The sequence below is a fragment of the Danaus plexippus genome, unplaced genomic scaffold (genome assembly GCF_018135715.1).
Source record: "Danaus plexippus unplaced genomic scaffold, MEX_DaPlex mxdp_56, whole genome shotgun sequence".
Classification (NCBI taxonomy): Eukaryota; Metazoa; Arthropoda; class Insecta; order Lepidoptera; family Nymphalidae; genus Danaus; species Danaus plexippus.
The window spans coordinates 25,523-97,611 of record NW_026869876.1 but is presented as its reverse complement, the minus strand read 5'-3'; the positions used below and the strand labels follow the sequence as shown (position 1 = coordinate 97,611).

Sequence of the window (72,089 nt, the reverse complement as noted above, 5' to 3'; positions counted from 1 at the left end):
AAAGTTTGCTTATAAATAAAAATGAAGTTATTCAATTAATGTCGCCAAATAGCTATAAATTCAATAAATTACATCATTCTTTTATACGGCTGACAGCTTATAGTAATATTGATTTAGTGACGGAAAATAACAGTTTGACTGACTTATCGATATATAATAAAGTCAAACTATACGAATTACCTAAAGACTTACTCGTTAGAAATGCATTTAACTTGATTCCAGATGACATATGCATTGCATTTTCTGATACTGCAAGTAGTGATTGTACAAAAGTGTTTGAAAATCTTCCTCAATATACTATATGTGGAGGATTGGTCTATTTACCCAGCATATCTGAAAAACATGATGAACTGAAAAAACATATATTAGTGTTTAGTTTAACTGAAGAAATTATTCGCTTCCTCAAATCTGCAACCAAGAAAAACCCTTACGTTTGCTTTAAGCAAAAAAAAACTATTGATTTCTTAAACTATTTAGATTTTTATGAAGGTATTCAAATAATTAACAAAAATAAAATATATACATCATGGTGTTAAATAGGCTCTACAATTATTCAAATAAGAAACTTTCAATCAAAATTACCAGTCAGAACAGTTATTAACCCTGGATGGAAGCTTAGTTTAACATTAGGTACTTTTTTTTTCAAATCTAATATTTTTTTATAGAAGGGTTTCATTTTAATCAAAACTCTAATTTAATTTCTTTAAAAACCAGAAACTGTCTGGGTATGTTGCACAATAATAATTATAATAATATTAATAATAATTATTTTTTCAGGTTTTTACGATATGAATCAATTTGAGTCTACAGCTGCTAATTATCATGTTCCTAAAGCTAATGGTGTTCTTGATTCAATAAACTTCAATATAGAAAAAACTTTTACAAAAAATATAACTGAGTAAAAACTTTATTGTAATATATTTGAACTTTTAGCTTAAAGGTTTTTGACCAAGAACATTCTAATGAAGGTGTTAATGAGGCAAGCAATCATGAATGTAATTCTCCGATAATAGCGTGAAGATAATATGCTTAGTGTAGGATTGCTGGGGTATTATAACAGATATGATCAAACTTTATCAGAAAATATCATGTCTGTTTTTATTCTCTTAAACAAGAGTTAAATGGAATTGACTTGGGAGAAGTTCTGTTTGTTTTGGGTATCAATTATTTGGAATATACATTTATAGATAACACCGATACTGTTCAGATTATAGGATTTATAATAGTTGGGCTTATGGTACTTCCATTAATTTCCGGTATAACATTAACTTGTTATATGTATCGCCATCGTAAATTGAGGCAAAAGCTACGCCAAATAAGATTAGTTCAGCAAAGAGATGAGGTATTAAAGATAATTTTAACTTATATTATAGATTGAGCAAAGATTACTGGAAAGTGTGGGCTACAATGAGACTAGCTCAGACGAAGGTTTAGAACTATTTTAGTTGTACTGTGAATACTGTAAGTGAATTTAATTTTGTATTCTTGTAACGCAGGAAGCACCATTCACAAATGATGTTCTGAAGCATTTTTACATTTATGTATTTTTTTGTTAATAAGTGTATGTTACGTAATTTTAGACTACCTGAAAAGTACATCCGCATATGTGAAAAAATCTTCTTTTAAAGATATAACGATAAATTGTGAATTTTGAAATTGAGTTTTTATTAAGCATCCTTATTTGCATATATATTGTATAAATTATATACCTAATTTTTGTGTGTAATTTAAATCTAAAGCGGCGTCAATTTCATCAAGAATGTACATAGGTGCGGGCTTTAAAAACATTAAAAATTATGTAAAAACTTACTTTATATTTGGATAAAGCCATAATGAAAGAAAATGCTAATAAAGCTCTCTGACCTCCAGAAAGTTCAGTTAAAGATGATTGTTTTGTGCCATGTAATTTGACCTATATCAACTAATAAGCAAACTATGCATACCGTCAAATACAATCCCAACTTTATATCATCTTCATTAGTAGATTTGATTTGGGCGTCGCTTCCAGGTAATAGAACAGAAAATATTGCATTAAAATGATTATTGACCTATATATACGTGATGATACATTTCTATAACTTACTTTTTGAGAACATTGATTTAGTGTTAAAATTTTCTTTCTGTCTAGCTCTTCCATAAATTGTTCTAATTTGTTTTTATCTCGAAGTAGTTGCTCTTTTTTAGATTGCAATGACTATTAATATATTTCTACGATAATTTATACCTCAAATTCTTTTTCCCAAATTTCAAGCGTAGTAGAAACATCTTTTTGACCTTTGAATCCAAGATGATCCAATTTATTATTAAGTTCCTCACGCTTTGCGTACATCTCTAAAAAAGATGATTGGCATTTGATAAATTACGTTTCACGTTGGTTTCTGAAAAATCTTTTTCAGAGTACAAAGTATCCAAATTTAATAACCAGGGATTTTCTCGAGCCAATGAAGATTGATTCTATTGTAATAGAATAATATTGTTGATTAATTCATACTTTTTTGTACTCTGAATCAACGTCGCAAATGTCTTGATATTTTGTTTCCAACTAAGAAAATATTTATAGCTTATCAAAACACTACTTTGGCTATTTTAGCTTCATTTTCCGATATTTGAATTTCTAGCTGACTTTTTTGATTTTCCATGCTTCGGACAGTAGAGTTTTTATCTTTAATCAGTTGGTTAATCTCGTTATATTTTTCTGTTAACTCGCTCAAAGTTTTTTTCTAAAATCAAGAATTGTATAAAAATATAACCAATAATTTAATTAATGTTCGCTATAAAAGCAAATTACCAAATTCGTTTCTTCTGCTACCAACTTAACAATTTCTTTTTCAAAATCTTCGAGTTTTTGTTTAACATTCATATTTTCCTTTTCCCAGTAAGTTACTTGATTTTCCAAAGAGCTCAATTCAAATGAGAAGTCGGCAGATGTCTATTAAGCGATAAAGGTTTATTTTACTACTTTGTGAATATCCGCTAATTCTTTGTTAAATTTTTCTAATTTAGCTTCAGCCTCTTTCAATTCTTTTTCATAATTTTTTTGCTACAAATTAATGAAACTTTGTTGAAATTTAATTACAGTTAATTTGCGATTTTCTACTTGCAATTCATTCAATGATTTTTTAAGCTCAGGTATTTTAATTTGAATATGTTCTTCAATTTCTGCATCAATTGTCTTCAATTTTGCCACAGTCTCTTTGATTTTGTTAGTTAGAGAAAAATCTTCTTCAGAATAGTTTGTTGACTCTAATTGTTTCAAAAAATCCTATAATTTGATTATATATATTCACTGAAATACTTCTTTCTTCAAAATAGATAACTTCACAATGTTCAGTTTTTGCTGCAATGCTTCATATTCCTTCATTTTTTCAGTCAGTTTGATTAGTTTAGGCTTTAAGTTTCTGGTAAATAATAAACTATGTGTAGCACGTTTTACTTCAATTCTGTTTTTAACCTCAATTCAGCATTTTGTGCATCCTTAAACTTAGTGAAAGTTGAAAGTAAACCTCCTAATCCAGATTGAGATCCTCCACTGATAGAGCCGGAAGGGTTATACTGGTCTCCTTGTAACGTAATAGATACTGATTTTATTTTAGGATGAGTGGATATCTAATTTTTTTTTTTTATATATAGATTTTATATACTTGCTGTCCCAGCACTTTGGAGTTACATATGTAAGAATGTCCAAATACGTATGTTAATGCTTTAATATAATCTTTAGACTTTACTCTATAAAATACAAAATTTATACAAGTAAATTTGATTCATGTTATTTGTCACACGAATCACCATATGCAGCTACATCTTACTTGATAACATCTAGAGGGCGCATAATATTCTCTGAATCTGGTTGCTGGTTAAGGATTTTTTTAACGTTCTCTAAAATCTGCATATATGTAAATAATAATAATTAAAACCTCTTGAGAAAATTCAGCAACATTTATTCTATTTAAAGGAATGCATGTAACTCTGCGAATACTTTTGTAACGTTCTAACACGTTTTTTGCAATATTGTCATCTTTCACGACAATATACAAAAGCCTAGATTTTCCAGCTTCCTAAAAAAACAAATATTAATAACGTTCATTACTTCTAAGGCTGTCATGTAATTGTGACGAGTATCATCTATGTCAAAAAGCTCTATGGCGAGTCCATGAATCTAATGAGCATTAATCATTCAATGATTATCTTACTCCGTCGAGCTCATCAGGTGAAACTTCCGTGTGATATTTATTAATCAAATGAATTTTTGGCTTTAAATTGATTATTTCATCTTCAATGCCTGAAATTTGAACTTCCAAAGATTGTATTTCAGTCTATTACACACAGGTAGCTTCAAAAAATATCATACTTTAACTTTAATTAATTCTTCCAACTGTGGCTTCATCTGACTTATAGATTGCTCTAACTCAGTTTTTTCTCTTTTATTTTTTTCAAGCTCATTTGTGCATTTTTTGATATCCTTTCTTCGTGTTAATTAGTGTATTAACTTACATTAAGCATTTCAATACGTTTATTGTCATTTCCTTGAATTTGACTATTCCATTCACTGTTGAATGGTTTACTTATTTTTAATATTTACTTTATTAACGATTCTAACGTGCTTTTTTCAGACTTTAACGAATTTAACTTAATTTCCGCTAATGTCAATTGTTCTCTCGTGCTCGATTGTTGAGGGTTTGATGATATCCCAGTCCGAAGCTCCTCAAGTAAACATTTAATCGATGAAACACGGTTAGAATGTATTTTAATGGAATTATTAATAATATTTATTTTTTCAACTTTACTTTTGGATTTTTCTGTAAATTTATTCTGCTTTTGTCTTGCTTGCTCCATATTTTGTATACTTAATTTTAACTCCTTAATAAGTTGCTCCTAGTACAAAGTATTTTACTTCAAATGAAATGCTATACTTTTGTTTTTTTCGCTTCTTGAATAGATACTTTTATATTTGTAATCGTCTAAGCTAATTTAAAGTCTGTCTTGTAATATTACTTTTTCTTTTTCTTTAATTGATATTTTGTAATTTTCTAAGACGTTTGCTTCAGTTTCAACATGCTATAGGGATATTAAAAGTCACCGAAATTCATACTTTAGTTTTAATGTAATTAGATAAATCTGTTTCAAGTTTTTTTAGGTTATGAGTCAATTTAGAGTTTTCCGCTTGGAAATTATCAAGCAAACTTTTTGATTCATCTTTTTGTACATTAAAATTATTCTGTTATATTACTTAAGGTTTCTGAATTATTTTCTAGTAAAAGACCCAGTCTGAATACAAATTGTGAAATATTGTATTACTTACTTGAAGTATGTGTGAGCAGTACAAAACCTTTGTACCGAAGACAGCTCTTCATTCATTTGACGCCATGCGACTTGCTCCTGTCTGATAACTTATTCGCATATTAACTTTTAGTACTGTTTCTGTCTCATCTGTGTTAAGTTAGGCTGAATTTCTTTTTCTAGTACATTTTCTATATCTTGAAGCTAGTTCAATATATTAAATAATTAAGTAATTATTCACTTTAGACTGTTTCAAGCTTATTTTTTTCATGCATTCTGTTCGCTTGGTTTCATATAAACGTGTTCCAGCCGCTTCTTCAACCATTGCTAAAATTTCAACTGGTTTCATATTGATAACTCTTGAAATACATCCCTATATGTGGTGGGTGTAAGAGCAAACTGTTTAATTACTTGCATCACTAAAAAATGAGGATTATTAACATTAAGTTGGGCAGATTGAAGAACGGAAGCAACATCTGATGCTCTTGCTATGTGTCCGTTCATAATAAATCTATCTCTTCCGCCAATAGCAATCTGAATACAGTATAACTAGTTACGTCAAAATTTACCTGTCGACTAATGGTTATTTTAGGAAAATTCTCCATACGCACTGGAGAAGTTGATTTATCTTCATTGTTAAAAATTAAAGTTACCTATATATTTTAAATTGAAATTGATTTAATTATTACACTAGCTTTTGTGATTCCAGCTTGCCCTTGTTTATAAATCAGTTCTTCAATTTTCATTATCCGCATCTATTATCTTCAAAAATGTTATGGTATTACCTGCTGCAAAGATTTAATACCCATAACAAAGCAAATAGCGTCCAGAATATTAGATTTTCCAGTACCGTTAAGACCACTTATTGCATTAAATTGCTTATGTAATAAACCTATGGTAGTTTTTGTTGCATAGCTTTTGAATCCGTCAATGACAATTTCTTCAAGATGCATGATTTATAGATAATTAACAGTGACGTTCCGAAAATTTATTTTGAAAATAAATTGTAATTGTGAATGTTCATAATATATATATATACATAATAATACAAATTCGAGCCCAATCCTATTTACCTAAATCTATCAAGGTTGCATTTTGTGAATTAGGTTTAAGAAGTTAAATTTGATGACATATAAATACAGATTTATTTAAAATTGCAATAAAAAAAATTCTATAATCAGATGAGTAATTTTTTACTCTATTAAATCAATATACATATTTTTTCTCATATAAACTTTGAGTTTCTGAAGCACTGGCAGCACCTCCTTCATATTTGCCTAATTGAGCTTCTCCATTAGCTTTTGCTCTAGTTAATAGAACATTTTGAGCTTTGGATAAATTTTCTGATTTACCTTCCCAAGATTTGATACACGAAGCTTGAAGAGCACGTCCATAAGAGAATGAAAGTTTGCATGGGAGCTTGCTGATTTTATTCATAGCGTTCAAATTGAGTGTTGCTGATTCCTCTGATTGACCTCCACTAAGGAAGAAGACACCTGGTAGAGCACAAGGAACAGTTCGACTTAATGTACGAACAGTATAAAAAGCTACTTCTTCTGGTTTGGCTTGAGTAGAGCATTCATATCCGCTAGTTACCATATTGGGTTTTAATACACAGCCTTCTAACAGAACATGATGCTGGTTTAAAGCGTGAAATACAGCAGCTAAAACTTCCTCAGTGGCCCTTGCGCACTCTTCAATTGTGTGAGGTCCATCAGCTAATATTTCTGGTTCTACAATTGGAACCAAACGTTGCTCTTGACATATAGCAGCATAGCGAGCTAAAGAATGTGCAGTTTCTGTTATGGATAAAAGAGATGGTTTATTCTTTTTTGTGTCAATGCTTAAAACTGCTCTCCATTTAGCAAAACGTGCTCCTGCTTGATAATATTTAGCACATCTCTCTCCAAGTTTATCTAGACCTTGTGTTGCTTTTTCGTCATCAGTTCCTGGTAAAGAAACAACTCCTAAATCGACCTTGATTCCCGGAATAATTCCTTCTGCTTTAAGAAGCTCAACCATAGATTTTTTGGTCGTTGGTCCATTATCGTATAAAGTTTCTTCATAGAGAATAGCTCCAGAAATATATTTTCCAAGGCCCTTAGTAGTGAAAAGTAATTCACGATAAGCAGCTCTATTGGGCTGATTATTTTCTAGCTCTAAAGAATAAGAATCAATTTATTAATTTAATTGAGCAACACATAGCCATAAACACAAATTATTTAACAAAAAATAGTTTTTTTTGAAACCCCCATTAACAAAAAATAAAACTTATTTTAACTAACAACTTACTAATGCTTTGAAAACGCTTTCCAATTGTCCCCGTTGACTCATCAGCTGCTAAAATACCCTTTCCAGGAGTAGCTAAAGCTTTGGCTGTTGCAGCAAGTTCAGCGGCGATTTCTTGAGAAAATGAAGCAGGCTAAAAATTTGATATTATTAATAATTTTTTACCATTGTGAATCAGTTATAGTTAGTAAAGTATTAACGGTACCAGGAGCAGTCCCACTTATAATATTTACATGTTTGAAAAACAAAATAACATAACAAAATTTAAAAAAAATTAAATATCTTTTAATACGCATATAATAATTTGTAATTCGTTTAAAAGGTTGATGCTACTGTTTAAACTATAATCTGTATTTAATATTAACACAAATAATAATTATTTTAAAAAAATATCTAAATAACAAAAATACTTATTTAATTTTGGCATTTCACTCGAAATATAGATATCATGAGATAACTGAAACAGCTGAATAATATATACATATTATAATTAGTTAATCAATATTAGTTTGCGGAGTTATCTATATATTTTCAATAATCTTAAATAGGACCTGGAATTTATTTTATAACAATAAGTCAATAGGTTTTCACAAATGGATGGTTACCCTCCCGACATACTTATGGACGCTTACGAAACTGAAAAGTGTATTCCAAACGGATTTATTGATATTGTAAACATCTTATTGTGAACGATTCTTTAGGATTCCTTAGAACCATTTATTGAATCATTTGTGGGATTTAATAATTTAACTCGAATTTTAGCCTCATGGTTTTGCCGTATTAACACTATTTCTGAAAATAAAGAATATCTACCTCAAACGTTAAATGATTCCATAGAAGATGTGGTATGTATTTGTATAATATTTATTTTGTAGTCTAGTATTTAATTGAATACAAACATTTTTTTTTTTAGATAACAGAAGCTTTATGTGTTTTATTAGAAAGAGAGTTTGACTCAAATAAATTAAGGTCTTATATGGAACAAGAAAATTCAAATAAGAACTGGAAACCTCCCAATTTTTATTGGGAGTTGATGCAGGTTAGATCTTTTTTTTTAAACTTAATTGTAATTCATAAGACTCCCATAACTGCGCAAACGTTGAAAAGATTGTGTTTTAAAGATTGTCGCTCTGAGTTTCTTTTAGCGTTCAGTCAAGATTTACTTACATTTGAAAGCAAGAAACATGTAAATTATATAAAAAATTTTACACAAAGTTAGAATTGGCATTTATCAAGTGACTTTGATCTGAGCCAAATAACTGGAAATTTCACTATATTTTGTCAAGCTTTTTCAGATGTGCTTAGAAATTTTTTGTTTAAAGTAAAGCAATGACAATTTAAGCTACTCTTTTAGCATGAGGACATGGAGTTGGGACAGTATGACCCAGATAATCTTTCAAGATTATTATGTCATACCGAAAATTCTTATTTATACGCTCAAGGCCTCCTCCATTTTCTTCCAAAATGGAGGTCAGATTTGATGGGTTGCTATAGATTGTCGCAAATATTATATAAATACGTAAAGCCACTATAGTTTACATTTTGCTTTAATAGGCACGTGAAGTTCGTTGTGACACGAGAGTAGCGGATCTCAATTATAGATTTGCTGGTCTTATGAATTTTCCAAAACTTTATAAAGCTTTAATGGCTCTTCAACAATATGGTACATTATTAATTTTCTATTTAATTCATAGATTTGGGGTTGCAAGTTTTAAACCAAGAAGATGTTTGTGCTTTAAGTAATGCCGTAACTACTGTTAGCAATGCTTTTGAAAAATATCAATGTTTGCTATATATGGTGGAAAAGACTTTTGCTAAAAAGTCTAATGATTACAATTCGGGGATAATGAACGAAATATTTGAATCAATGGAAGCAGGTAAATTAATTTTGTTGATTTCTTAACGAGTAGATGCCTCATACTGTCATAAACCTGAAGAAGTACGAATCGAATTTTTTTGAACATTTTAATAGGCATTTTCTCATGATAGCTATAATAAATATATGGTTTGTTGTGGTGTAATATATTGCTATATAGAATATTTTGAGTCCAAGTTATATTGTACGCGAAAAGTTCGATGACGCAAGCTCAATTGGTGATTCAAACTTGCTCAATCATTCTTATACTTTAGGAACTTCAACAGCACTAGAAAACTCAAGTGCAGAGATGCATTTGGAGAATAATATGAATAAAGAATTTAGTTTGACTCCAGCATCTCAAGCAGGTGGTACAGGTGAATGGAAAAATGAATATGAGCGTTTAAGAGATTCACCAGTACCTTTTCCTGTCAGCATTGTTCGGTATGTACAGAAATAATTATAAATTCAAATATATACTTATATTAGTATAAAATGTTTAAATTTTAATTGAATTGAATTTAGAGACGTTACCTTGATCGATGCGCTATTAAGTGATTTTACTAATCCTCAAGTTAAACTTTCCTCTACTTCTTTATCTTCTTATGTGGAATTATTAGTGTCTTTAATGGTTTTCTCTGCATATGAGATTTTGCTTCACGATGAAATTGCAAATTCTATATCTCAAGACCGTTTAAAAAATGAATACGATTATAGCAATGAAACTAGTTACGAAGGATCAAATGATTATGAGGAAGATGCAACTATAGACGTAACATATTCTGGAAACAGTCATATTGAAGAGCAACTTACCAAAAGTAATATTCAGGGAAATGAAGATCCCTACTCTTCTCATTCGGAACTAGCTGGTCAGGGAAAAACGTTTCCTTTTCAACTTTATCAAAACTCCAAAAAAGCTGAAAGTTCTTACATAAATTCATCTGCTTATAGCAGAAAAACACGTGATAGTGAATCAGAAATAAAACCTGTATTTGATACCAAAAGTCTCTCAGAAAAAACTTTCAGCAACTCAATTAAAAGTCAAACATTCCAAAATAAATCTCCGCCGTATAAATGGCAAAAAGTAACGTCTTCCAAATTAAACATTCCTCGATCCTTTTATAATATAAACACTCAAGAACAGAATGTCGAAAAAATTATTGAATCTTGTAACTCCAGTGTTTCTCAAACCAGTTCATGTCCGTCAAGTTCCTTATATGATAATAACTCATCAATTCAATCTAATCAATCCTCTAGTTTGAATAACCTAAGTCTAACATCCAAAATCGATAACGACACCAATTCTTTTGTGGAAAGTCAATTTAGTTCAATGAACGAATCAAAAAAAACAAGTCAAGCAGATTCATCTATCTATTTACAGCCATTTATGCTTGATTCCGGGATTAATGAAGGTACTTGGTCCGAGAAGGAATGGGAGAACGAACGTTATCAGAGCCCTAGTACGATAGCAGATAAATTACCAGAAATCAAATCAACAATTACTTCCAGTATATGCTATGATACAAATCAAAATAAAGTAGCATCATACAAACCTAATAACAACACAAACCTTTTTTTTATGCGCAAAAAATTTCGTGAACTTAATAGTAACATTAATTGCTACAGAGAAGCAGCTCGTCGTGATTTATTTGAGGTAAGAATTACATGAATTAGCATAAAGTAGATATATTCCTATATAAGGGATCCTCTAATTATGAGCTCGACTTGCTGTTTAGGTCATTTACTTCCTCTAACATCTACACTAACTGGAGCATCAGTAATAAATTACAAACACAAAACCAGTTATACTTACAACATATGCGCATACTTTTTAATTATATAATAATTAATGTTCAACTTACAAAATTATTATTTAGTATTTTAAATTTAATTAGGCCGTACTAACTTATATTAATAACCAAATAATATTTCGGAATAAAGAATGCGATCCTATACTTGCAATAACGCCTGCTGTATTGATAGCATTTACGGTATATTATCATAGTTTTTCTATTTTTTGCTTAGTTTATATGTAGAAGACATGCCAAGAAAAGATCAGAAGTTTTAGCTACGTTATTGTACGTTCATAATCATAATATATAATTTTAGTCGGTGTTTCGAGCAATCGCGTAATTACAGCTTTATCGGAACTCAAAAAGATGTGGATTTAGTATATAATGAACAGCTGCAACAAGTAATCATATAGTATTCTTAATACCAATAGTGTAAAAAAAACGTTTTTTCATTAATTATGTGGTTACTTGGATGCGGCTCTTATGAAGGAGTATTTGCATTTATAAAAGCACACGTCAGTTGTCATTACTATCTTATCAGTTATTAGATGTCACAAATGGATCGATCTTTTTTGAGAAGATACTTTGAACTAATTGTGCAATACTGTCAACCTCCATATTCTATACCTTTCGCTTCAGCGTTACTTCAATTATTACACGAGTTTATAATTATCCAAAGTTGGCTGAATAATATATAATTAAATATATTTTAGAACCCTTGGACTTCACAGCATTAATCAATAATATATTACGTAAATCTATGTTAAACTGTTTTAATCATATTCTCAACGCGTGGTCACCTGATAAACCTTCCTCAAATGTAATATTTGTTCTGAAATACCAATTTTATATAGGTTATCAAAAATGTTAATTTGTTAAAAAGTATATTAAATAATGTGGTTGAATCATAACTTGCTTTTTTTTATCTAAATATTACATTCTAGTACAGCTAATGTATATATATATGTATCAGCAATTCCTAAATTGCAACTATTAAAATAAACCTGATCTCTCAATCTAAAATACTCTACTTCAATAAAAAGTTTTATAAGAAAAAAAAATTATATTCATATTATCGGAACTTCTTGAAACTTTACTGTTTTTACAGTCAAGGTTCTCATGATATCTCGCTCAAATTCTTTAAAGCTAGATAAACATGAAACTAAAGCAAACCATAATTCAAATAAAAAGGAATCATTTTATCGAATCAAACAGCGCGAAAAATACAAAAAATTAGAGATAGATGCCCGTAAAGTCTCTACTTTATGTACTAATGTTTTATTGCATAAATCAAGTTTTTTCTCTCTTGAAGTAGAACAAGTCCTTAAAGCCATTAACATAGATTATTTGAAAATTGCCACAATACAAAGGTTTCATAGTAATATCATGGCTCAACTATCTTTATTGAATAAAAAAACCATCAAAAACTATGAAATCGAATATCCTTATATGTATTTTAAAAAATGTGAGATAAATTCATGTCCATCATTCACAATCTCTCCGCCATCCAAAATTGAAATTGCAGGCAGCTATTTCTTGAAAACCCTAATAAAGCCTTTATTAATAGTTGATATTTTAGTAAATCTACCAAGTTCAATCATAAACAAATCCGATTATTCAAATTACAGGTAAATAACTAAAGTAGCTAAATTATAGTCATAATTGAGTCAAACGTACTATGTTTTGTAATACTTCTTTTATTTCAGAATCCTTAATAAAAGAAATGCTTATGTAGCCGAATGTTATATTTTTTTGAAGAATTATTTAGAAAATGCCAATGATGAGTTTGATAATTTAAAACCTTCAGTACAAATTATTTTTAAAAATCAAGATCCTATGCAACCAGAAATAATTGTTACATTTGGCATCCAAGCATATATCAAATGGGAGTCTCACATAATGTGTTGTATTCCAGAAGATATATTTAAAGTTAACAAGCTTAAACCGGAAAACCATTGCGTCGATTATTGTTTGAGCACAAAATTGCCCAGTATATTACGAAATTATGCTGATAGTGATGGAAAACTGCCCAGCTTAATTCCTACACCTTACTATAATGGGCTTGTTCTTTATTCTACGCGGTAACCAGTCAATTTTCGCTTAAATTAGTTTAGTGTAAAAACATTATATTCTAAATTGGATCTAGCCATTTCTGAATTCAAGGGCTTAAAAGAAGGAATTCAACTCTATAAATATTGGGCTTATCAAAAAGGATTGTTTAAAGAGAGCATATCAAATAAATTATTGACAACCTCCATTTCAGAGTTACTATTATCTTTAATTATGCTTCATGTGTGCTTTTTCGAAAAGAATGTCAATTATCAACCTTTACAATTACTTACAATGACGTTTCATTTTGTCTCTAAATTAAACAAAAGCGAAAAATGGATTCTAGGAGACAAAAAACCATTTAATGTTTCACATGTAGAAAAACAAATGAATCTATTTTTTTTTTACGATGATGAATCTATGGTATATAATATTTTTTGGGACTGTCAGTTGCATTTACCCGTAAGAGATTTAAAAAATTATAATTTAATTTTTTCCAAATAGGAACTTATACATTTGTCAACTTTAGCGTGCTCATCAATGACTAAAGAAGATCCCTTTGATTTAGTTTTCAATAAAAATTTAAACATAACTGCAACTAATGACACACTTATAACTTCAGATAAATTAGCCGATCCTAGTGAACTCATAGGAGAGGTAATTTTATTAGCTTTACATGTAATTATGATAGAATGAAATACCAAATTCATTCGAAGAAAGTTTGGAGTATTCAAATCTTGAAAATGGAGATTTAGAAAAAAAAGATTCTTTGAAAAAATTTTCTATGGAAACAGCTACACATATATCTTTTGTTACTTACCTCACAAAACTTTTCAATCTTGCTTTCAAAGATTATTTAAGCGAAGAAATTTCGTTTAGCGTTAGATTTATGAATAATTGTCGGAACGATAATCAACAATACTGTTTTGTTATGCCGGGATTTGTATTGGGTTTTAAAGTTGCACATTCCAAAAACGGATTTTTAACATCTTATTTCGATTTAGACCACAAAGGCGTTGATGTGAATTCTTCTTTAGCTAAAGTTTTCAAGTAAGATTGAGGTGTTTACATGTATTTTATTTTTATTAATTTATACTTTCTTATTGTTTTATTTTAGAGATTTTTGGAAAATAGCCCAAATTAGACGGTATAAAAATGGAGATATTTTTCACTCTGTAATATGGAAACAGCCAAGTCTTCGGACAGTCAATATGAAGAAGATATATAGACACTTTAAAAAGTCAGATAATTATACAACTTCCATCCCAGACCAAATTTGTGATTATCTTTTAAATACACATATCAAAAACAACCTTCCATCAAATCAGTCGATAAATTTACACACAAAACCTTTGAGCACTGTGGAATGGTTGCATGAAAATGAAAGTGAATCAAATCCAAAATTACTGTTTAGAAACCTCTCCTCTTTGTTAACTAATACGAAAGATTTATCACTAAGTATAAAATCAATTAAATCAGCGGAACTTATATCCGGTATATTACGTGACACAGATGTTGGTTATTACAACTGTTCAAATTCAAATGTTCTTGGAGGTGAATTTGCCATAGACTTAGTCGTCGAATACGACAAAACAGGAAGGTGGCCACAATCTTCAGAAGCCATTGGATGGACAGAATTAGCCCTATTAATAGAAATACAGTAATAAGAGAATTAATGCTTATTATTTTTTGTTTAGAAAATTTTTACAAGAAAAGTCTATTTTTTCAAAACTTGGATATAAATTATATCACTCCAATAAAAAATGGAATTTAGCAGTAAAATATTCTGATCAAAACGCAAAAAATGAAGTAAACTTTTTTTTCAAGTTATGGATATTTTACCCTTTTGAACACAGAATTAATGCAAGCGCGCTTACAAGTTTTACATCAAATTTAAATGAAATAGATTGCGTAAGAGTATATTGTGCCAACTTATTTTTAAGAGTTCGGAGACTATAAGCTTACTTCGAGATTTTTGGTGGATCCCCCAAGTTGAATCTTTTTTATATGTTGCTTCCTTAACTTTTCCCGCTTATTCAAGCACTGTCAAACTCCTTAAGCTATGGGCCACTTCTCATTTATTTTCACTAAAAGAAGTATTCATAACTCTGGAACATATATGCTACTACGTATTTTATATAAGGCAATTATCTGGATTATCTTTGACTTCACCGAAATGTTGCTTTCTTCAGTAATACAAACTAGACATATAATATATATTGTTTTATAACCAATATTTCTCCACTATATATATAATATAATTATAGAACTTTACACCTTTTAGCAACATATTGCTGGAAACAAGACGGATTGTACTTCAATTTAAATACAAATTCTGTATTTACCAAATCTGACATTGATGCACTAAGAAACTTAAGAGAAGAGTAGGATTGCTGAATGTAATAATTTTTTTAGAGCTTATAAATTTATTAATAAAAGCAGTGAAGATAAATTGTATAATCCATTAAAACGCTTTTCTTTTTTTTGGATATCAACAGAGTTAGATCCTCATTGTATATTTCAACCTGTCATACCAATAGCATTGGGAGAACGTATAGTACAAGAAGCGAAGTATCTTATTATGTTAAAATAACTTTTTTTTTTAGAAACACTATTGCATTATATGAATCAAATATATTAGTCCGAAATCCTTCCAACGATTGCGTTAAATTTTGTCACCCAATCATTCAAACATCATTCAGTAATATCCACAACTTATTCTGTTGTTCAAACTCTTCTTTTGACATTGAAATTCAAACCAACAACTTAAGCGAAGCTATATTTTTGAAATGTTCTGAGTTGTTGAATCATAACAGTATGAAAACTAGTAATGCGTCAATTTCATGTATATTAAATGAAAAACTAAAGAAGCATTCGTATCATTTTCAACATTATATTATTCGAAGAATTTTCTCACGTTTTATAAGCAGTTTGAAGTCAATATTAGACGGCTTGGGACATATATATTACGATGAATTAATGTATCCTTACCCGTCAGAAGTATATGTCAAACTGAATATCGCAAAATGGCGCGTGAGCAATTTGACCGCTGGATACAGTAACCATTGTTTAAAATGCATATATTCTCAACATTCAACGCAAAAAGCTACACATTTCAAAGAAGTTCCGAATATTTCATATTTATTTGCTTCAATACATTCTGAAGATCCTTGCTTCGTAAAGTCTGTCAAACTTCTTTGAAGAAGTTTTTAGAACTTGAACGAATATTTTACTCAGCTTTTTTTTTATAATTATTATTAATTTTTATTCTTTGGTTTAGTTCGAGTTTGCATAGATAATAAAAACAATACGATTAGACTTGAAGAAATTTTATATGGCTGATACTTCACAAAAAGTATTATCAATTAAGAAGTTTATTTTAGAAGACAATGTTAAGTTAATAGACTTACTTACATCAAATAAAAAAAAAGCTAATGGTAACTTTATACATACAGAATAATTTTAAAATTCTGCTCATTGTAATTTTGAATTAAATTTACACTTTTATTTATTATAAATAAACCAGTTTATGACCGAAAATTGTGTGATTCAATTTATACATTCGCTAAAAATTAAATGTCAGATTTTGAAGGAATTGATTATAAAAAAGCTCTTGCAACTATTGAAAAAATAATTGAAGACATGGTTGTTATCATCAATTAATATGTGAACTAGGTCATAAAAAAACAAATTAAAAATTCATATACTTACAATTATTTCAAACTTCTGTGTGTAATGGATCTTATTAAAGAGAATTTGAAGCAAAAAGAGACAAAACACATGTCTTCAAAAATCGGACATGCAATTATAACAGTAATTCAATTACATTTTCGTTGAACTAGAAAAGAGAAACTACATTTTAGAATATTATCAAGCACTTTGCTAATAATGAAACCAAATTTTCATCAAAGAATCATGAGTGGGTTATTCATTATTAATTAAACATAACAGAAAGCTTAATAAATGTAAGCAACCGAACATTTCTTGGATACATGTCTGGGAACACAAACTTTTTCAACTGAACTCAAGTAACAAGTAAGTTTATTATCGAATTTAATCAGAACAGGTATTTGTATTTCAACGGATCTTTACTGTTCTATATTGAAAACACAAACAATATCCAACAATTAATTCAGTAATTAAAATACTTCTGAAACTTAGCCAGGCTGCATTTTTATCAAACGTTTCTAAACTCAATCTATGGACCGACGGGATTTAACTTGCATGAAAATTTTTGCTTTAAAAATTTGACACCAATTCACCTTTTCAGAAACAATGTAACTTGTAACAATTTTACGATTGCAGGTGTTTGATACATTTTGTGTGATCTTATACAATTTGGAAACAGTTGTTTTCACGGTTGAAGATATTTTCGAACCTCATTTAAAAAGTGCAGACAATTTGATACAAATACACGAAAGCGGTAAATAGTGTCTCTGAAAATTGTTTTAGTTTATGCAAGAATTGTCACAGTTATAAACCTAAATAAAATAACAAACCAAATTGGAATCAATTTTAAAATTCAAGTACTAAACTTCTGCAAATATTCTCTAGCCAATAGTGTCGGCGTTTCTACAAGCAAAAAACAAGCTTCAAATGATTTTGATATTCGATATAGATACCTTTAAAGGGCTCATATTAATCATAGACATAAATAGTAAATTGTGCGTCCAGTCTATGTATTTGAAGCTTCCCGACAAACAAGTCATTCTTGTAAAACTTTATGAGTTCACTAGATGTATAGAAATGTGCCCGTGAACACAAACAAAGACATGATGATTATTTGTTTGTTGAAAATCAAATATATAGTTTGATTCCAACATTCAAAAAATGTTTGCGCTGTTCTGTAATATGGTCAGGCTTATCAAATCACATATTTTGGGTCGGATGCGGTTTTGTCGCTGTTTTCATTTATAACACTTTGAATGAAGGACACCTTAAGCTTGTATGGCATGGAGGATACGTAAGTAATATATTCTATATTAAAAGAGAGTTAAATTGTTACCACAGGTTTATCATAATAATCACAGTAACCTTTATCATCTTTGGTTTACACAAATTAAGGGAAACAATTATGAAGTATGATAAATTTATTGTAAATTAATATCAAATAGTTGAAAAACCAAAATATAAATTACTCCAAAGTGTATGCTCTATCAATGAAGTAATCATGTTATATCTAATTTGATATTTAGAAAAAAAATTCTTATGATTGAAGCTAATGAGCAGACTGTAACATATCAATATGTGAATATTCCTAAACCTTTAAAAAAAACCTCTCATTTCTTCTACATGAAATTTTTCAGCAACAATACTTTGTTGATTTTGATTACTGTTAATGGAAAAATTTATGTATATAACAGAAATAATGAAGAAGAACTGACACTATTCAAAGAAATCCAACTAAAGCATAACCAATCAAAGTAGTTGACTTTCATGATTATTTCTCTTAGGTTGCATTTAACAACTGTTTCATTAAGTAACTACAAAAGAAACCAGTTCAAATTATTGGGAAGTAATCTTTATTCTGGGGAATTATTATTTTGGAAAGTAAACATTTTTAAAGAGAACAAAATTGAACCATACTGGATTATTTCATTATTTTAAATAAGGTTGTAATATACTAGATTTTAATGCATTTCTCGTAAAGCAGCATGTATAATTTTGGTAACTTTGTCTTTAGCTTCTGCATAAATTGCTATTGTTGGAGCAGATATTTGATTGTTGAAATGCTGTAAATGTAGTCTACTTTTTAAAGATAGCATAATATTAGACTTCCATTCAATAAACTATTACAAAATTGCAAACTAATTTATGTGATATTACCTCTTTAGATTCCAAGTTTGTATTACTAGGACATTCTGAATGAGTTATGATGGAATCCATGCACCTAGATACAACAGACGGGAACACATTGAGTTCTTGCTCTTTAGTGAATTCTAATATACAGGCACGGTACATTTTCACTCTTTCCTTTTCTTCTTCCCATATACATAGTTGAGTAACAACGTTCTCAGGTAGGATTGGTTTTTCTAAATTATAAAATGAGTTCACATTTGTTTCCATATAATAAAATAATTTTATTTGACCAACTTACTTGTCAATTGAGCTTTGACAAATACATGAGGATGACTATGCGTTACAAAAAAACTAATCACATCAGCAGCACTGATACCAACTTTGTACGCTTTTCGGAGAGTTTCTCTTGTTAAAACACCAATCATTAAAGTTGGTGTTATAACACAGACCTCACAAATTTTAGCTATTTGTAATATTAAAAAAATATTTTATACCAACTAAAGACGATATGATAGAATTAGGGTTGTATGCAAATACTTTGAAATTAGATTCAACTATTACACCAGTTTCTTGAGACAAAGAAGTTTCATTTTGACTGGTTGAAAGTGATTGACATGTTTCTGAATAGTAGTTTCTTGGAAGTTGAAGCTCGGGTAATTGAGTAAATTTATCTCCAGTTAAAGCTATATTGGAAATAATTGAAGTAATAAAATTAGAAGTTTCGGACGCTATTTTATAATAAAAATGGTGTTAAATTTACATTGTGAATATTGCAAAAGTTTCGCTAATGGAGTAGTACAGTAATGTTTTGCAGATTCTGGCTTCCGCATCCAAATCATTCCTATTGAATACGCAAAATTCAAGAATAATTTTTGAGAAGGATACAAAGCTGAAACGCTACATAACTGTTTGAAAATAATTGTATAGAATTTTGATGAAATGCAAGGTATTCTGCATTAATATTACCTGCCCAATTTGAGATTCTGCTATAGTGAATAGAAAAGCCAAAACCTCAGCCGCTTGTTTTGTAAAATTAGACGCTGTTAAATTAGAGTTGATCATAATATCAGCTTTAGATTCATTTTCCAAGTTTCTTATAGGAGAATTTTCAGCTACAATAGAACCCATATGCACTAGTTCTAAATATTTGATGCAAAGAGAAAGAGCTTGACTTTTGATACTTTGATAGAGCCATTTAAACGTAACATTAAAAACATCATCACTTGAAGACTTTCTACAAATCAAATTTTAAGTATTCAGATATAGCGCGAATATGCATTGCAAATGTAAATTAGACTACCTGTTCTGTTGATATTGTAAATTTAATTGCTTGAGTACTAGACTCAGTTCTTTACATAACTTATTATTCTCAGAGAAATTGTGTTGACCATTTAATACAGATTCTAATATCTATTTAAATTATTGTTAAATTCATAAATACTTACAAAATTCCATTGTTTAGATGCATGGGAATGAAGCTGGGATTGTGTGGGTACGTGTTTCACATGCTTTGTGTTTGTCGTATTAGAATAGGGGCTTTGTAAAATTTTAAGCAAACTGCTTTTAAATCCCGGAGATAACTGGTATTTTATTTGATTTTCATCAAGTTTTTTATTCACAGTTGTGATAGCCGAGCCAGAATCACTTTGCATTTGGCCCTGTGAGCTTACAATAAAATCACTTTTTTCTGCGGGTTTAAAGTCTTTAGGAATAACGTTGATTTTTTGTACACATAGTAGTCTTAAACTTCTCAACTTAGCTATAGCTTCAAATGCAATTTTTCGATTATAATTGAACCATATAACAATTGGTTGCCACCTAATCGGCTCAGTTATAAATAGTAAACGAAATATGACATTTTTTAAAGATTCTGGAAGCATTTGAAGTAAATAAAGTACAACTCCGGGCTCATTAAATAGATAGTTCGATATAATACTATTAGATAATTTTTTATAAAAATAAATCAATTCTAAAGAATTTTGATTAATTTGAAAGAAATTTTCTTTTTTAGAAGATTTCAAATCTTTTTTCTGTAGCATTGTATTAATTTTATACTGTTTTATCGTTTCTAAAAGATATTAAATTTTTTCCTCTAAATTTACCTGTTCTAACTTTTTCAGCAAATCTTTTATAGTAGCATCACGCTGATCAATTATAATTTTGTAATTAGAATATATTGCTACATGAATGTATACAAAATATATATTACATGAAATATTAGTCAATAGTATTTTATTTTCACACTCTAAAGCCTCTATGCGACTCAACAATAATTCATAATCTTCATTTTTATACAAATTAGTTGATTCATTTTTGCTTGATATGTTCATTTAACAAAAATCATTATACTAGGCAATCCAATGGTATAGCAGACTTAAAAAAAAAATATACAATTTTAAATTAAAGTAACGTGTACAAAATATAATTATATTAATTATAATCAAAAGCATGGAAAGTTTTTCACTGGAATAGTCATTATAATGACAATTGCTAACACTCAAGACTCTGAAACGTCCAATAATGAATCCAATTCCTCAGAATCGTCAGATTCTAGCATACCGAGTGACATTGAGTTTTCAGAATCGGATGTTGAGCCTGAACAACGAGTTTTACCGATCCGCGATACTCGTGGAAAGAGGTGCTTAAAACTTTTGGGTTCATATATATTAACAGAATGAAAAAACTGATTGGTGAAGATGCCATGAATGACGCAGAATTTTGGGGACATGCAACTTGGGAAGAAGAGAACCAAGATGAAGATTGGTATACTGACAATGAAGCTCATTATAGAGATTACGCGGATTCAGATTTTTTCGAAAAAACGTCTTCAGAAGAATCCGATACCGACGTCATAAACGCTGCAGAAAAAAAAATTACTCAAGTATAATATTTCTTTCAGTTATCTTATCTTAGGAAGAAAGAATCCAAAACAAAAGAAGAAAGGTTTACAACGATCCATTGAAAAAAAACCCCAAGGTAAAAGCCTCAACTCGAGCACGACCTTGCCCTCCTGCACCTGCTTGTCCAGAAATGATATCGTATACTACACCGTCTACAAAAGTAAAAGGACAAGCTTTAATTTCCCAAGAGGAACATTTGAAAAAAGCTGCATTAATTGAGCTTGAAAATTCAAAAAAAATAGCAACGCAATCAACAGAAGTACTTTAAATAATATATTTGGAAACTTTGATTTTAGAGTACTTGGAAAAAAGAGACAACTTTGAAATCTTCAAATTCTATGTAAGATCAAAAATTGAGTTAATTTATTCTAGTTGGAACGGAAGTATGATTCTATACATTTCTTGGGCATCAGACAGGATTATTCAAAATAAAACTAATACCCAAACAATAAACTCCAGCGAAGAAGAACCGGTGACATCAAAATATATGACTTTTTTTGTTAATTTCGATCACCCTTTAAATTCTTCAATTCCACCTTTATATAACAAAGCGGAAACTCGGGAGTGTAAGCGTATATGTTTATTGAACATAACTTATAAAGGTTCAAATAATGAATTAAACGAGAATTTAAAAAAAAAAAAAAATATCTACTATGATCCATATCTTAATTCAAAGTGTGAAAGTTTGGTTGAGTTCAGAGAAACCCGACTGAAGTATAAAATATTTTAATTGAATGGCATTGTAGATATTACAAAGAAGACTTTACTTTATTCCAATCCAAACTCAATCAAATAGATAATCTTTTACAATACTTATTGCGTCACATTAAGTTTTTTGATTTAACATTTCAGTTTAATTATGAAAAACTGTAGCTCCAATATAATTAAACTATGCAGCGTTGTTCAAAGTTATTAAATACATTCAAAAAAAAGACTGCATGTATACAGCTTATTTCCTTATTTGAATAATATTGATTAATTATATTACCATGTTAGATATATATAATACATTAAAACCATAACGCTTTTGTCATTTGATTGATTAAAGAATAATTTATAGGACATTTAACTTTATATATGAAAATATTTGTTGCAAGTAATTTAACTTATGGAAATTTTTTTTTTTAATTCAATTAGACCAGATTATTCGAATTCTTAGTTGTTAAGATAATATGTACAAATTTTGCAAATTTTAAGAAATAAACCGGATTTATAGGCCAATTACCCGATTATGTTATAATTTTAAATTAACATGTGCTTTTGAATAAGCAGCTATAAAATTTGTCATAAAATCTGATTTATACTCAGTTCTTTTATCAAAATGATATTTGATTTAGTTCCAGAACATGAAGATGTTGGTATATTAAATAGTTCTTTACAGAAAGAAAATAAAACAAAAAAAAAAGCCTTAAACCCGTTTGAAAAGCTGGGATTGAATAGCAATTTAGTAAAATCTGCATTGAAATTTGGCTACAAATTACCAACTCCAGTTCAGCGAAAATGTATTCCAATTATTTTGGAAGGAAAAGATTTAGTTGCAATGGCACGAACTGGCAGTGGAAAATCTGCAGCATTTCTTCTTCCAATTCTCCACAATCTAAATGGCCACTGTAAAACTGTAGGTATAAGAAGCATTATATTTGAGCCTACCAGGGAATTAGCATTTCAAATCGAAAAATTTGCCAAACAATTATGCCGTTTCACGGATATAAAAATATGTACAATAGTTGGCGGTGCAAGTATGACAAATCAGTTTGAAAATTTATCGTTAAATCCTGATGTGATTATAGCTTGTCCTGGTCGATTCATGCAACACATTGTTGAAATTGATCTTAATTTGACTCGAGTTGAATCAGTTGTGCTAGATGAAGCTGATCAATTATTCGAACTAGGAATGGGAGAGCAAATTGAGTTTATATTCTCTAAGATACCAAACAATAAACAAATTATCTGCATGTCTGCAACACTACCGGACGCGTTAATAGAATTCACACGACTTGGACTCAAATATCCAAGTTTTGTGAGCATGGATTCAGAAAACGCTTTATCACCAGATCTGAATATGTGGTTTCTCTATGTTCGGTGAGTTATTTATGAATCGTTTATTTAAAAAATCAGAGCAACTGAGAAAGTTGCAGCTTTAACGTATATTTTACGAAAATTAGTACTTAACGACTCTCTTACAAAATCTATGCAACTTCCACCGGGTGTTATCATATTTGTAGCATCTAGATATCATGTAGAATTTTTTAATGACTTATTGAAGAAAATCGGAATAATTGCGTCTACAGTATATGGTTCGATGGACGCGGAAGCCCGATTAGAAAATTTAACAAAATTTAGAAAACAAATTAATCAAGTTTTAATAGTTACTGATATAGCTGCTCGTGGGTTAGATATTCCTGAAGTTGGAGTTGTTATTAATTTTGACTTCCCAACTTCAACGAAATTCTTTACACACCGAGTTGGAAGAACAGCACGTGCTGGAAGGTAATAAATTGAATCCTGTTTATTTATTGTAGAAAGGGACTAGCGATTTCGTTTACAACTCGAGAAGACTTACCTCATTTAATGGAGCTTTCTGTGTTCAATGGCTTCAAATTGGAAAATATGAACAATTCAGAAGATTGTAAAAATCAAAAAGCATTATTATGTTCCTTAAAATCTTTATCTTATGATACTGAATTTGTGCGACAAGCACTGGAAGATTGTGAACTTGAGAAACAGTACTCATTAATTTTAAAAGCATACATTCAATATAATAAAATAAAACAAGTTTCATCAAAACAGTCTATCACTCGTGCCAAGCAAATATTAGACTTTATTTTACCGTTGAGCTCAATTAACCCTGTTTTCCAAGATGATGAACCAGCTCAGTCGCTCATTTTTCAAGACCTACAAAAAAGGTTGCTTACTAATGTAACATCAAAAACTGATAAGAATCATTTTAAAGTGATTCAAAGCAAACCAATTAAAAATGGCTCAAATTTATTCAAAGAAAGTAATCAACGTAAGTATATAACGAAAAAAAAAATACCATTATATTATTATGTAATACTGTATTTTTTTTTTTAGCGAGTTCAGCTTATAAAGATATTGATCCTAAATCAAGTCAAAACTCACTGGTATTAGCACAAGAAAATACTGCCAACGTATTTGATTGGAATGAGAAAAAAATTCAACAAACTTCAAAGACAACTTCACCAAATAATTTACTGGATGCAAAGTTGAACCTAAATCCCGATGATTATTTGTGTAGCCTAAAACCTAAATTAGTTAATAAGTAATTATACAATAAACCATAGCTTATTAGGTGGAATCCTCAAACCAAAAAATATCGAACTACACTCGTTGATAGCAAATCGTCAAAAGTATTGAGTAATAAACAAATTAAACGCCGTAATGAAGCAGGAGTTATAGTCAGGTTAATATACAAGCATGAATATTTGTTTTTGGGTTTAGAGGCGAATTTAAAAAAGCTGGGTTGTATGATAAGTGGATGAATAAAACGCAATACCGTGTTCAAAAAACTGGAGAACAGGAAATCTTTAAAAGTAGAATAAGCTCTAAGTCAGCCACTAATGAACCTGACGTAATGGATAAACATGATTTTGATAAAAAAGGTTTGACAATAAAATGCAATTACCATTATTTTAGTAGCAGCAATTAATTCAGATAAAAATATAAACGCGAAAGAGAAAAGAAAAGCAAAAAAACAATTAGCTATAACGCATGGGTTGGTAAAAGTTGGAAAACCTAGTGATTCTAAAGGTGTTCTTACAGCTGCAGAAGTAAGCGTCAATCAATTTTTATAATATATTAGATTAATAAATTGAAAAAAAAATCAATGAAGGAAAAATTGAGGCAAAATCCCAAGTTTAGAAATTCTTTTAAAAAAATGAATAAGAAGAAGTTTGAAAAAAAACAAACCGCTCGCGAGCAATCAAAAATGAAATATAAAAGAAGTTTTTTGGTCAGTTTTAAGAAATAAATAAATTGTTTTTACTACTTGAAAATTTACTAAGAATTTTTTTTTTTTTAATTTACAATTATAACCATTAATTATTTGAATAATTAAATGGCAAACAAAGAAATTAAAATTTGTAACGGAAACAACAATTCTGAGAATGCTAAAGTGAAAGCTAGACTGGAATCTCAAAATAAGATGTTAAAAAAATTTTTGGACTTGCCAGCTTTCTATGGATCAAGAAAAATTTCTATATATGAAGAGCTCGAAATTTTGAAAGATTTGATTCAATGTGAAAAACACCATACTTTGAAAAGAAGCCATTCAAGTCCAACATCTTATAAATTAAATTTGTAATTATGCGAAAACCGTCATATTAATGATTGTTAACTTTAAAAGAGATCTGGTCAAATTTGGTGATTATATTCAGGCGTATAACTTTCGTCTAAAAAATCTAGACAATAGTGCAGTTATGTATCCTGCTATCATATTCACTGATTCATTATCTAAAATATCTTTACCACTTATCCATATATTGTCTTTGTTTTTTGATTTTTCTATTTTCTTCGTTAATATATTATAAAATGAGTACTGAAATATGGAACCAAGGATTGAATCAATAAAACTTCCGATTATACCTAAGATTCCACAAATTAAGCTCAATTTCCAAAAACTATATCCAAATAAATTTTCATAATATGTTGGATAAACTAGTATTCCTAAATAATATATTGAGCCTACACAAAACCCTCCAAGGAAACTAAAAGCTGTTCCTAACAATGACACCCCACCGTTCGTTCCAGGCGGAACTTTTTTCCATGGACATATTATCAAATAGGGTGCATGAGTATAGCAAGCGGTCAAGTCTGAAGCAAGAGTATCACCAATCGCACAAGCTAAATTTCCTAAGATAGCCAAGTTGCACACCTGGTAAAATTTTTCCAAATTTCGTGCTTTAATTTGATATCTTCCAACGCCAATGACGCAAATCTGTATGGTACAAATCCAAACGGCACAAGCAATGTTGCAAAAAATTTGTACTGCGTGCCGTCTCTGTGGAGGGTTTTTACTAATTGTTTTTTTTATTTTTGAAACCAACATTACAATCATGAAACTTCCCAAAAATAAAAACAGATATGCTAAACTTGTTATGCTTATAATAATTGAAAAAAACAAAATCAATAATACAGCACCCAGAGTCAATATGTTTTTGATGTAAGCATAGCTCACAAAACATAATGCAACACAAATGGTTATGATTACATCGGTTTCACTGATTTGTTTCCAGTTTTTTGACAGAAAAAACCAAATAAAGCTGAATAAAAATTTGGGAATCAAAAAATAATAAAAAAACCTTTTTTTTTCCATAACAATTCTAATTTATGTATTTCAAATCAAAAGATATTAAATTTATATTGTCACAGCTAAATTTATGAAATTCTGAGATACTATTTTCAACGTCATTTTGTTGTGCTTAGCAAAATTGATCATTGGATTTTCTTTGATATATGCAAATTAAAAAGCTTAAAAATACTAATAAATATTAATTTGCAAAAACTTTTCCTCTTTTTCTTATTAAAAAGTTAAATTGATATGTCTTGTTTTGTGCTTATTTTATCATTAAATGTAAGATCATTATGACTGCTTTGGTCAAAATATACTTCAAGATTTTGGTTTTTTACTAATGGAGGATTTACATTTTCTACGGCCTCAAACTGAGGAGTATCTTTTGATTTAAGGTCCACGAGTTCTTGAGGTTTTGAATATACGAATCTGCTATCTTTCAATAACGATAAAACCAGGTCTTCGGGTGTATAATATTGCTGTGTCTGTATTAATACGTAAGGACTTGTTTCTGGTATTTCTCCTATAACGGGGGGTTCATTTAAATTGCCCAACTGAATAAGCTGATTCAACCAAAAGTTCATGTTATTCAACAAAGCTGGATTATCATTTAATTTTAAAACGGATGAATTGATATCTAAAGGATAAGAAAGTTCATTTCTATTCTTCTCTCGTATTTTTTTGCATTGGGGACATATCCGAGCTTTCCTGACATTACTTCGTATTATGGGCTCCCCACAATCTTTACACCTGTCATGAATAGGAGTTGCTTTTTTTTTCGCAACTTAAACAAATTCGAGGTCTACTTTGTCCTTTGCGAAATATTTGTTTGTTACAAATACGGCAAGTGTCATAGAAGCCCGTCTGTATAAAATAGACTTTATAACTTGTTTGATACCTTTATAGGAGTTAAGTTTTTTTCAAAAGAGAAATCCAAATAATTATGAGTATTTTCAGTTGGAGCAAAATTACATTGAAAATGCATTATATATAAAAAAATATAAATAAGAATAACTTTAATGTCTATATGTATTTTGTACAAACAAGTAAATATAAGTAATTTCAGATAAGTTTACCATTTTTTATTTATTCTTTCAATTAAACATTTCCTAGTATACAATTCACATGGTTTTAACGCACCCAAATTAGAAAAATATAAACTAAAATATTCGAGATAGTTTTATTTTTTTAAGTTTGTATTCGCGATCATATCTCGAATTTAATTTAGAAAGAATTATCAGTTGAATTAAACGATTGCAGTATATTACGCTGTTCAAAAAATCACTATAACTGAGGTTCAAATTGAATATATAATTTAAGTATAAATTTAAAGCTGCTCTTCTTTAAGTTTAGTATTCAAAGTTACAATAAGTTAAAATGTTTAAGAATTCAAGAATTTTCTTATTTTTCAGTTTCGCAGATTTAATTTTCTCACAATACTTTTCAAATTTCATTGATTCACAGGGCGTTTCATTCCCACTATATGGAGATATTGAACATACAGCTTATTGGTTCACAGATGTTCATATTGGGTATCCTACAGCTCAAAAACAATCATTAATTATTGACACCGGTAGTAGTGTGACAGCATTTCCTTGTAGTGACTGCAAACGACTCTGCGGGAAACATCTGGAACCTCACTTCAATTATCAAATTTCACAGTCAGTTCAATCAATAGAGTGCTCTGAACGATGCTCATTATGCTCCAAGCCGAAGTCATCAAATAAACAGTTACTAAGTCCCCAAATTGAATCATTTTGTGCATATCATGTAATATAAAATTTTCCAAAATTCAATGGATTATTGTAGGTTCTTTACACTGAAGGCAGCGCTATACTGGGTAGATGGTTTTCAGATCATCTATGGATAGTAAGTTATTATTAAATAAGAATTCTGATAAATAGGATCCTCCAAATCCTTTACGCCCTATTAATGTTACACTGACCCCTATCCCATTTGGTTGTCATCACATTGAAACTAAGCTTTTCTTCGATCAAAGCGCTTCTGGAATACTTGGTTTAGAACCAGACAGTCGAAATGGGCCGCCAACATTTATAACAACTGTCTTGTCTTATCTACTAAGCAAAAATAAAACTGACATAAACATTGTAATTAAAAATATTAGAAATTATTTATTAATAGACCGCATCCCAGCCTGTTCGGTATATGGGTTTTGATAAAATAAAAGATCATGAACCTCTTCAACCTCAATTTTCGTTGTGTTTTAGTTCATCAGGAGGAATATTCACAATTGGAGATTCAAATAAAAATTATCATTTGAAGTTATTGAATTCTGACAGAATTTCTAATACGAAACAGCTTTCTACCTCGAATGACGTTCAAAAAGAATACTTCAGTAAACTAGCAGCTTCATGAATACTTTTTTCAATAGGTTATTCTGATTTTTCCGATTATTTAAATGATAGATACATGAGCAGCATAAATGATTTTGAGCTTTTTTCTCCTTCACAGCTGACAGGTAAATTTATACATGTAGTAAAATTACAATAAATCATTTTTTATATTCAAAATGATGTCATAACTATACTATTGCAGTTAGCGAGGATGAGATTAAAAGTGAACCAGATGCTATTGAAAAGCAGATATTACAGAACTCGTCGGAACTTCTCATAAAAGATTCACCGCTAAAGTCAAGCTCATCACGCAATTTGCAAAATTCTAAAACTAGCCTCAATATGGTATCCAATCAAGTGAGAAATGAAGCACTATATGTTCAACAAAATGGCATATATCCTTTGGCAAATAAAATACAATGGACTCCATTTGTGGCTTCTGTTAATAGTGATGCACGATACGACAGTTACTATGTCATTATTAAAAGCATTTTTATAAAAAATCATGATTTTGAAGAAGTTTCCGTTAAGTTTCCTTTGATTAGCGTTCCACCTTTGGGATTAGAGTCTCCGTGGCAACCGACCCAGAGGTATATTAATGGAGTTGTAGCATTAATTGACTCTGGCACGACAACATCAAAATTACCAATAATAATTTATTCTGCTGTTTGGAATAATATTATGCAAGCTATAGCACGAAGACCCAGAAATCTGAATTATTCAGAAAACAAGATAAATCGTGTATCAGGACTTCCAGTTCAGACTATGAAGTCTAGATTACTGAAGTATATTAGAAAACTTGAAAAGAAGAGAACATTAATTTCTGAAAAACCTCAGAATAAATTTAAACGATCTATAACAGATCAGGACGTGAATCTCACAAAGTTAGAAAATAAAACCGAAATAGACAATTTAATTACTTATGCAATGAGAAATTTAGAAAATGTTGAAAACTTGGAAAATTATGATGAAATTAAAAAAATAATCACACAAAAAAATACTTCAACTCCAAAATATAGAAGTCTTGTTGAGTTTAACATGAACATGAGTCCAAATATACACAATGAACACAGAAAACTCCAGCAATTTCGCCAAACAAGCGTTACACCAATTGTGCATGACGACACAGAATGCTGGAGATTAACTGATCCTAAAGTGGATTTGAAGGTTTTTCCAGAGATTAAGATAACGTTTGAGTCTAATGCTGATTATATTTGGAGACCTTCATCTTACTTATATAAGAAAGGAGAGCAAAACGTGTATTGTATGACATTTCAAGTCAGCCCTGACGCATTGGACGATGATGGCAGTCGAAGCATGAACGAAAGCTCTCTTTCTAGTAACCGAAAATTAGGTATAGGTGCTGACGAATTATTATTGGGAAGTTCTTTTTTTATTAACAAAGATATAATATTTCATATTGGCCAGTGGAAATTGGGATTTATTGAAGCATCTTGTCCTAAAACTAATTTAGTTGAGCGGATGCTCTCATCTTAACATTAGAATTGTTTAATTTGTGTACACTGTTGGATTTTTTTTTTTTTATTTTTCAAACAAGATTTTGATACTTGTACTAAAGGTCACGTTCGTTCAACGTGCGATAATGATTTATTATTTTATTAATTAATATGAATGACATTATCATAATGCAGTTAAAGTTAAAATTTAGATAAAATTTTTACAGAAAAATATTTGAAGTTATTCTTAAGTTTGGCATGGTCTTTTCTCGATATCTCTTAACAATACTTCTGTTTCATATAGAACATTTTTGGTTTTCTCTAAAATTTGTTGATAGATGCTAACAACAGGAGAAGCGATTTTAACGCAGTTTTTTTCAGAGTCAATTTTAGCTTCTATTTGATGTAAGATAAAATAATACAATGCATACCTAAACGTGTATGTCTGATTAAACTAACAATCCATTTTTCAGCTGTATCCGCAGACATGTATAACTTCTTAGCAATCATACTAAAACAATGAAATTAAATAAACGCTATGTGAAAACACAACACTATAATATACAGCTGTAAACGTACTCTATATCTATTGATTTTTGAATGCGACAGTATGTTTGGAAAATTAATAGTCTAGCGTGCTCTTCTATAACAAATTTTAGTGGTTCCAATAGAAAATCACTAGCAGCATTATCTTTGCAATAAGCTAGTTTTTCTTGAGCTTCTTCAAAATTATATTTAACAAATAAAGATTCAAGTAAAGTTGTAAATATGTCAGAATATCTGAAAGAAGCTTTCGATATATAATCAACGGTCTGCTCAAACTTGTCTTTATTTTTACTCAAAATTGCTATAACAGCTATATATCTGAACAGCTGAGGACAAGTTGCAGAAATAAAAGTAAGCGTATGTTCTGATAATAGCCAATCTATAATTCTGTTCCATTCAATATTGTAAGGTATATTCTGTTTCTGAGGCTCTACAGACGTCAAGTTAGTTGAGCTTATAGTAATCACAAAAAAGTATCTGAAAAAATAAGTTGTATTTAACACATATTACCTGAATAGAGGCCATAATGTCCAGTAAATGAGCCATAATCGAGATATGATATTTTCTTGTCTCGAACGCTTCAATACGTCAATCATGTCTATCAACATTATTATGTATTTTGACACAATAAAATATTCTTCATAACTGGGATCTCTATTATTTTGCTTCAAAACTTGAGGATTTGGTAAACTTGAAATATTAGACGCTACTAAACCCCAAAGACATTTCATTTTCACATTAAGATTGTCGCGGGCCTCAACAACAAATTCGCTAGAATATCGTTAATTATATGAAAATTTTACCAAACATGATCAAGAAAAAAAGATAACCAACGACGACAAGGAGTATAGTCACCAAATTCGTAAAATAAACGACAATATTCTAAAAACATGTCAACCGAATTTTCTGGAAACTAAAACTATATTATGCAAGAAACGAAAAATTACTAGAATGTCTAAATCAACTGATTCAGGAGAAATTTCTAATAACTGGTTAGATTTCTGCGTTTTCCACCAAGCTTGCCATTCCTAATTAGTTCATTGATTAATTCACTATTATACTTTTATCGTGGCAAATTCAGCAGACCCTGTTTTTTGACATTCTTTTTCAACAGCAATCATGCAGGATAAGAAATCTTCAAGAGAATGCTCGATTGCTGAAAATCTCTCTTTCATTTTAACAGAACGTTCGATATCCTCTGTAAGAATTTAGATAATTTATACTTACATACCATTTGAGGGATTTTCACCAGTATAAGATTGATAAAAATCTACTAATAATGTTTGACTAAGTAATTTCTTGGTTGTTGAGCGCAAGCTTTCAGGATCATAGAGCTGAAAATTATTATTTGATATATAACATTACATTTTGAGTTGACAACCATTGAAGCACTTTTATTGACATGTATGAATCCCAAAATCCACATGCATATAAGTTAAGATCCCATGTCTTTTTTAATTCTTCAGGATTTTGATAATTCATCACGTTTTTGGTTTCACAGGATAAAGGGTCCTTTTAAGAATAAATTAAATAAAAGTGCAAATGTTTTTAATCAAACTGCTTTAAAATATAGTATCATAAGTTTTTAGCTATAAATTGACAAATTAATCATAATTTTTTTAGTTTAACTGGTAACTATTTCTTTCATAAATGCGTGTGAAATTGGGATACACCCGTTAATTTGTAGCTCTAAAGATGAAAGTACATCAAATTGTTTTAAGATAATTTATACATCGAAAGAGTTAATGTAATTTATATAATATAAGAAAACAACAGTTAATAATATATATTTTCACTATTATTTGACTTAATAAGTTTGTTCTAATAATTTAATTGTGTAAAAATGTCCTATCACACTGTTTGTCAGGTAGCGTATAAAAAACATGCTTATAGGATAGTAACATGAATTTAAATTTTTCTGTGTGGTCTTATTCGGCTTTTGTATTCTTAATATCAGTTATTCTTAGAATTAATTACAATTCAAGGTTAAATAAAAATTTGATGTATTTGAACGACTTAAAAGCTCAACTTATCCCGCGTTCCCATGATTTTCGCTTAGCGTTTTGGAGTTGTAATCGCCAAAAAATGTTTAATCCTTTTTGGAAAAATATCACACAAATTGACCCTAATGGAATAATTTGGATGGGAGACAACATCTACGGTATTAAAACTTCACACATCACAATTAATTACAGCTGACATGCCCGGTACTAAATTAGAGGTAATTTTTCTAATATTGAAGAAATTTATTACTAACCCCATAAACACCTTTTTATCTCTAATAAAGAAACGACCGTCTGTTTTTGAAACTGCTACGCCTTTAACAATTAAAAGTAGTTATAGAGAACTTTTACAGCAGCCGTATTTTAATAATCTTCATAATTTGTCTAACTTAATATTTCAAGCAAGTAATTTGATTTATGAGCGATTTAATAAATAGGTACTTGGGATGACCATGATTATGGTGTTAATGATGGAGACAAAAATTTTGTAAATAAGTGGCATTCAAAGAATCTTTATTTATTATTTTTCAATGCAACAGCTGATGACCCAAGGCACAAACAAAACGGAGTGTACCATGCGCAAAGAATAAAACTTTTCCCCAAATTTGCTTCAAACGATAATGAAGCTCACAAAATTACCCATATTTGTACTGATAACCATTGTTCAAACAGAGATTTACACAATAAAACAAGTCTTCCTTGGGAAATATCAGTTATAGCATTAGATACAAGGTAAAAATTATTCAGTTGCTATTATATTTTAGATTCAATAAAGATCCCTGGTCCGCGGGTACTGATGGAGATTTTTTGGGCGAGGAGCAGTGGACTTGGTTAAAGTCTCAGCTTTGTAACTCAACTTCTGATATTCATTTGATCGTAAGTAGTATTCAAGTACTACCAAAAAAAAGGTCAGCTCTATTAATAGTATTAAGTGTATGTTATTTATGTACAGGCTTTTAGAAAATTGGTCTGCGTTTCCTAAAAGTCAAAAGCGTTTGATTAACATGTTGAAAGAATGTAAAACTTCCGGTCCTTTGTTTTTATCAGGTTTTTCTAATTGTATAAGTAATGCAGTCCTAGGTGATATTCATTATAGTGAAATTAATTATTTTGATCTGAAAACTATCGGAGTTGAAAAAACGGATTTTTTATGGGATATAACATCTTCGGGTAATTATTTACAACAATCTCCAAGTTAAACATAGGCATGACTCATGCAATCAATCAATATCCTATAGGAGGTGGATGGTTGATGGATTTTATTGTTAAAAAAATTTTAGTTGCACCAAACGTTAAACGCAATTCACTTGGGAAACCTGAAGTAATTTTATGATTAATTGTCATTGTTTGCAGATATATACTAAACTAAACATGGGAGTGATTGATTTTTATCAAACAACTGAAGACAATCTTTATCTAGATATAAAAATAATCAATTCGGAAAATAAAATTGTTTTGAGACATTTGCTTAAACATAATCGCAAAAATTGTGAAGATTGGTGTTTATTAAAACACGTGGCTAGTCCACAATCTCTTGTATAGAATATATATTTTTTCTTCAACAAGCAGATAATCAAAGAAACAACGGTGAAACTAAACCACACAAGTATAAAAGGTTCACTCTTTGTTGAATTTTTCAAGTTTGAGTACACAATTAGTCAGACGTTCGTCTTAATAACATATGAAAATTTTATTACATTCAAATAAAAATTATTTATTATTGTAATTGGCGAAAAGATGAGTCAATTCGGAAACAATTTGAATTCTATAATTGACGTTTAAGTAAAACGAGTTATTCTCGTTAATAGTCATATAAATTATTGTGCTGAATCTAAATTTTTATGCACATGATTTAAGCTCACTTTTGACCGGTAGTAGATGACATAGAATGATGCAAATTTTTCCATCTTTGTGTAGAAGCAATACAAGTAGTGTGCGGCCTAATAATTTAAATTTCTAAACATCTATAATTACCCATACAAAGTGGCTGAATTAGTATCGATATATGTGTGATTCGAAAAAATGCGTAAAGATGCCTGAACTTTATTATGCAAATTTGGACTTATGCAGCTGAAACAAACATGAGCAAAAAACCCATATAGTGTACTTTTTACACAATATATTAGGAAAATTAGGAGCTTCAACAGTGAATTGACCTATAGCTGGTATAATTTGATCATACTGAAGATTTTTATTCTATTTTACATCATTAATGACAAAGAGCACAACCTTTTTATAATCCTCTGGGTGTAATAGTTTGATAGGTTGATATGTGCGCAAATCAATAACATTATTAATATCTCCATCAGAGTTTGTATTAGTAGGTTGGTTTAATGCACATCTCCATTGGTCATCAACTACACAATAAGTCCATGTGATTCCATGACATTATATAGTAAATATAATATTTTCTTTATTGGTTTTACCCAAAAATTTGTAATAATGTAAACTTTTGTTCAACTTCACTACGGTAACAAACTCGTGTCCGTAGTGTGTCATGCGAATTTTTTTATCGAGCCAATCGGTAAATGTTCCCACTAAATAAACAGAATGACCACCTTGATTCCAAGAAAAAACGCAATCTATCAATTCATTATCGCCCTATTATATATTTTTATTTTAGCTGTTTACTACATCTTTCTTTTCTAGATGATCAGATTTCAATTTCTTATATTCTGATACATGTAAACGTTCATTAATCCATTTTGATAGTCCAGTTTTCTTATAGTTTTCATCTTTGTGAAAGTTATGTGACCAAAATTTACACAATAAATTTTCTAAGGCGTTATTATATTTTGAAAGCTCATTAATTTTCACCCAAGCATTGTGCAAGTCATTAAAATTTAAATTATCTTCTTGAATAGTCATAATCGATTTATAATCGTAAAATGTAATTTCATATGCATTACAGCTTGTGCAATTAATTAAAAATTATTTTCAATATAAAAAATCAAATTGCTCCGTCATTGGATGATTTCTTTTTTTCTTATTTATGAACATTAAAATGAATTTTAGAAATTATTCTTCTTAAATGTGAACTCACATAATTGCAGGACATAAGGTGAGAGTTGGAGTGCAAACAAATATTGCTACTAATATGTTTACTAATTCAATACGTTATTTGTCAGTTTGCTAAATTTGATTGTGATAATAAATTAACTTGTTTGTACATTTTTCAAAATTTAGATTTATAAATAGACAATTAATGAATTTTTTTAATTTTTTTCGTTAAAACGAATTTCTCAAATTTATCAAAGTTGAATGAAATTTGAACAAGATGCGAATAAATTAAAGGCACCAACGCAATTTCGGAGCAGCAACCATTGTTCTTCTGAGCTATTTCACTTGAAAAATGAAAATTACAAAAAGGTAACTGAAGCATGTAACAGAGTGATCTTAGAGCAGAATTTGCAATGATTTAAAAACGGATTTAGAATTTAAAAATGCAGAAATTTTTGATCTCAAGGCTCGTGTGCGTAACTTACAAATAATGCTTCGCAATGCAAACGCGTTTAGACACAAAGCAACTTTAGATGTTTTGGAAACTTCATCAACTTCATACTCCTCTAAGGCCACACTTATGCATGACGATATTGATAGCATATTGTTAGAGCCCTTTAATTTGCTGGGTTCAATAACTTTTTCTTCATATAAGTAGCCTAATTATTATCTAATTGAGATGCATTATAAAAAGCAGTTTAATAAATATATAATATTATAATATATATATATATATGATGCACAAGAAAATTCAAATGAAAGTTTGTAGAGATTGGGAAAGATTAGTGACAAATTTTTGGAATTTACTAGTTACTTCACTAGATTCAATTGACTTTTCTGAACGCCCAACTCTAAAAACTTTACAAAATGCTAAGTATGTTACACTGGTATTACAAGCAAAATAGACAAAAATTACTGGACCACCGAGAAGCAATAGCACAAGGCTTAAAAAAAATGCAGTACTATAATTCTTATATGATTCGCATGCTAATCAAAAAAATGAATCAACTTGATGAACATCAACAGAAAACTGCACTCATACAAAATGTACATGATTTAATTGAATCAAAGGTATTTTTCTGAATATAAATTGAATCAAAATAAAGAATACTGTTGGTGAATACTCTCAGAAAACTGCTTCCAAAAAATTTGACTCAAAATATAACCAAATTTATCATGATTCAAGTATAATCAATATATGTAATCATTTTTACTTCAGAAAATGTTGAACCAATCGACAAAGAAAAGTACGAAATCAAGTGTACTCAAGCAGAAAATGCTAAAGCACTTGTGTAAACTATCATAGCATTACGAAACATACGATACAGACGTTTAGCGATGCAAACAATCAAAAATTTGGAAAGAGAGTTATCCGAAAAAAATAAATCAATCCACAATTTTCCTTCTAAATTTCCACAGTAAACTTTTGACATTGATACGTAGCTCAGACTAAATAACTGGAATGTCGTTAAAATTCCAAGTATCAAAATTCAGTTTCAGAAAAAGTTTTCTAAGCTAAGTAACCATACATTATTATCTCCTGGGTTTATTTTAACGAAATTCAACGCTGTTAAAATTTTTGAAAGTTCACAGGTTAAATTTTACTCAGTGATAAAAAGCTATATTAATTGGAAGAGCTCTTCAAATTTTCAAAAGATTTCAAGAAAATTTAACTCAAAATTACACTATGATCTATCGAAAGTCACAAGGACATTAACTCAAATTGAAGCTAAGAAAACATTTGCATGTTTCACTAATTCTTCTTATAATCACTTCAATGTTAATGGAATAATAGTAAATAACAATAACTTGATTAAAAGTATGATGTTGAGTCTGCCTTCAACTGAACTATCAACTAAACCACCTACAAATTTTACTTCTAACCAATATATGTTCAGTTTACCAAACCAGAAGATTAAGTGGAACTTCGACAAATTATATATGGATTTGAAACCGTTAAAAACTGATGAAATTGAGTATCGCAAGTCTGAATTGGCTAGGAATCTTGTCTCAGTTGGTCCCAATTGTATATTTAAATTAGAAATGCATAAACTAAGTTATGTCTCTATTTTAAAGTAAAAATTCAAGGTGTATATTTGTATCAATAGATTTTTTATCGTTCCCAAAATATTTAAAAAAACTATCAAAACTCAAATTTACAGCCAATCCAGAACTAATTTGACCATACAAAAAATCAATTTATCTAAATCCAAAACAGTTTCAGAAGTTGTTGAATTTTCGAACCAATGCTGTGTAAGAACCAAAAGCTTACATGTATATCATAATGTATAGAATACTAAGCTATTTTCAAGAAATTTTATGAAAAAAGTAAGCTTAGAATGATTTGTACTTAATTAAGCATAATAGACAATTCAAACTGACTAAAAAAACATTGCTGCGGAATAAAACAGTGAAGACGCACAATTATGACATATTGGCTGTCATAGAAGAATTGTTAAGCAAAAAATTTAAGTAAAATTGATTGATAGTTTGAACAATTTTTAGATGTGATGTTTATAAATCGAATTTAATTGAAATACATGATGATTTAATATATCCAGTCAGTAATAATCAAATAACAGTCTTTAAAGTAAAAACTTTTGTTTGCGTATATAGAGTAGAACAAAAAATCATTGGAATCCAAAACTAAACTAAAATCTTTTGAAGAAAAACTCCGTAATTCACATTCTCTGAAATCAATTTAAATAGATCAAATTTACCTTGCAGAAAAAACATACCCAAAATCAGTTGATTATACTGATTATAATTCAAAGGCTTTTCGTGAAAAAAATAGTCATCATATTTTAGAAGCAGTAAATTTGTTGATATATATTAAAGAACAGAATCGAAATATTGAAGAAGAAAAACAGCGTGAGATGCAAGAAAAGCAACAAAGTAATAGATTTTGGAAAAATATACCAGGAGTGAATTTTGAGAATAGAAAGGAATCGGATAGAAAAAAAAAAGAAAAAAGTAACACACAATTGGAGCAACTTGATACTGAGTTTCAAAATATACTTCAAGATACTAAGTGAGTATTTTAATTATACAAATGAATCCAGAAACGTATTGGTTAGCAAGGAAGAAACTAGATTAACAGATTTACCATTAAACTATATATACTGTGATGATTTGTATAATAATCTTAAAACTATTTGGAATAATAATAACAATACTATCGATTGAATAATAACGCAAATTATACTGACATAATTTATAGAGCCTCTTTAGCTCAGTAGGTAGAGCATTCGCTTTGTAAGCGAAAGGCCATCGGTTCGATCCCGGTAGGAGGCTTTTTTAGTGTACATTAATTAAAATGATTTTTAAGTTTTCTATATTCATCCCGTTGTAAACTTCATAAACAAAATGATTAGTTAAATTTAATTTCTTCTTAATTGAGGTATTATACACACGAATAAGTTTTCTTATTACTCAATTGCGAACCTGCAAGAATTGACTGTGACTTGTTAGTTTTTTAATACGTTATATGTGATTAATTTTACATTTATTAAATTTTCTTTCAACCATTTTATGAAATAGTATTTTATAATATTAACAGTGAATAGTTTGCTATAGCAATGTTGAGTATTCCCAGTTATAAAAACGACGATCCCAATTATCGCTACAAAATGCCTAAATTAGTTGCCAAAGTCGAGGGTAGAGGCAATGGCATTAAGACAAATATAGTAAACATGGCAGAGATTGCCCGTGCTTTAAAAAGACCCCCAGATTATCCTACTAAATTTTGCGGTACTGAATTGGGAGCGCAATCCAAGTTTGACCCTACAGAAGGCAAAGCTATAGTAAACGGAGCACATGAACAGAGGGATTTACAAGTTTTAATAGATAAATTCATTGAAAAGTTTGTTTTGTGTGGAAACTGTAAATTGCCAGAAATTGATTTGATTGTTAGAAAAAGCCGAGTACAGTATCGCTGCAACGCTTGTGGTAACAAAGGCGATTCAGACAATACACATAAATTAGCAGCATTTATACTGAAAAATCCACCCGGTAATTCAGAATCAACAATGGGTTCTAAAAAATCTAAATCTTTACGCCGAGATGAAAAATTGCTAAAAATAAAAACAAAATCCTCAAATAACGATGAAATTACACCAGAAGATAAAGAAAAGAAAAAAAGAAAAGACAAAGATAAAGATAAAATAAAAGACAAGTCAAAAAGTTCAAAGTCAGAAAAAATTAAAGATGGTACATCAGAAAACTCAAATGACTCTTGTGGTTCACAGAGTCAAAAAAAAGAAACTAAGAATTCGGACATAAAAGAACAATCCACTTTGGCGGCTCTTGAAGATTTATGTTATTTTAGTCCAGAGATTGTTGAGATTATACAGCAATTGTCTCAATCAGTATCTACTTCAGAGCTTCAGATTACAGATACAATGAACATTATAACGCCAGAAGAGTTTTCAGAACAAGTCAGATTATTACAAATTTCTCAAGGGTTGGACGAAGTAATGAAGTTTTACGTTACATTAATGTCGATATTTTCTGCTGAAGCGGGAGGTTTGAAATCATCAACGCTGAAAACCAAAATTGTTTACTTACGACCTATTGCATCTTCTATCAAACCACATAATACATTAATTGCTTTGCAAGATTTCTTCTATCTTCACAGAAATTCAACTATTATACCTGAGGGGTTCAAAGCTTACGCTGCAGTATTGTATGCTTTCTACGATCAAGAACTTATATCTGGTGAGCATATAGCTCGTTTTTTTGAAGAAACACCGTACAAATTGCTAAAAAATAGACACAAAGATTCCGTCAAAGCTTTTGAATTGGCTACTGAAGCTGCTCAGCCTTTTTTGAACTGGTTAAATAATTCTTCAGACGACGAAGAATAAAATTGAGTGATATTTATCATTTATTTTTCATTTCCACACTTCAATGAAACATATTATATATAACAGAACTTGACTATTCGTGTAATTTTCTGTAAATACGATGATTTTTTTCTTATTTATTAAAATCCATTAAAAAAAAAATTATAATAGCGAAATTCCAGTATACTAAACTCCAAAATATTGTTACTTTCATAAAAACTTATCGATATTTCTTTTATTTAATCTAAGTTTTAGATGGTACAACAGTTAATATTAATAAATGTAATTTTCCCAATAAATTACTATACTATGTGTATCAATCACTATTAATTTTAAAGAATACACATCAAGCAACTTTGTTTTCACAGTATCTTAATGTTTTATCAATTGAAGACGTCACAAAAATCTGAATTGAAGCGGTATCTGCAAGGTTAGTATTACATTTGTGTAAATCAATATAGTTATGGCGAATAAAAATGTATCGACATGGGATGCATTCCGAAGGTGGAGAATATACTGCACTTTCCGCAAACCTGTATATTTTTACATATAATGTTATTATTATTTGATAGTGTAACCGTGCATGTATAGAGTTCTTGAAAGCAATGGGCCACGGAGAACATGTTATTTCGTATAAGCTGTATCAAATTATGAGAGATAAATTGTTCGTGAATTTGCAGTCATTTACCGATACATTTTCAACACCAGATAGTCAAAAAGTAATGAGTTTTGAGAAAAATAAACACTTGTAATGTTACTATATCTTACAAATAAGGTTTATAGACTTTTAGAAATGTTAGAAGAGTTAGTTTATGCCATTAATAATATTTATTTACGCGATTGTGCTGCAAAACTATTGATAGAATTATTGAGGTTATGGCCACGAGTGTTACTAACAAATGAAACTCCCAAACATAAGGCAGATATTTTTTTTCTTGATTATGAGCAAGCTGACATTAGTGATATTATCAATTTAATGAAACAATCCTCTACAAAACCTAAATATCTGACTCATACGTCTTTATTTGACGGAAAACACAAATCGACAAGTCAGCTTTGGGACGCTGTGAAATATTTGACAAAAAATTTTCAAGAAGATCAGAAACTTCAAAAATACTGTTGTGAAGTAAGACATAAAATAAACTATATTTATTCTAGGAAGCAGATTCAGAATTAAGATCAATAATATGGCCCGTAGCAACAAATATTTTGCTTGAGCTATTTAAGCATTTAATCCCTCCTAGCATCCAATTATCATTTATTTATCAGAACTTACAAAGAATGAGTCCATTGTATTCTAATAATAATTTCAGCTCACTGAATGCAGAATTGTTTGAACCCATTAAGGCACTTTTGAAAGTTGTGGAAAGGTAAGGATTAACATCGATTTTTCTACATTACAGCTCCCATTTGGCATACAACCTTTTATGCTCTATCATTGAATATATTTTTGTTCAAAAAATTTTTGGCACAGCAAATCATTTAAAATTTTTAAACGATTTTTGCGAAGAAGATAAAAACAATTTTGATTTAGATACTTTACCAGCACTCAGGGTTTTATTATTAACTGAGATTAAGAAAGATAAAAGTGATCGGGCCATAGGTAGAATTAACTGATACCATTTATATTCAGAGATTGACCCTTTTGTAATCAAAATTGTAGAGATTATGGAGAAAATTGAAAGTTATACTTTAACGGAACATTTGAAAGAATCGGAGATTAATAATATTTTGAATCAATTTGCTAAAATGAACATTCAAGTAAACTGAATACGATTAATTAGTTAATTTAGAGTTACAATGAATTTTATACTATGTGTTTTATACTGTCCAGTGAAATTTATTCATCTTTATTAGTCAATTGTACGTGTAAGTTTCATGAATTTCGTAGTGTTTGTTAGACTACATTTGAAAGCACTTGAGCGCGCTATTTTTAACAAATCTGATTACGATGATACCTATACAAATTTCTTGTTAAATCTTTCTGTTTGTGGTACTTTTCATCAAGTATGGCATTTTTCAGCTCTTTCCTCTGCTTATTCAACGGAAAAAAAGTATAATTCAAAAAAAGATTGTTCCAATAGAAATTTTTCTAAGTACAATCAAATTTTTAGTAAACAGGATTATTTGACCCACTGCAATGAACTTAAATACGGAAAGTCACGAACACTTAAATTACAAAAATCTGGAAATGCTGAAGATCCAAGATCAAACTCTATTTCTTTAGGACAAATCATAAACAGTTTGAATTTTTTTAAGATAAACGATACTAATTTATATTCCCCAAAATTACACCAGTCTAAATATCAACATTCAATTCTACATAAAATTTATGAATATGCTCCGACTTTGCATAATTCTACAATCACTTTTGTATCGTCAGTAAAAAAGGATTTCTTGAAAATAAATGTATTCAAAGATTTTAAAACATATAGAACTTAGGATCTATCAAATGCCCCAAAAAACCCTTTCTTGGTATTTCAGTATTTTTTGATCCAACTATCTGATTACTTTGAAAATCATGGAGTTAACTTGTATATCCCTCCAGATTTAGGCGAATTAGGTATTTTATAGTTTTATTTTAACATTACATTTAGGTATCTCATCTTTGAATGAAAGCTATTTTATGAAAGATTCGACAGAATTAAATATAGACTTAGCTGTATCTAAAGAAGACTCACTGAAAGTGAATTACATGTTAGAGACATATTTTTTTTAGATTTTATATGATGACCTATACCAAAACAAATTATATGATGTAGATCAGAAACTGCAAGACCTCGTAATCCATTATTATTCTTTATTACTCCACTTGTAGATTTTAGGCTCTATAATAGAATGCGGGCTTGATCTGAACTATTTATCAGTCCAATCTGTCTTGCAGTCAGTTAACAAAAACTTGCTACGTCGTATAATTAATATATTGTTTAAAAAGATTTTTCTTCGCAAAGATAAACTCAGTGTTCAACAAGTAAGGCAATTTTGATTCTAATGTGTATTTTATAGTACAAAAATGACAATATTGGTCTGTTAGAGTTATTCACAATATTAAACAAAGTTTATTTAAATTCTATTGAGAATAAATTAAACCTCGACCATACTTCATATTGGCAATTTATTCATAATTATTTACAATTAGGAGTTTTATTTTCAGTAATATTACAGTAATGTCATTTTTATATTAGATAACATCTTGTGAAAATTTAAAAGCCCTACATTTCAAATATGAAATGTTGAAGGAAAAGTATGATTCGAGATTATCAAAATGTTGAATAGGTTTACAAAATATCAAATCAAAAACCAAAATGATTCTAATAATGTTCTTATTTGTTTGCTAGCTTATAAATTTAATTAATTTAGTCCAAAAACCCTAAAATCTTTTTCCTAGTATTATTTAATCCAAGATTGAGTAGTTTTATTTGTAACCTGACAATAATAGGTCATGACTATTGTAATTTATAACGATGATTAGTGCCGAAGATCTTCGGGCTGCCTATCTCATCGGAAAAGAGTCCAACAATGAAATTAGCGCTGATATACTTAAAAGGCACAATTGGCCCAGTGAAAAGATAGTAAAAGTCATTAATATGTTAATTGAGAACCGTCTTTGTGTCTCAAAAAAAAAAAAGGAAGCGATATAGTGCAAATTATTGTACGAAATGAAGATACAGCTAGAAACGTTAGAACTTTGTCTGCTACTGACTATGCTGTATATTGTGCAATTGAAGCTTCTGGTATCAGTTATTTCGATTAAATGTTGTCAGACAGTTCTGGAGCTTGGACTTTTGATCTTTGTAAAACAACAAAATTGCAGTCACATGTTGTCCAACGAGCTGTCCGTACGCTTTGCGATGTTAAACATTTAATTAAGCCATTAAAAAGTATTCATCAAAAAAACCGAAAAATGTACATTTTATCGCATCTCGAGCCTTCAAAAGAAGTAATAGGAGGCACTTTTTACAATAATGCTGAACTAGACGAAGATTTCGTTGAAGTAATGCTTTCAAACTGAAAAAAAAATTCTAGAGATTAAGATCAGAAATAGTCCACGTTTTGAAAAATACTGCGAAAGCCACTTTGAACGAAATTTGTGTGTATATTCAAACTAGTTCAAATGAAAAAGTATGTATAAAAATCATCAATTAAAATTAGATTTTAACCAATGACGATATACAATTACTTTTGTTAACTTTAATACTTGAGCAGCAAATTGAAACAACAATCAACCCAATCACAAATGAAGTTATTTACTCAGTAATAACTAAAATTATTAAATTAATTTACAGTGGTGTCGATGGAATGATGAAAATATTTTCTTAAATATTCCTTGTTCTTATTGCCCTGTTTCATCAGAATGTATAAGATTTCATGATTTAAATAACGTCAATCCAATAAGCTGCTTGTATTTAGACACGTGGCTTGGTTTTAATGAAAAAGTTTCTATATAATACTTTTTATTATGTATTTCAGTAACACAAATACTTTTGAGTTTCTACCACTATTTTCATGGAATTAAACATTTTTTACTAAAAGTATAACTCGATTATTCTAGACTTTCAATTAAAAAAAAGTTATTGAACAAAAATATAACTTATATTCTAAATTTACAATTTGGCATCACAACCTGATCTACAGCACGTGTAGTCAATATGATTATGTTAGTATTATCAATTGTTCTGAAAGATAGTGGCTAAGTTTTATTGTTTATGTATTTGTTATTAAGATAAAATTTATCTATTTCACAAATAAATTTCAAATCTGCAGACTGCATTAATAAGCTAAGTCTCCGACGATTAAGTTCTTAAATATAGTTCAAAAAGATAAGACTTTGAAAAAGATGGATGATAGTGTAATTGATGAAAATGATAATTCAAAAAACGTCAATGAACAAGGTCTTGAAGTAAGATTAATTTGTCAAAGTATTTTAATAATTAGGCGTACAATTCAAAAGATTACTCAAAAGCAATTGAGATATGGTCTCGCGCAGTGCGAGTTTGTAACTATATTTTGTCTCAACCTTCTATGGAAAAAAGCAAACTTAAAGACTATGAAGAACTTTACATAAAATTTAGTCTAAATTTAGGAGCTGCTTATTTGAAGATAAACGTATATAATCAACCAAAATTTAAATAAAGCTTAGGATTACGGCAATTGTATTAAATGTGTTAACAGCGTTCTTCTTAAAGATAAAATTAATGAAAAAGCGCTATACCGTAAAGCTTTTGCTTCGGTACGTGATTAAGCTAAAACACTTTGACAGTTCAAAATGTTTGAGTATACAGATTGTTATAAATCACTCAACATTCTACTACAGCACTATCCTGACAATTACGAAGCTCTTGCGTTAAAGTCAAACTGCATTAAAAGTTTAGAGAAGTATAACAAAAATAGTCTTTTATTTGTAAACAGTTGATGACATCATATGTATTGTAGTCTAAAAAAGCTGTTAATGTTTTGAGACAAGAAATTACTGATTTCGAATCAAGTTATTATGAAAAAGGAAAATTATTATTGATACGTGGTTTTCAGGTACTTTAAAAATATTGTATCAACGTACCTTAGAAAACAATTAGCTTTTTAAATGTTTCCATTTCAAAAATGATTCGTTATTGTATGAAAAAGTCTTGTATAAGAAGATTTTTGTGAGAAAAAGTTTTTAATCTCATACTCTATATTTTTTATTACTATGGAAAGTGAAAATTATTATAAGGAAACACTTATCAATAGAGATTTTTTATCTATAGAAATATATAAAGCTATCAAGTACTAAAATCTGTTATAATAATAAACAAGATGTATCCATTGCTTACTGCCTCAATTAAATTATGGATTTATATATCTTTTTTTGCGATATAATAAATTTAATTTGTCTAAAGTAATGTCTGATTGTAAGTTACTTGAGATTCCGACAGACCCTTAAATTATTGTTCGTGAGATCTGATAAGCTATCGCTTCTCAAAGACTGCGAATTAATAAATAGTATTTTCTTGTTAGTTATATGAAAATTTTAGTATATGACTATTTCGCTCTTAATAATAATCTAAAACTTGAACTTGTTCCCAAAAAAATATCAGCTGAGTTAAGATTTAAAAGTGAAAGTAGTAAGTAAAATAACTGATTGTAAGTTGTTAGCTGTTCAGGATCTTGCTCAAAAATACTTCAAGAATCCAGAACGAAAAGTAAAATTATTGGAGAATGTTAAGATTAATTTTCCGGAAGTAAGTATGAAGTTTATCATGTGTGATAGGAGACAATGACTCATTCATTTTCAATAAATTCTAAGTATAAAGATCCTTTAAATGCATACAGAAATAAAGACGATGATAAATTAGTTTGTAAACATGACAGTAGCCAAAAGCCATGTATCGAATTGTCGGGATTCGTATGGTGTGCAAAGCAATCTTGCTATATAAAAGCTCACAAAATCAATTCAACTTGTTTAGATTCTGACCTTTACATGCTCCCGCTTGAAACTTATAAGAAACTGTATCTAAGAAATGTTTTCATTATTACTTATAAGATTTCCATATCAAATTTATGCTGTATCTTGGATGCACGAATTATTTGTTAGAGACCAAGGGGGAATTTTAGCCGATGAAATGGGCTTGGGTAAAACTGTGCAGGTATGCAATTATTGTTTCTTGAAAAAAGATCTGTAGACTTGTGCATTTATAAATGGAGCCGTTTATTCTAAATTAGCTCGGCGAGTATTGATTATATGTCCTTTAACTCTAATAAATCAATGGATTGATCATATACACAATTGGTGTCCTACATTAGAGATATTTAACGTGCGAGGAAATAAAAAAAAGCGCTGGTAAACCAACGCTTTAAAAAAAGTGAATTAGTCATATTTTAGACACTTTTTTGCAATGTCAAAAACCATCTCTAATCCTTATTACTTATGAAACTTTACGTCTGTATTTTCAAGATTTACAGTAGATGAATTTTTAATATATTATTGTCAACTTATTAGAGCCTTAAATCAATTGATGAAAAACGAAATAATTGAATGTGAATGGGACACAGTTATTTTAGAAGAAGCACATAAAATTAAAGTATTGAATTATAACAAATATTATCTCCGTAGATTCCTACAAGATCAACTTCTCGATGTGTTTTGCAAATTAAATCGAAATTTCGTCTCTTACTCACTGGTACTCCCATAAACAATGCAATAACAGATATATGGTCATTGCTACAATTTGCAATGCCTGGGCTATTGGACAAGTTTGAAAATTTCAAAGTATCAAAAAATTTTGTAATTTATATTTAGAAACATTTTGCTAATCCCATTAAAATTAATTCTATCATACCGCTCAGTTCTTCTCGTTTTATAATAAATGAAACTTTCTTTAGAAAAACCAAACCATTTATATTACGCCGTCTTCTCAAAGTATGCATCATTTTGTATTCAATTTTAAAAAGGACAATCAAATAGACATGAGCACAAATTTAAGCGAAGCAATAACAAAGACCGCTAAAACGTTTCCTAGAAAATTTGATGTTGCCTTATTTCTACAACTGAGTGATCTTCAAATGAACGTAGAAATTATTCCATTAAATCAAAATAATCAGATTTACGAAAAACTGATAAAAAGTTACTCAACTGAAAAAAAGAATCTCTATTACAATAATGATTATACGATGAGAATTATTAGCTACCTAACTAAAATCTGTAAACATCCTGTATTATTATTACCGTTAGCAACTATATTTCATAACATTTTTCTAGTAAACATTTTCAGTATTGGGACTCAGAAAGCTTGTCTTCAAAAAAAGTCAATGACGAGGACAACAATTTTAGGGAGCTCGACAAAATAGAAAACGTATGTAAACAGCTTTTTAACATCATTTCAGTGGGCTAAGTCAATATTTGAAATTGATCAAAATTCAGAAGACGCAATGAGATCTGCATCACAAAAATTGTTATTTTTATATCAGTTACTTCCATTGTGGGAAATGGACAATAATCAGTGTTTGATATTTTCTCAATCACTTCAAATGTAAGATAGATATTCTCAGTCACTAAAATTATTAGGATCAACCTTATAGTTCAATTAATTTTAAAACCGCTATCAATCAATTATGTCCGCATAGATGGAAGCGTTGATATTCAAGAACGCCAAAAGAGAATTAGTTTGTTTCAACAAAATAAATCTTATTCTGTAATGCTGATGACAACTAAAGGTATCTTTATTTTTATATGAATGAAAGCACAGTTGGAGGGCAAGGCTTGAATTTAACTTGTGCGAATCGGGTAGTAATAGTGGATCCTGATTGGACATCAACAGCTGATAATCAAGCAGTATCTAGAGTTTACCGTTTTGGACAAATGGTTGGTTTAAAACATACCAATAAAAAATTAGAAAGATGTCGTAGTATATCGTTTATTTTTGTCCGGCACAATTGAAGATCATGCCTTTCGCTTACAAGCAATCAAACAAAATTTAGCAGAAGTTGCTTTACAAGTTAAAGATCAAAAAAGGTATCAAATATTATAACAACACTTCATACTTTTTTTTCCGTAGCTTTTTCTCTCAGCGAAATTTGCAAGGAGTCTTCAAATTACAAAGTTATAAAATTTCAGAAACACTGACAATCCTAAATAAAAATGTTGAAGGTCATATGTCGCATTGCGAAGTAATTATACATAATCAAATAATGATTATAGAGTTTTTTGAAAACGTTACTAAAAGTTGATATAAAACAGAAGCAACTATTTGAGAAATTTTCTGTGGCTATTAGGTGATTTTACTTTTAAAGTTCATTAATCATTAGTGATATGGATTACATTTTCAATAAATCATACTGACGCAATAAGTATGATATCACTCATATATCTACTTCATTAATATAGAAAAAAATTCTTTTTTATTAAGACATCAGGTTTTGTATATGAGTAAACACACAGAAGATCAAAACACTGAAAAAAAATTAATTAAACTAAAAATAATTGACCAACTTTCTGTTTTATACGAAAAAAATCGATATTCCACTGATGAGTTCATTCTTTACAGTGGGAAAAAAAAAGTATCCACGAATACTGTATTAAGGGGTATTCGTAAAATAGTGATGACTGGGCCTGTAAAGACTTCAATTACAATATTATTTTAGGTCTTAATCCAGTCAGGAACAACACTTCGAGCTGATCTTTCATGTATCATATTAGGGTGTTACGTGTGCATAGGAATAAATACTCTTATAGTACCTCCTATGTACACTCCAAACAACGATTCGTAATCTAGCAAAAAACGGTGTGACTTGATTTCAGTGAGTCTAAATATATTCCAATGACTATTGGCGATTCATCTGTAATTGGAAAAAATTGTATCATTTCCTCTGCATTCATTGGGAAAGGGGTCACAATAGACGACAACTGTATCATAGGACCGCGCTGCGTTTTAAAAGATTTTTGCACCATTTTTGCTGGTCTCAATAAATCTATAAAAATGTTTTTTAGGTAGTGTTTTGCCACCGGACACAGTAGTGCCTTCATTTGTTGCATTTTCGGGGTCTCCAGCAACATTTGTTGAACGTTTGCCAGAGTCTTGTTTAATCTCTAAAATTGTAAATCTCAGAAAAATTAAAAAAATTTGATAGAAATTAGCCAAGCAAACATATGACTCAGTAGTTGCATATGATTCAAATTCATCGTTTTGACCTTTATTTTTGTATTTAACATATATTGCCAAATTATGAAAAAATTGTTTCAATAAAGTAGAATAATTATTAACAACCGTAGTTCAGTACTTTAAAACTTTTTCAAGTCAATAACACGTTCGGAAGTCTCCATAAGGTTTGTTAAAGTTTTTGCTTCATTTTGTAGCTAATTACATCATTATTAATTTAAATAGTATCGACAAACCTCCGAGACTATTGAATTCTCCGTCTCGTCCACAGAATTTGAGATATTTTTAAATGAATCTGTTTCCATGAGTTGCGCTGCATTATTGCGGGCTTTCTCTAAAGCTATTTTTGTGATTTTTAAAGTGTCAAGAGCTTCATCACTGAGCTCTTCTGTTTTTTTTTTTTGGGTTTTATCCAAGTCCTGAAATTATTTTTACTAGCTTATAAAAAATCTAACAAGATTTTGTAACATCTCAATGATTTTTTGATGCTCTTTTAATCTGAACTCAAACTCATTCATTAATCGAGATAAAACCTGAATAAATATAATCAAAACATATTTAAACTTTGTGTTTCACTCGAATTTGCACTAATAAGTTGGATTGCTCACTCATTATATGGTAGGACCTGGATAATATACTGGGTCTAACATTTTCAACAAAGTATATTATAATTTCAAATAAATTTTGCTTATAAAAGATAATTTAATATGAGCAAGATGCCACAGAAAAGTCAATTTCAATATCGAAATTGGGTTTTTGAATGCCAGAAAGGAGATATTTGCAGTTTAAGCAGACTTGAAAAGTTTAAAAAGTAAAAATAGATTTTTTATGGAAAATTTGTGTCAGCATTATGCACTATTCTTCGGTTGTGGATCGTGTTCCAGATGCCTTTTTTGTAGATAACTATTTACAAGTTAGGTATAAACCAGAAATATCAGCAGAATCTCGAGAACTCAATATAAACTTCAATTCGATAGATGCTATTAACGGATCTATGTAATATAGTTAATACAATATATTAACCTACAGATTAGAAGAAAATGTTCAGCTTCATCCTAATCATTATATACAGAAAGTACTTCATTTTCAGTTATAGTTGACTAGTTTAGTTTATTCCACCATCTCCAGAAGTCTCGGGTGCTGAAAATTGGCGTAGATATTGCTTGTATTAAAGTTAAGGAAAAAAAATTTTAGGTCAAACTCTCAATCGGTTGCAATTATAAAACCAAACTATAACTGGACAGCACTTTCTCGTTATTGGGGAACATTATCTGAAAGTTGTAACGTTGTAACCATGGAATATTTGACAAGTATACTCCCATTAGAATTATTGAACAATAAAGAAGATGATATATTATGGTTTGAGCACGTAATTTCTTTCTCGCTGTCTGCATATTGCAGTGTGACATATTTTTTGACGATTTAGCTGATTGTGGGATAAATCGAACTGAAGTTAGAATAGTAAATACCTAAAATTCGCTATTAAAATGAATAGAGAGTTATGCCAAAATTTTGGTTTCTTCTCTATACACAGAAGGTTCGAGTAGATAAAGTCATGCTGTGTGAATTATCCGTGAGATTATTTCATGAATTTGAAACTTCCTACATTTTGAGAGAGTTTAAATTCAAATCTTTAGAACAACATGATAAGGTTTCTTGAATTAACATAATTAATACATGTTAGGAATGCAGCAAAGACACTGAAAGTGATTTTGATAAAAATGAGGTAAATGTTGATTTTTCCGTCAAAATTATAGGATTACACAAAATTTTTATATACTCAAAAACTTATTTTTCAAAATTAAATTCAACTTAATTTTCAGCGAATTCAATAACCTAATGAAATTGTCACAATTAATGATAGAACTTATTTTTAATGCTTTATTGAAAAAATCATATAAACATACCAGTTTACGTCCATAAAGATGTGTGTGCTGAAGTTTATGATAAGCTTGGTAAGCTTCGGAAGATGTTGAATACTGAATGAAAGCAAAACCGCGAATGCTTGAATGAATATTTTTTGGAAGTCTAATTGCAGAAACATTTCCATAAACCTGCTTAATAGTTTATTTGATAATAAATTTACATTAAACAGTTGCATCAAATCTTTTTTTGTTACTTGGAAAGCCAAATTTCTAACAATTAATTTCTTGCTATGACTTTCGTCACTGCCTTTTACGTCGCACAATTTCAGCAATTCTTCTTCGTTATTGCAGATAACTATATTTTTTGTTTCATCCATTGAATAATTCTGCAAACATACTTATAAATCCTGCTTTTACCGTTTGAATTAGTTCTAATGCATGTTTAGCTGCCTCTTGTGAATTAAATATCAAAATAGTACATCTAATCGAAATATATATTCACTGCTAGTCAAAATAATTACTCAGAGTTTGAATCTAAGAAAGTAGACGATTCCAACTGAAATTAAATTCTTTTATTATAATTTCAATTTATTACTTTTACAAAGCCAGGCATTCTTTTAAAGAAGATGGTATCAATTTTGATAATAACATAATCAGGTATAACAACGTAACTTAATTTATCAGCTTTAACAAATTCTTCAGATTCGTTTATAACTGTTTCAGAATTTATGGTATCATTTTCTTCTATTTCTGACTCTGTGAGCTTTTGTGTTTCTGGTGCCCATTCAAGAAATAAGGGAAGATTACTGAAAGCGTAAACAAAATTTAATAATAGTACTTGAGCTTCGTATATGCGGTAAAATAAAATGCTTTTCTTGCGTCTTTTGGGTTTAAGTATTCAACAATTGCTATGGTTTTTGTGGGTGAAATAGACATTTTAACTAAATACTAGTTTCATAGTTTTAAATCTACCTAATGGTCCATATTTTTCAAATAAAGATTTCAAATTATCTTCTCTATCAAGCAATAAAAATACAAATCAGATTAATTACGAAACGGATTGATGCAAATGTTTTACAATTATGCAAGTTTTAGACCGGGGGATTTCCGTACTAGATATACTCTTAGCTGACAATGGATTAGAACCTATACATTCCTTACAAGAATAATATAACTATACCTTCGCGGATAAAATATTCTAATGAAATTCCGTGTTCTTTCAACCATGACTTTGTCAATTGAATGACTTTTGTTTCAGTTTCTGCAATAGTAGCTGCTAAACTTTTTTCCGTATCATTATTAAGTATATCGGATTTTTCTGTAGAAAATAAATTTGAATATGCATCGACTGCGGTATTTCCCGAAACGTATAATAAATTCCAGGTCTTTGAATTGTTCGCTTGCTAAGTCAAATTATATAGCAAAAATTTAAATACCTTTTTCGCCTTTTTGAGTTTAACTAGTTTAAAATTGGTAGATTCTATTTTGCTCTTTGATGAAGCATTTTCCAAATTGAAAGGGTCTGGGACTAAAAACTTACTCCTCAACAGCCTTCCTTGAAATATAGTATTATTTATTTTATTGTGAGAAAAAGTTGCATCTTCCAAATTTTTATACGTTACTATAGCTCTGCCAAAACTAGTTAAAGTTGTCTAGAAATTAATAGGTTAGATCTAAAATTACTTTCGACTGACAAACTCGAACTCGTAAAGGCTTGCATATTGAATTAAAAAAATTTGTTAATTCATCTTGTTTCGTAACATATGGAAAATTCAAAACTAACAAAGTCTTAGAATTGTATTCGTCATTTATAAGGCTTTCGTTATTAGAACTACTGCATGAGGTAACTGAAGCTTTTTGCAACGCATCAGAATCATTGTTGATGTGCTTGTGTCTAATCCTGTGAGCAGAGCTTCCTTCTGTGTATTTGCTCCATGGTCGTGGTAAATTTGGTGATTGTGGATTTAAGGCGTAGGAAACTGTAACAAATGAAGCATTTAAATATGTTTTATCAAAAGAGGATATTAATTCAGAAGCTTCTTTCTCAGTAAGAACTCCTATATAAGCAAACTGACGTGATTTCCCGGCAGACGTTCTTGGAATTCTAATATCAGTCAAACTCACAGAAATTCTTTCTTTTATCATTTTGGATAAGGATTTTTCATCTAAATATTTTGGTATATTTTGAAATATCACTCTTGTTGACATAAAGACTATAAAGCTAAAATAATATAAATTACGTAAAACAGTAATAATGCGGCTGTGACTAAATATTTCGTGTATATATAGATATTCCAGTTTTGTATATATATATAGGAAGATAATAATGTGATAAAGTAGAAAGCAATGGATGAAAATAATTTTAACCATATAGGAGGTTGTGTTAAGTACAATTTTATACCTTCTGTGAAAGGCAACTACCTATTTGTCCCTAATAGTGAATGTATTACAGTCATTAATCCGTTTGAAGAAGTAGTGATCAAAAGTAAAATTCAAAATCAAAACTGTTTGAAGTTTATAATACCATTATATCAAGAACTTGACAAAGAATATATTGTTACAGTAGATTCTTCAGAAAAAATATCTCTTTCTTCCTTAGATGTAAATAATAAATTTGACTTCAAAGAAGTTTTTGCCATAGAATCAGATTTCCTTAAAACAAAATTGCAAAATTATAATCTATACAATCAGATTCAAAAGACTGAAATAATAAATTTATATGCTTTTTTTGACAAAGTATCCAATTTAGTGAAAATTATAATACTGCTTCAAGTAAAAATCAAAATTGATAATTCAAATAAAACTTTTTGGCTTTTCGTGGAAATAAATGTAGAAAATTTTTCAACCTTCGATACTACTATTCTATTTGCTATAGATGTATCCAAAAGTTTTCCCACATCTGAAACTGCTAGAAATGCAAATGTAGTTTTCAGTAAATTCGGTAATAATTTTTACAAAGCCTATAAATTTATTTCAGGTGATAAAATAGCTTGTATTAAAGATCAAACTCTGTATTTCTGGTCAAAGTTTAATTTCCTTTTAGTCCTAGAAAGTAAAGAATGGTTTTCTTCTTTATGCATGAATCCACTCGACAGTTATTCAATTGTTACTGGTTGTGATTCGGGCAAAATTTTTTGGTGGAATTTAAATGTTTTGCAGGAAACTCGTATGGAAACCAAAGTCCATTTTGAACTCAGTTCAGAGAGCACTACAACTGGAATTTTGATAAATAGTGAAATTTGCAACTCAGCTTCATTAAACTTGTTAAATCTTGAAAAAATTCAGCCATATAAAGATATGGGCGTCTCAGTTGAATTGACGAATACGATTCATCATTGGCACGCTCATCAAGTCACAGCTTTGCAATTCACGAGAAATGGTATGGAATTAATCTCGGGAGGATTTGAAGGAGTACTTGTTTTTTGGAATACAGCGCTTGCAGAAAAAAGATTTTTACCCAGAATTAAATCACCTATCTCTCATATAACAATAGTGAATTCTGAAAGTCGTGACTTAGTAGCCATTGGTTTACAAAATAATTCTATTAGCTTTGCTGATGTCAGTAATTTGTTGTTTAAATACGTCTATCAAAGCATAATTTGCCCTTTATCATTAATAGAAATACCTGTATTCGAACGAGATCGGAAAAACGAAAACTTTTTAGATAAAAAAAAAAAGTTGCTTTTAAATTTATTTCCAATTGATGAAAGATTTTTGTTAATAACGGGAGCAGATTCCACAAAAAAAGGCATTGGGTCAAATGTATACTTACAATTATACGACGTCCTTGAAGATAAAAATAAATCAATATTTTGTGTAAACCCACAGCATTATATTCTCCGCGATAGAGCTCAAAAATATCAATGGACAATTCAAAAAGTAACGCATTGATGTAAAAGTTATAATTAGGTTGCATTTTGCAATAAATTTGAGTTCATGTGTACCATTGAATATCGCCAGCAATTTGAGGTAAATGTTTAAAAAATAACAAAATGATAGAGTTTTGTTGATACAATAATTTCTGAAAATAAGTCAAACTATGATGTTTGGACATTGTCAAATCAAAATCGTCATTATATTGTTAAATTTTGGGATATTTCTAAAGTTAAGGAAAGTGCTAAAATTGAAATAATTAATGAAATTGATTTTCCTCATTATGATGACATTACAAGTTTACATCATCTATATACAGGAGAGGTTTGAGAATAATAAAAATTGTTAATTGAGTTTAGGAATGTACAAATGCTTTTATCACTACATCATTAGATTCAACTTTTAAATTATGGGTTCAACAAACAACGAGTTGTTTTAAGAATTTCTATTTGAGTTCAACAAATTCATACAAAAATCTGCCATGTTTAAATAGTTGTTTATCTTACGATAAATCGGTACTTATGGTACTTCATTATCAAAATATATCACTTTGGAAATTACCCGAAACATACCAAAACCACTATGAAACTGTCTCTTTCATTAACTATATATCCATACCCATAGGCTTGGATATTCATTATAATATCAATTGCAAATTACTGTGGTTAGATAATATTTTTAGTGGCACTGAAAACGGTTTTGTTGTAGCATGTACAGCAGGCTCCAAAATTCTTTTATGGCACATTAAAAATAATTGCTCGCAACTGCAGTGTATTACATCTTTTGGTAAATATTTTTTTATAAAAAATATACTTTTAAGGAAATGAAAAAGATATCGTCATTTTTCTAGAGAATGATTGGGGTTTATCGTATTTTGTAACGGTTAATCTCAACTCTTCAATAATCAAGTTAAATCGTGTTTTCTTGGACGACGGAGTCTTGAATTGTGAATCTTTGAAGGAAGTAGATTATTCAATCAAAATTTGCAAAGACATAATCGGTCTAAGCATGGCAGGAGCCTTGTGTCATTCAAATATATTTATTATTGATGAGTCCCTACAATTGCACTCAATTTCTATACAAAATGATTTGAATATTGAATCAGATACTATTTCAAAAAATAAAAATGTAAGACTACATAATAAATTAAATATTTTATTTTCAGACAAAGCTTCCCAAATTGAAGACGTCTTCAAAAGGAGGAAACGAAAATAAAAATTACATCACAAAGATTTCTGGCAATAATCAAAGCTTTTTTGATATTTGGAATAACGCAGTTTCCATAAAAAAATCTTTAGTTCAAAATGAAACTTTTTCAAAGGCTAATCTACTTTTTGAAGATTTTGTTAAAAATTAAAATCTGATCAATGTAAGGCATATCATACTATTGAGAATTGCTGTATAAATACACACCGATTCATTTATTAATCATAATACAACTCTCCATATAAATATCTAAGAACAGCTTTAGACTCAATTGCCTCATTGGGAACCAAACATTCGTACGAACACTGACATTCCTGACAGATGTTAACCTCATGTGAACGTGGTTTCAAACACTGTATGCATATTGCTCGAGAAACAATCTGATCAAAATCGCCATCTTCTTCTAAATCTTGTAGAGCAACTTCAGAATCAAGTATGTTTCCATCAATGATAATTTGGGGTACGACTACTGTGTACAATAAATTTAACGATATTCTCGAATCAATAATCAAAATTTATTTTATGACAAAAAACCATTTACAATTACTTACATTCTGAATTATCGTTATACAAAATATTTCCTGACTCAGTCCATTTTTGAATTAAAGAATGATCTTCAAGACCTGAAACCATAAAATTTAACCTTAAAATTACCAGCTCCTTTTGACACATCTTGATTGGCATCGATTGCTATATATGGTACTCCTTTACAATCTAAAAAATTTCGCGCTCTGACTGATTTAAAAAATTTATGGCGTAAAGATCCAATGGATGTTTCAATTAAGATAACCTAAGTATATTTTTTTTAGAGATTTATCTACTTCAGCTGTATTTTCATATGACATAAGTTTTTTATAAATTTTAGATTATACCGGCTCAGAAAATTTAAAAGTGATTATATATAAATTATATATGCATATAAAGTTTAAAACTCTATTTACAATTTAGCAATAAATAATTTTACGGTATGTGTGTTATTCTCAAGAATTTTACTTTTATATATAATAGTTTATTAAATAATTTTGAAAACCCATTAATATTCACTAACTCAATTGATGAAAATCTTTTTTTTATAAACCTTCAATTCTAAAGATATTTATTGATTAAAAAGTAATTAAGTGTCATTTTAGGAATTCGAGACTGGCACAATAACTTTTTCCTATTGCCATTAACCACGAACAGGGCTTTTAAAGTTTTTGATGGTTATTGTTCTAATAAATCGTTGAATTTAAGGATTTTTGCAATCTTTCATATTAATTTCTACAATTGTTAAGCACCTGAAATAGTAAAAATGTTAAATTTAAGCATTTTAAGTTCAATGTCTACTTATAATGGCTTTTTACCTCGAAGTCCTGTAAACTCAGCATCGTTTCTTCCTTTAAAAAAAACATTACGCTTTACCCCATTCCCATTTCCTTTTGAAGAACAATTTGACGCTACAAAATTATTAGCTTTCTCTAGAAGGAATTATTGGATATGCCCTGTGACTATAGTAATTTACTTCTTATTTGTATATTACGGACCCAAAATAATGTCATCAAAAGCTGCTTTTGATTTAAGGAGACCTTTAAAATATTGGAATCTTTTTTTGTCAGTTTTTTCTTTTTTAGGAATGTTAAGAATTGTGTCTCATTTGTTACTACTTATAGCTTGGAGTAGTATTGCGGAAACAATATGTACCCCTCCATTGTGGAATTTTGGATCTGGTCCCTCAGCATTATGGGCAGTACTATTTGTTTATTCAAAAGTTAGTTACAATTGATATTATCAAAATTTTAGTACTTTGAATTGTTTGACACTGTATTTATTGTCCTTCGAAAACGAAAGTTGACATTTCTTCATTGGTATCATCATGCAACAGTTTTAATTTTCACGTGGGATGCATTTATTGTAGAGCAGCCTCCTGGAGTTTATTTCGCAGCTATGAATTATACAGGTAATTTATCAATATATATCAAGAGATTAGTGCACTCCATAATGTATTTTTACTATTATCTGGCGGCTTCTAGAAAAGTTTCACCGTCATGGGGAGTTTTAGTAACAATTTTACAGATTCTTCAAATGATAGCAGGTGAGAGATAAGTTTAATTCAAATAATAATCATTTATTACATGTAAAAATACGCATCTACTTATTTCAGGAGTTATTTTGACAATTTATGGAATTATTCTTGGAACTAGATATCCTTATATGCCAAACTTCACTCATCCCTCTAAAAAAAATCAAATTCTTACTAGCTGTTACGTTGACAAGAGGAATTTGTGGGGCTGTATGGGAATGTATTCAACTTATTTTTACCTTTTTGCTGTCTTTTTCTATGAAAGATATGTCGTTAAAAAGCCAGATATTAAGAAAGCTGTGTGATTTAGTTTTAGTTCTCCATAAACGCTTTGTCGTTAAACTTATTTTAAATCAAAAATTGATCAGACTTTTAGTTAATAACTATATTTAATAAGTGAATATTCTTTACAAATACAAATATATGAAATTAGTGGCAGTGCTTTTTAGATGTAACGACTACAAATATGATCACATAAACTTCGTCAGTAAAACAGTCTATGTTAGATTAATTTCTTTGATTTATTACTAATTTGTCCTTTTAAAATAATTTTAAAGGTATGATGGGACTAGTCCGCTATTTAAATTTGCATTATTTTTACAATGAATAACAATGAAACTCTTATAAACCAATCTATTAAACGTAGAAATAACTTGCTTGCAAATTCATCAGAAAGAATGAAAAATTTGTTTAGCACGGATGCAAATATGCAATCAAATCTGATATTTGAAACAAGTAATCAAAAAAAGCCAAAAACCCAAGACAACTCAAAAGTTTGTTTAGATGACTTAAATATTTTAAGTGTCAAGCAGAAGTTGCTATTAATTGTTTTTTCAATTCTTATATGTAAGCTAAATTTGCCAAATTACTTTACAACAAAAATCAAGTATTCCGCTTTTGTTCAACTTTCTTTTTCCTCAACCCACCTAGCGCTGCAGCTCACAAATTATATAATTTACGGCAAGTATGATCCATTTTATATATTAATACCTACATTACAACTTCTCTTTGTACATTTGTTCTCTAAAAAAATAATAGTTTCACTTATCCTGGTTATTTTAGCTTACGCCATAATCAAATTTAAGTTTTATTCCAAACAACAGCTAAATTTCGGTACATATTTTTTAAATAAAATTTCTCAACTTCAAGCCAACCTTAATTTTTTTATCAACTCTTGGAATATCTTTAAACAATTTATGAGCGAATTCGCTACGTTTCATTTTATTCTTGCTTTAATTTATGTTACAGAAATAATTTTTCTAAGTTAACTTCTAAAAATGATATAATCGTTTCCTTAAATTATAAGTTTAATGATGTCAAAAAGTCGGGTAACTCTGAAGATAAACCAGAAAATTTATTTAGTAACCACGATTTAATAGTGCAGATATACTCATCAAATCTAAACGTTTATTTCACAGATTATAAATACTTATAAATTAGTGAATCGATTCGGGTTTTTTTGCTGAGAATGGAATTTATTTTATCCGAATCCAAATCTTCATACATTATTATCATATTAAATAGATCCTTAACTATATTGAAATCATAAAAACTACCATTTTTAACTTTTTCATTTTTTGTATGTCCGTTAATATAGACAACCTTTTTTCCTAGCACATTAAATTGCTTAGTTTTTCTAAATAACCGAATTCCAAATGACAAAAGTTTCTTTCAACTTCACCAGTTTTTGAATTTTGGAACGACTATTTTTTATTTTATCACTAAGCAATTGTAATCATTCATGAAAATAACTTGATGGCGTTATGTTTTCGTACACTGTTCTCGTGTTTAGTTAAAGGGAAACTCCAATAACTTCAAATTAAATTATCAAACTGATCACTTACATATTTTGAGATCCCACTCTGTCGTGTTCATTATTATCAATAAATTTACTTTTCAATTGAAATCAAATCCTCATCTTGAAGCTTTTTCAACAGATCTTTGAGAATATAAATAACAATTCCTGATTTTAAACTTAATTTTTCAAGTTCTTTGAAATTAAAAAATGTTTTCTGATATGAATAAAACTAAACTTGAAAATACTTTAAGATGAAAAATTTCTAGTAACTTTATTTCGGAATTATTTGTTAATTGTTTTTTACTCATCAAAGAGTTTAAATTTGTTATGAAAATCAGTTATTTGGACTATTTATGCATTCTAAACAATATAATAATTTGTTAAATTGTTGAATTTAAATCAATTCACAAAAATACTTTTGAAATGCATAGAATATATTTTTCTAAAAATTTTCAAGCGCTTTTGAACATACTGTCACAAGGTATATATACAACTAGGATCTGTAATTGCGTTAATTAGTTGAACTGTTAAATTTTCTATCTTTGAACTGTCATTTTTAAGTTCTAAATAATAATTTGAGAATACAAAGCCAACCTGACAATTTCATATTAATTAGTTTATTGATATCAGACGGAACATTGTTTTTATTCATAACTACTTTTGAGTCTGTGGCAATAAATTTTTTTGCTTCAATATAAATTTGTTGTTGTAGTGTATTTTCTACCATGCCGCCTACAATAGTAAGTTATATCTTAGTTTAAATACTTGTCAAACCACTTTAATCTATTATCTATGAACTTAGAAAATATACAATGTTTGAGCCTACAACAAACAGTTCACAGTCTATAAATTGAAATTTCGACTACTCTGAATATTAACGCAATGATTCCTGTTGAATTTCGTTTAATTAATGGTTCAAAAGTTTTTGAATCATTCTCCCATTCAACCACAATTCAAGAAGTTTTATCAAAAATGGCTCAAGTTTTTGACGTGGATGTTACTATTGTAAATTTCATACATAAAGGGCAACTGCTTCACTTAGCAACAACTCTATCGCAACTTATTGTTAATACTGAAGAGAAAGTTGTACTCTACGTTATTTACTCTAAAATCAATAAAAATGATATATTACCTCAAACTGAAAGAAATGTAAAAACTGACTTAATACGCAAACGGGATCCCTCATCTATTTTAGATTTTATTTGGACACAAGAACGTATAATTGAAGGATTGGTTGATTTATTCTGGAAAGTGAAACTCCAGGATCTAAAACACGTTTTGGAAGAACCAAAATCAGAAGGTGCAACTAAAACAAATTCAAATTCTTATAACTGTTTTACTGAAATACCCATAAATAATTTTTCTTTCCCTTTTTTAAACAATTCCGCAAGATTTGAGTGTGACAAAGTACAAGAAAATTTAAATCAAACATTTTCGAAACAAAGTAAGTCAGTATTGATTAACTTTGAGTAGGTGAAGCCAGCGTTTTATCAGTTAATACAAGTGAGCTAAGTTTCAGTGATCAAATTTATAGCTGAAGTAAACGAAAAAGGATACAATAATGTTAATTCAACAAATCAGAATAATCCACTAACTAACTGTAGGATTGTAATTTGCTAATCAACTAATTTAGCACAGATTTTTAAAAAATCAATTGAAGATTTTGAAAATATTATTGCAGTCATAAAAAACATTCTAAAAACCACTAAAACCTGTAGTAATGTTCGCTTTAAAAAAAAAACTTTTTCAAGCTCTGAAATATGATGAAAAAATATCTGACTCCAAAATACGTGCATTATTGCCGTGGACTAGAATCAGTCAAATGAATACAGTAAGTTGTGAAGAACTTTTAAAATTTATAGTTAATTGAAGAAATAACTGGCTGGAAAATGGAAATGTATTCTATCGATGATGAAGCATCTTATATTTACAACTTTTTACACAGTTTTCATCAATGCGTTCAACAGACGCTATTTATTTCTTATAAATTAGTACCGCTAAGTCTGAAAATAATCGACCAAGTAATTTTGATTGAATTAAATTGCTTTTAATATTATGAAGAAAGAAATTTTGTTGCAGAAACTTAATTTGATTGATTTCCAAAAAGCTATGCAACTGTTTCTATTAAACTCTCTGACATTTGGCTCTCTAGCCACAATACTTTCTATGAAAAGCGCGCACACATGTGATGAACAAACTCTGAAAGTGGAATCAACTATAGAAAAACATTCTGATGTATATTGTATTAATAAATCTAAACAATTTCAGACAAAAAGTAAACTCACTAATAATATTATTGCCCAATCTCAAGAAAAATCATTCAATGAGCCAGAAATTGTTCCAAAAAAACCAGCATTCACAAGTAAATTATATATGGCACAAAATTCTTAACTTTAGCCGATGTAAATAAACATAACATTACAGGCAAAAATAGTAAGCGTTCATTATACGAATATTGACACATAGGTAAAAATATCTTGGATTTTCGCAAATCTACACGTGCAACGACAACCACGTCAAAGTAATAAAATTTGTTATGTCATTTTTTCTAGAAGTGTTCCTAAATTTGTTGAAACAAGATTTTCAAATTGGATTTCTGATGTTAAATCGTTCTCAAAAAAAGCAATAGCTCAAGCTCGTCAAAAACCGTTTTCAACCTCTTACCTGTTGGGTAAAATTATAAAATTCAAAAAAAGCATGTGCTTTTGATAGATCTATCTATGCATATATTGTGTTTTCTATTAATATATAAGCATCAACAATTATTATTATATTATATGATATAATATATATATATATATATATATATTTCAACTTTCAAGGTAATCCATTCACAAAAACAATACCCCAATTGCCTTCTATATCTTCAGCATTTAACCTAAGGTAAGAAATATTCCCATGTAAAACTTTTTTAGATGGAGGCAAACGAGCAGCCGTCTAAACTTAAAATTAGATGACATTAACGTTTTAACAGAAAACATTCGTTTAAGTTACGTCGCTAAAATATTGAAAATAATTTATTTTAACATTTCTGGCTCAGAAGAATATCTCCAAGAGTTGCCTAAATATTCAAGTGCGCTTTCAAAAAAAAGTTATGACACTTTAGGTCTAAGTTTCTTAAGATCTTTGGATGTCGATAAAAAGGCATAAAAGTTGCAATATTTTCAGAAAACTGTAAAAAACCTAAATTCCAGATCACAGTTTTTTTTTTAGTGTAATCTATGCATATAGAAAATTATAATACAAACAGTGATTTTACAAATGAAAAAAAAAATTTAAACTTGTTTGATGTCATAGCGCATTTAGATATGGTTTATATATTTGTGTATATAAGATTATATAGGATGCATTTTATGCTCAAGTAGAATGTAAAAGGCTGAGTTTACCACCGAGCACTCCTTTAATTGTTGAGCAGGTCGTTTCCTAAATATTCAATTTTTTATTGCAGTGGGGGTCTGTCATAGCTGTAAATTATCCCGCGAGAACATTTGGAATTAAAAGGGGAATGAAAAGTTTATTAGCCAAAAAATTATGTCCTGAAATTACAGCTGTTCATGTTCAAGTTATAAGCTCAACCGAAGGTGCCGTAAACATGTTTATGCACGCTTATTAGAAAGTTTAAATCTAGCTGACCCTAAAAGAAACGAGCACAAAGTTTCATTGATTCGATATCGGCAAGCTTCAGATAATGTAGGACAATAGCTAAAATCAATTAAATAATTAAAGGTCTTACAAATATTAACTAGCATCTACGGAGACAACATCGAGAAAGCTTCAATCGACGAGGTGTACATTGATTTATCTTCTACAGTTCAAAACATATGGTCTATACTATATAGAGAATTAGTATGCTAATTTATTTTTTAGTAAAATAATTACATTAACAGAATCAAGAAAACATATACAACGAGCCCTTCAGCGTTTCAGCGTTACAAACTGGACTTGAACTTATTCAAAAATTTAGTTGTAACTCATTTGATAAATCGTTCAGAAAATTTCAACCTTCAAATGGAAAATTAGCACCTGTAATTAATTTATGTTATGAAACCGTAAAACTGTCTGATCTGAATTGTAAAATATTTAATAAAACAAATGGCAAGCCAATAGATTTTCAAAGCATGGATTGGAATGGTAGTTTTGTTTATATTTAATCACTTCGATCAGATTTGCCTCTTTTTATGGGCTGCTTATCAATTTTCGAAACTCGCAAAAAAATTTTTCAAGATACAGGTTTTACTTGTAGCGCTGGCATAGCTCGAAATAAAGTAAGTTAATATTTTTTGCACAGTGGGTAGTTTTTAGCAAAAGAAACTTCCGCAAAATTTAAGCCGGACAAGCAAACAGTACTATTAGATTCTTTTGTGGAAGATACATTAAAAAACACTTTGATAAGTGATGCTCGAGGATTTAGAGGCAAACTTGGCAATCTGATTAAATCCCAATTACCAAACGTAAAAACGTTGTATGATCTTAAAAGTCTCAAACATCATGAAATTAATAAAGCTCTGGAAGAATTGAGTCCAAGTGTATCCGACTGGGTATATCGAACACTAAAGTATTTTTTTCAATTATAATCCTATAAATTTAGAAATTTGGATCAAAGTAAGTTAAAACAAAACGTCTTAGTGAGCTCTATGCTTTCTTGTAAAACATTTCCCTCGGTATACACATATGAAGAGCTTGATGTAATTACTTTATTAGTATAAATTTTTTTTTGTAGTTTTGGATACCCATTTTATGTCGGGACTTACAGACAAGACTTGAGAAGGATTACTTTGAAAACAGAAGGTTTCCAAAGCTTTTCGGTAAAAGCATATAAATCAGCAGTTTTTGCAATAAACTGAGCTCAAAATATTGTAACAATTAGCGGTACATGTGACTGGAGGACAGCCCACTCAAAAATCAGTGTCGAGATCAGCACCTATAACATTTCAAAGTATAAAATCTTCAAGTTATTTTTTACTCAAACAGACACAACACCAATTACACATGCAAAACTGTGCGAATTAGCCAAATCAATTTTACAAGAGCGTCTTAGCCGTGATGATCTCTTTCCTTGTTCAAGATTAGGTTTCGGAGCTTCTAACTTTCAAGATTTAAATCAAAAATCTATATTGAATTATGTCTCGAAAGGTATCTGAAAAAAATTTTTGTTATATCTAATAGAGAAAATTGAAAAACAACCATTCTCTGAACAGTCTAATGTTGTCAAAACATCAACTTGTCCACCGAATAAATTGTTAAGTAAAAGTAATACAAAAAGAAAAACAAAAATTTTCAATGTAAAATCTAAAAGAAGAAAACGCGCAGATTCAAAAAGTAGTGAAAATATTCAATTAACTTTAGAAACTTCACTAAAACCTTGACAAGTCTGAAGAAGATTCCAATGCATTATGGTTCAATAATGCTAAAATTTTACAACAATTTAAAGAGTTGTTGACTCATTCAATTTATTTTCCATATTTTTGAAATTTCCATTCTGTATTGTCAAGTGGGCAAACTTGCCTTGTAGCTAACCATCTTGATATGCAGTGGAGATGAAAAGCATGATTACACGTACCCCAAGCGACGGTGCAATCTTCTTGCTGATTTTTTGGACCTTGTGCCTGGCACTCAATACATAACTCCATTACATGATTTCTGCATATTGCACAGTTGTCTACAAACAAATCCCAAGACCATAAAGATATTGCATTCCAATACAGAATTTTGAATTTTGGTTCTTCGTTTGTCATTGTCGCAAAATTTTAGTGCACATGGACAATTAAGGTACAGCTGTTATCTGTTTCTTTATACTTAAATTTACACTTTTAGCAATTATACATAAATAAGCGTGTAAAGCTTCAACTAATTTTTTAAACGGTTTTACCCTAGAAAAAAATTCTATGAATAAAAAATATCAAAAATATGTAAAGTCATTTATGTTTTGATTTAATAGAATATTTTGCAGAAATGAGTTCTTGGTTTCCTAAATGTCGTTAGATTTTGAAATTATACCAAAAGCTTCAAATTAATCAAAATGTTTGTTTTCACTTTTTCAACATTTATTTCTTGACTCAGTTTAATACAGACGACAATTTTATTTAAATTCTTGAGTATTTACTTAATTTTTTTTAATTTTACCTCAGTCTCGATACTCAGGCATGTAGGGAAATATTTTTTCAGTGACTCTTTCAACTCATTTAAAGCTTTGTTACTACGGGTTAATACGTTCAATATAAGTAATCCTAATTTAATGAGAAAACGAAATATGTAACTGAAAAATTTACCATTATCAAAGAGAAGCGTTTTCAGTTTTTCAAGATAATTTGATTTGAATAATATCGCAGGAGGACTGGTAATTGCATCTTTTTTATCATTTGAATTTATATCCAATATGATATTATTGTAAAGATTATAATCAGGAGCTTATACAATGAGTATTTTTAGTACATTACCTTTTGATATAAATTTAAAAGCGTCTTCTATCTCGATTGATGTATTTTTTAGTTTATTATCAGACAAATAAAAGTACTAATTAAATATTTGGTTGTAAACCATTACCTTTCTGGCAAAATCTAAAACTGTTGTGTTGAAATCAACGGCCATTATGGAATAACATTTATTTATTGATTCCATATAATTTGATATAACATGCAAAAAAACGCCTCCTCCTTAAAATTGTAACCTATTTATTTAAAGCACTACCTATGCCAAATACCAAAAACTTTTGAGATTCGTTGTTCGCTAAAGTTGGACTAAATTGTATGGCAAATAAAAGCGCTTTGTAATATCCCGAGATAGTTTTTTCATAATTGATTGACTTATCTTGGATATTCAACTATATATATTCATATAAATTTTCACTGCTCACGTATAATTCACTTTGTATCAAATTTGGACAATCATCAAAATACATACAACGGTGGATTGTTTCATCAGCTATATCTTCAAAAACAGATATCTGAATTTATTGACACATTCAAAATTTTACTTTTCCAGCAATACTTGACTCAATCTGCTCAAGACATTTCGATATCTTCTTGTCATCTGAAACTGTTAATAAAGGGGTCGCAACCTATATATATCAATAAGATCGATTATCTTGCTTGACCTCGGAAGTTATAGCATATTGATCTATTATGGATCGAATGCTTTGCTTGTCTTCAACATAATGTGGAATAATGTTAAATGTGGAGAATATTAATAATAGCCTTCTACATTGACATTGAGATGCTAACTAAACAAATTATGGAATAAAACTTTTTTACTTCTTCATTCCCTTCTTCAGATATAAATAGCCATTGCTCAGACTGGTTTTTCGTCACAATCATTGCTGCAGTTGGGATACTTCCCTTGATGAAGGTATCAATAACAATTAAACTATTTGCATCTTGGTTGTCATAAATTTTAAATATTCTTCGTTTTCCTGGCTATAAATGTTTATTTAAGTTAGTTTTTACCAAATAAGGGACGTGTAAATCTTCAAACATAAACTCTCTATAAACAGAGATCACCTCTATAATAACTTTAATTGTTCCATGAAATTACTTGTTAAATAAGTGAGTGAATATTTTTCAGATATTAGACAGCCGTCACTATTGAGTACTAAATCAAAATCAATAGGTAATTTATATGACTCATTCACTTTCATGATGACACAAAGAAACGCTGAACTACTTTCAGGTGTTTTATAGGGATATATTCTTAATATATAACTAGTTCTTATTTTAGATTTAGCTAGATTGAATATAAATTTACACTGAAATAATCAAAAATATCAAATGTCTCACTATTCCAGTTACAATATTAGGCTCCATTAATGATAAAAAAATATATAACCCGTTGTAACATAGCAATTGTAGTAAATTATTTAGAAGTTTCTGAGCTTCACTTGACACATCAAACGATTTGTTAGCAATTGCATCATTAGCTAAATATGAGTCCAAAAAAGCTTTGTCTATCATAACTTCAAAAGACTCCTCATTAAATTTTGTGAGCAACTCATATCTGGCATCGCATGTAACCCATTTATAATTGCTGAACTTTCTTCTCATCATAGTGGTTAAACAATCAGAAAAATCCATGTTTACAATATCGTAGCAACCAACTGATATGCATGGAGAACTACATCAGATTACATGTATGAGACAATTCCTTGAACAACAATGAATTTCCGCATCCAAGATTCAATATCTTTAGTTCATCAATTGCTGAACATATTACAGCTTCATAAAAATTGTACGTTTGCATAGTATAATAGATAGATTGAACAGTTCGTTCTCCAAAAACTTTTTGATTTCTTTTATCGATCCGTACCTAACTCAGTAATAAGTTGCAGTTTTTTTGTTACCATTCAAAAGAACTATTATAGGAATTGTAAAACTCATCCCAATAATTTTTACACCTAAAACCTTCAGAGTTTTTCGGTAAAATATGACACATTTCTGTTAAGTTTAAAGGACCGCAGACACAATTATTAAACTAATCTCATTCATTATATTAATATATTTCGAAGTATTCAATGAATATGTTGTATATATTTTTTTATAATAATAATGTTTGCAAATTGTTTTCTGAAATTTACAAACTTAATAAATGATATTTCATCTCTTGAAAGTAAAAAAGTTATATATTTTTTATTTTATAATTACAATACGATTGACAGAAAGCAATAATCAAATATCTCAATCGGAAGGTATAAAAAACACTTTGATTGTGTCTTCAACTAAGAGTTCACTTGATGACGGCACAAAATTCATACATTGTAAAAATGAAACAAAACAGATAGGTTTTAATAAAACATATAGCATCAAATTAACGTCTTATAAAAATGATTTATACAGCAGTAATTACAATAAAGTAATTGTGCATGATTTAAGGACTTATAAAAAAGCTAGCGATTACTATGATTTTTTATGCGACAAAGCAGGAACATATACACTAAAATTCCATCTGTTTGCATCTTTAAATAAAAGCCTCATATGTCAAATCACTATTATATGCGATAACGAACTGCAGCTTACAAATTTGAAAAATGAAACAAGTTTGAATGCTTTAGATTCAAACATTAAAAAAATTCAGTTAAATTCTATGGCAGAATGTTTAAATTTTAATGTTGCAGTTAGACTCAATAAAAGTATTTCCATACCTTTGGAAAACTCAGTTTACAGAGTTTTCGATGAAAATTTGAAGATTTCAAAGTATAGACTAAATACATTGTACTTTAATAATCTCTCTACTATTTCCGCGTGGGACGTAACTGATAATGAACCAATTTATACATTTCGATGCGAGCAGCCCGGAATTTACACTTCTGCAGTTATTTTAATCAGCGAATTTTATAAAATAAATTATCAGCATGTAAAACTGTGTCCATTTACAATAGGTATAACTTCAAATTTAGTTCATGCTTTTTGATAGCTTGTCACAATACCGATCCTCCTATAATCCAATGTCGCAAACCTAGTTTAATTATAATAGGATCAAATTCTCAAAAACTTCAAGCAAACTATAAACGAACTCCAGATTTAAGTTTTAATATTCTAGATGAAAAGTTTACATTTGTGATTGTATATGGTCATGAAAATATTACATTAACTTTAGAAGTAACGTTAACTAATTGTTTTCACTTCATTTTCAGGATAATGAAAATCATAATTCACTTAATTCTGTTGAGCATAAATGCACTGAAATGCCAGAATTAAAAGTAAGAACAGTGAAAGTAACTGCAACTGATCTTTACAATAATATTTCGACAACTTGTGACGTAGTCTTCGGTAATATTTTGATTAAATATGTATATATGTTCTCAGTTTGCAACGGAAATCAGCAATCTAATATAAACTAAATTAATCTCTCAAAATAAGATTATTGATCAGATTGGAAACGGGGATAATTCAAAATTGTTGAATGCAACTCCATCGCAAGTAAAAGAAGTTAAACCAACTTTAAATGAAGAGTATGTCTTAGCTTCATTTGGAAACTTAGCTTGAAATGAATTATTTATAATGAAATCAATCCAAGCCTCTTTCAAAATTATTAAAACATCATTCCAAACACCTGAAAATTAAACAATTTTAAGTTTTAAATTAAATAAATTTACCTAAACTATAAACTTGATTTCCTTCAGAAACAAGAATGGGGGTTTTTGTTTTTTTTTGATTATTTACAATTACTTCCAGTTCAACTGTGTTTGTG

The 72,089-nt window shown here is 29.3% G+C and overlaps 4 protein-coding genes and 1 non-coding gene across 5 annotated transcripts; 3 read left to right on the top strand and 2 right to left on the bottom strand.

Moving 5' to 3' along the window:
- Positions 1–5,406: 5,406 nt before the first annotated feature.
- LOC133320755 (structural maintenance of chromosomes protein 2-like) lies at positions 5,407–6,230 on the bottom strand. The gene is made up of 3 exons (XM_061529349.1): positions 6,063–6,230; positions 5,689–5,811; positions 5,407–5,481 (listed from the first exon to the last, which is right to left on the bottom strand). The coding sequence occupies exons 1-3, from the start codon at positions 6,228–6,230 to the stop codon at positions 5,407–5,409; spliced, it is 366 nt and encodes a 121-aa protein (XP_061385333.1).
- A 176-nt stretch (positions 6,231–6,406) lies between these two features.
- LOC133320760 (fructose-bisphosphate aldolase 2-like) lies at positions 6,407–7,767 on the bottom strand. Its single transcript, XM_061529353.1, has 3 exons — positions 7,732–7,767; positions 7,570–7,699; positions 6,407–7,436 (listed from the first exon to the last, which is right to left on the bottom strand). Exons 1-3 carry the CDS (start codon positions 7,732–7,734, stop codon positions 6,484–6,486), a joined length of 1,086 nt encoding a protein of 361 aa, XP_061385337.1. The 5' UTR covers positions 7,735–7,767; the 3' UTR covers positions 6,407–6,483.
- A 13,969-nt stretch (positions 7,768–21,736) lies between these two features.
- On the top strand, positions 21,737–25,249 carry LOC133320754 (uncharacterized). The gene is made up of 7 exons (XM_061529348.1): positions 21,737–21,825; positions 21,962–22,122; positions 23,348–24,044; positions 24,081–24,452; positions 24,485–24,591; positions 24,823–24,972; positions 25,038–25,249. Exons 1-7 carry the CDS (start codon positions 21,737–21,739, stop codon positions 25,247–25,249), a joined length of 1,788 nt encoding a protein of 595 aa, XP_061385332.1.
- Positions 25,250–39,854: 14,605 nt separating this feature from the next.
- Trnat-ugu (transfer RNA threonine (anticodon UGU)) lies at positions 39,855–39,927 on the top strand. The gene has a single exon. It is a non-coding gene; the product is annotated as a tRNA-Thr (tRNA).
- Positions 39,928–40,211: 284 nt separating this feature from the next.
- LOC133320753 (eukaryotic translation initiation factor 5-like) lies at positions 40,212–41,498 on the top strand. The gene is made up of 2 exons (XM_061529346.1): positions 40,212–40,644; positions 40,840–41,498. Exons 1-2 carry the CDS (start codon positions 40,212–40,214, stop codon positions 41,496–41,498), a joined length of 1,092 nt encoding a protein of 363 aa, XP_061385330.1.
- Positions 41,499–72,089: the final 30,591 nt, after the last annotated feature.

What these genes read in the sequence shown, in the direction of transcription:
- LOC133320753 (XM_061529346.1), top strand. Translation starts at nt 40,212, where the DNA reads ATGTTGAGTATTCCCAGTTATAAAAACGACGATCCCAATTATCGCTAC. An exon ending in TATACTGAAAAATCCACCCG is followed by an intron (nt 40,645 to 40,839) that starts GTAATTCAGAAT and finishes AAAAAATTAAAG; the next exon opens with ATGGTACATCAGAAAACTCA.
- LOC133320755 (XM_061529349.1), bottom strand. Translation starts at nt 6,230, where the DNA reads ATGCATCTTGAAGAAATTGTCATTGACGGATTCAAAAGCTATGCAACA. An exon ending in GTATTAAATCTTTGCAGCAG is followed by an intron (nt 5,812 to 6,062) that starts GTAATACCATAA and finishes TACTGTATTCAG; the next exon opens with ATTGCTATTGGCGGAAGAGA. An exon ending in CTCATTTTTTAGTGATGCAA is followed by an intron (nt 5,482 to 5,688) that starts GTAATTAAACAG and finishes ATATTGAACTAG; the next exon opens with CTTCAAGATATAGAAAATGT.
- LOC133320754 (XM_061529348.1), top strand. Translation starts at nt 21,737, where the DNA reads ATGAAAAAACTGATTGGTGAAGATGCCATGAATGACGCAGAATTTTGG. An exon ending in GAGAACCAAGATGAAGATTG is followed by an intron (nt 21,826 to 21,961) that starts GTATACTGACAA and finishes TATTTCTTTCAG; the next exon opens with TTATCTTATCTTAGGAAGAA. An exon ending in ATACTACACCGTCTACAAAA is followed by an intron (nt 22,123 to 23,347) that starts GTAAAAGGACAA and finishes CTTTACAGAAAG; the next exon opens with AAAATAAAACAAAAAAAAAA.
- LOC133320760 (XM_061529353.1), bottom strand. An exon ending in AAAGCGTTTTCAAAGCATTA is followed by an intron (nt 7,437 to 7,569) that starts GTAAGTTGTTAG and finishes CTTATTCTTTAG; the next exon opens with AGCTAGAAAATAATCAGCCC.